The 72,089-nt window shown below is 47.5% G+C and overlaps 1 long non-coding RNA gene across 2 annotated transcripts; it reads right to left on the reverse strand.

The window, feature by feature from the left end:
- Nucleotides 1-12,235: 12,235 nt before the first annotated feature.
- On the reverse strand, nt 12,236-46,441 carry LOC109498410. Of its 2 annotated transcripts, XR_002741324.2 has the most exons (7): nt 46,310-46,441; nt 45,657-46,057; nt 24,624-24,755; nt 20,291-20,449; nt 18,507-18,603; nt 13,083-13,687; nt 12,236-12,923 (listed from the first exon to the last, which is right to left on the reverse strand). It is a non-coding gene; the product is annotated as an uncharacterized LOC109498410 (long non-coding RNA). The 2 variants fall into 2 exon arrangements; XR_002741323.2 differs by having other exon boundaries at nt 12,236-13,687.
- Nucleotides 46,442-72,089: the final 25,648 nt, after the last annotated feature.

Raw genomic sequence — 72,089 nt, forward strand, 5'->3', positions numbered from 1 at the left:
GACAGATTTAAGAAACCAGCTCAGGGTTGGAAGTCACGACTGTCTGACCCCAAAGCCCACTGTCTTCCACAAGACCCACTGCTCCCAGCGCACCTGTTTCCCCATCGGTGTGTGACCTCTTCAAGGGCAGTGGCATGGAACTGTCCCGTCCACCTGGTACTCCCCAGTACGTGGAGACCCGTGTTACCTTTGAAGTTGTATGCCGTTTTCCAGGGTGTTTCCTACCCGTGACAATGCGCCACAAGCCAGGTGGCTTAAAACAACAGACATCTATTTCCTCCCAGTTCTAGAGGTGGGAAGTCTTCAGGGTTGGCACTACTGGGGGGTTTGAGGGAGAAACTGTTACTGCCTCTCTCCTAGCTTCTGAGGGTTCACCCGAAATCCCGGGCTTCGAAATGCCCCGCTCCAATCTCTGCCTTCATCTCTACACGAGGGGGGCTCTCTGTATCTCTTCTACTAAGGACAGCATTCATATTGGATTAGGGCCCACCCCAATGCAGAATGGCCTCGTCTTAACTTGATTATATGTGTAAAGACCCAATTTCCAAATAAGATCATATTCACGGGTACAGGGATTGGGACTCCACCATATCTTTTGGGACCACACATTCAACTCGTGACAGAGATAATAAACTCCTATTTCTTGAATGAATCGAGGACCAAATGGATCCTCCCGGGACTTCTGACGTAATCCCCCATGAACTCGCCTCTGGACACTTTAGATCCCAAAATACCACCGTTCCGCCTTCCTCCCACAGCCTGAGGAAGTCAGTCAGATTTGCCCAAGCTTCCGCCATACTGGAAATGTAAAATGGTGCCACCACTGAGGAAAACAGCAAGGCAGTGCCTTGAAAAATTAAAGATGTAGAATTACCGTATGACCGAGTTCTACTTGTCCAAGTAGAGAAAGTGAGAAAAAAAAACCTCTTCTTTTATTAGCTATCAAATCCCACTTCCTTTCCTCCAAAAAAACCCAGAGCAGTTTTTACAGCTCTGTAAAGAAGATTGAGAGCTCTGGATGTCATTTAAAAAGGATTAAGAACACAAATCTAAGAGCCCCTCCTTGACCACTGGGAAGAATTCTTATTATCGTGAAAAATACCACATTTTTAAAAAAAATTTTTTTAACGTTTATTTATTATTGAGAGACAGAGAGAGAGCATGCATGAGCATGGGAGGGGCAGAGAGAGGAGGAGACACAGAATCCGAAGCAGGATCCAGGCTCTGAGCTGTCAGCACAGAGCCCCACGCAAGGCTCAAACTCGCGGGGCTCCAACTCACAAACCACAAGATCATGACCTGAGTCGAAGTCAGATGCTTAACCGACTGAGCCACCCAGGCACCCCGAATATCACATTTTTAAATGCACCAATTACTTATGTGTTGCCTATCAACCCGTGATATCACAAAGAAATACCAGCTTAGACTTCTCCTATTCTGACTGTAAAATCTTTGTTTGTTTGTTTAAAAGCTGATCTTTGAAGCATTTGATGATATTTGCAAAACATACATTTTATGCAGTACCTCCAAGATACCCATCAAGGAGGATGCACACCCAAGAGGATGATATTGACAGCAATGTACAAAAAGTGGCTGACAAAGTCCAAATTAAGAAAATCGTAGACAGTAACAAGGCAAAATATAAGCCCGTCCGGGCAATAAGCATTTGCATGTGCTGTTAAATATAATTTCCACCAGGTGCATGAAGCACATGAGTGATTATAGATTAGGAAAAAAAAGAAAGTGCTTTTTGCAGCATGGACACCCCTCCTCCGATTATGTGGCGGTGCTTTGAAGAGTTACACGCCCTCCACAATTGCCAGGTGGTGGTATTATTACTGCCTTCACTGTTCCTCATCACGGCCAAGGTTGCACATGAAACAATTACAAAGGGGTATTTTCCCCTCCATTTTCTCTCATCTCCCTGGAAATCCATGGTTCATTTAAGTCTGCGGTGCTCAGCAGACACTCCAAAGAACCCTGGGGTTCCAATACTAAAATCAAAGAAAGCTCGTCTTCCCAATTTGCAGGGAGAAAAATAAGCAAACGAGGAGAAATTTCTCAACGTTAAGTTTTATTCCGTAATTTTCTTTGTCCACGTGTGGCACTCACTACCTTTAGCTTGCTGGTAACTACCAGAGACGACAGAGCAAACGGGCAAGCCATATTACTGCACCATTCTCGTCGGACTGGGCGCGTGCCGCTAGCCCACTTCATGCTGATGGGGGTAAGGCCAGTCTGCATCTGTGTGTCTTTCTCCCCACTGTAATCTCACCTCTCCCTGCATATCATGGACTATACAGCTCTAGAGTCTCTGCTTTGCCCAAGACTTGGCCCCTGGGAGCTTGCAGTAAATGCTTGCTGTAAGAACGAGCAATAAGGATGCCTATAATAATAATAAGAAGAAGAAGAAGATAAACAAACAAAACATAAGACAAGTGTTGGCAAGGATGTGGAGAAATTAGGACCCTTGTATGTTGCTGGTGGGAAGGCAAGATGGCACAACCACTGTGGAGAAGAGTATGGCGGTGCCTCAAAGAATGCAACGTAGAATTTCCGTATGATACAGAAGTTCTACTTCTGGGTCCACACCCAAAAGAATTGAAAGCAGCAACCTAAGCAGACTCCTATATATCCATGTTCACAGAAAGATTATTCACAAGAGCCAAAAGGTAGAAGCAACCCAGGTGTCCATCAAGGGATGCATGTCTAAGCAATATGCGGTGTATGTATATAATGGAATATTATTTGACCTTGATAATAAAGGAAACTCTTATACACACTACAACATGGGCGAAGCTTAAGGACATCATGCTAAATGAAATAAGCCAGATACAAAAGGACAAATATTGTATGATTCCACTTATAAGAGGTATCTCACATAATCCAATTCATAGAAGTCAGAAAGTAGAATAGAGGTTACCAAGGGCTGGGAGGAGGAAGAAATAAGGAGTGAGGGTTTTCATGGGTTCAGAGTTTCAGTTTGGGATCGTGGAAAGTTCTGGAGACGGGCTGTAGTAATAGTTTCACAACAATGTGAGTGCACTTAAGGCCACCGAACTAGACGCTTACGAGTAGTTAAAATGAGAAAGCTCGTGTTATGAATATCTGACCACAGTTTTCAGAAGAATGAGCAGATGCGTGTCAATAGCTAACAACATTCTCTAGTAAGCATCTGGCTTCCAATAGCCCCATCACCCAGCCATCTTTAGACACTTGAGAGTGAAGTTGCTAAGGTACAAGATGTGGGTATTTTAAGCCTACCTACAGTCTCTGAACGCGTGAGAGTGCCTTTCCTTGCACTATTGCCCCAGTATGAGCAGCGCTTTGCAGGAACCAGCACTTTAATGTTTGCCTCGCTAATGAAGCAATGTGGCATTTCAATGTGTATGAGAACTTCCTTAACTAAGGGATGTGCTGAGCAGCTTTTAATGGGATTCTTGTCCATTTCGCCCCTTTTGTTTTTTTACTTGTGCATATTCTTTATTGGCTTTTTTCCTACTTTGTCTTATGGATTTATATGAGCTTTAAAGACTTAAAAGTTAAGGAAATTAACCTTTCATGCATCACGTGTGTTGCAGATAGGTGCCCCAGATTTGTTTGCTTTACCGTGTGTTAGCTCCTCTGTGTCCAACACAAATTCGGAATTTTTATTTCTCTGTATGTGTCTTTTATAGCTTCTGGGTTTTCTAGCCTACTCAGAGAGGTTTTTCCTCTTCCAACTCTAAAAACAAATTCGTTCAAACTTTTAGACTATCTTTACTCTGTTAATTCAATAGTGTGCCAGTAGTGTTGCCTTGAGTGGAATAAAATACAGTCGAACCTTGGTTTGCGACCATAATTCATTCCAGAAACAAGCTGATAATCTAAAGCACTCACATATCAAAGCGAATTTCAAGAACCATTGGCTCACTTGTGATCACGTGACATTTGGCCCCATGTACTACTGATATTGTGACATCACCCATTTATCAAGTTAAAGTGTATTAGAAATGCTTGCTCATCTGCAAAACACTCGCAGAACAAGTTACTTGCAATCCAAGGTTTTACTGTATAAAAATAGTGAATGAGAATGTTAAGACGAGCTACTGAAACGGAAGTGACACAACTGACCTTAGGCCAACTGATTTTTAACATGCCTGCCAAAACAATTCAATGGGAGAATACCATTTTCAACAAGTGGTACTGGGACAACTGGATAGCCACATACAAAAAGTGAAGTTGGATCCCTTCCTCACACCATATGAAAAAACCCACTCAAAATGGACCATAGACCTACATATAATAGCTAAAACTATAAAACTGCCAGAAGAAAACATAGGAATAAATCTCGGTGCCCTGGGGTTAGGCAATAGTTTTTTAGCTATGACACCAAAGCACAAGAGACAAAAGAATAGCACAGGTGACAAAAAAAAAAGATAAATTGGAATTCATACAAATTAAAAACTTTTGTGTTTCAAAAAACATCATAAAAGTGAACGTATAACCCACAGAATAAGGGAAATTACTTGCAAATCACGCATCGATAAGAAATGTGTAACAGGAAGATACTATTTCACGCCCACCAGAATGACTAAAGTTAAAAAAGGCAGACAAAATACCAGCCCACAAAAGCACTGACGAGCAAAATGAAAAATAACAAGTTTGGGCAAGGATGTGGAGAAACTGGAATTTTCCAGTCACCGGTGGTGGAGTTGTTCAATGGAACAGCCACTTTGCAAAATAGCTTGGCCGTTCCTCAAAATACTAGACATAAAGTTAGCGTGTGAGTCAGCAGTTCCACTGCAAGGTAGATGCCCAAGACAAACGAAAACATGTGTCACGCGGAAACTGGTATGTGAATGTTCACGGTGGCCTTATCCATAAGAGTCAAAAGATGAAAATAACCCAAATGTCTATCAGCTGATGAACATACAAACAAAATGTGGCATATTCACACAATGGAATATTACTCAGCAGTTAAAAAAAAAAAGCAGTACTCATGTTGCAACACAGATGAACCTTGATAACATCATGATTTTTGAAAAAGGCCAGTCACAAAAGACCGTGCTTTGCATGATTTCATTTATTTGAAATGTACAGAATAGACAAATTCATGGAAAGGGAAAGGAACCTGGTGGTTGCTTAGGGCTGGGTGCTCAAGACATGGCTAATGGGAAGTGACCGCTAATGAGTATAGGGTTTCTTTGGCGGGGTGATAAGATTGCTCTAAAATTAGACAGCGGTCATGGTTGCACAACTGTGAACACAGTAAATTCCCCTGAACTGTATATTGTATAGGAGTGGATTTTATGGTCTATAAGTTGTAACTCAATAAAGTTCTTTTTTTAACTTTGTTTTAAAAAACAGGCAGTGGGAAATCGTCTGCCAGCTTCGGTGTTAGTCTTTCAACATTTTGCACTTTTGAAATACAGTAAAACCTCAGATCGCGAGGAACTTGTTCTGCGAGTGTTCCACAAGATGAGCAAACATTTTTAATAACTTTTAGCTTGATCAACGAGCACTGTCTTACAATACGAGTAGTACATGAGGCCAAACGTCACATGATCGCAACTGAGCCAATGGTTCTTGAAGTTCACTTTGATACACGAGTGCTTTGGATTACAAGCACGTCTCTGGAATGAATTGTGCTCGTCAACCAAGGTTTTTCTGTATTTAATAAAAATAATGGGAAACATACAAAGGAATAAGTGATAAAAAAAAGGAATATGAGTGAGCAGAGGAAAAAAATCAGCAAATAGCACAGAGAGATAGCTCAGAGAAAGACTCAAGAAAAATCGTCTTTTCTTCCCTCTGCACGTACCAGTCCATGGATAAATGCCCCATCATCCAGGAGAAGTATCAAGTTGGAAAGCAGAAAGCCACTGAAGTCTGTTACTGGGAGATGAGGGTGGGCCCAGTGAGTCAAGCTCACACAGGTGTCTAATCCTGCCCCCATTCTTTCCTGATGGGAAGCTCATTGCCAAGTGACTCAGCCACACTGAGCATATCTGTGTCCTTCTTTCTAAAAGGGAAATAATATCTATCTTCACAAGTATAGAGCTCAAACACTTGAAAATTTTTGATACATTATAAAATAGGAATATTAGGACCATAAAATTGATTTTTCTTGGTTGATGTGGCATGGGTGAAGGTTTCCAACTAGACTCTTTACTTCTTAACATGAGTCTAAATACGCCTAGAGCAGAGTAAGAAATTCATATCTATTTTCCAAATAAACCCTGATATAATTCAGGGCACCTGGGTGGCTTGGTCAGCTGCGTGTCCGACTCTTGGTTTCCGCTCAAGTCGTGATCTCAGGGTTAAGAGTCCCGCACCGGGCTCCATGCAGACAGTGTGGAGCCTGCTTGGGATTCTCTGTTTCCCTCTCTCTCTCTCTCTCTCTCTCTCTGTCCCTTCCCTGCTCATGCTCACTCTCTCTCTCTCAAAAATAAATAAACATTAAAAAAAAAAAACCTTGATATCATTCAATCTAGTGGATCAAAGTTCTGGCCCAATCTTTGTAAGCCTCAACCAGTTATAAGCATTCTCTGGGCCACCATTTCCTTGCCTGTCAAGAATGAAGTATTTCTACAGTCAGACAGTCTGGGGTGCCTTCCAGTTCTAAGTCAAATTCTGGGTCAAAATGTCACTTAGAAGTCAGAACCAGAACAAACTGATAATAAGTAAAGACAATAGAAAGCCCTTGTTTTCCCGAAAGTGAATGGTCCCATCACCACCACTCAGTTCCTGACCATTGGCTCGTCCCTTGTTTTCTTGGTGTCTTTCCTCTCATCTGTCCCCAGCCGGGGCCCCACCTTCAGGTGCAGACTCCTCCCTTAGCACCCAAACACAGAGAGCACCTGGCTGTGCTGAGCGCTGGCCACGATGCTCGTTTTGTATGACCTCAGGCACTCTCCGCTCTCCGGGTGCAGAGGAACCCAGGTGTGCACAGCTCTTCGGTGAGAAAAGTTTCAGGGTCACATAAGCTTGGGCATCAACTGAATCGAAGATAGACAATTTGACTTTCGTTTCCTGATTTGGCCTAGGATGTCCCCTTTCCCTAGGTTCTACCAGGCCAATCTCTGTGACCGTGGTGGCAAGGGAAACACCCAGCCAAAGAAAGCCCTGGAAGCAAACATGGACTGAGGCCTCCTGAGGGAGATTCATGGGAGGGAGCACACAAAACGCATCCAAAAGTTACTCCGGACCTTTTCACTTCTCAGTATTTTTTGAGAGACTTGGGACAAGAGGTGGGGGCCACCTACAGAGATCATCTTTGTCCCTTCTGGGCTCAACGCTGATAAAGTCTACAGACCTTCACAAAGAGGAGGTGTGTTCTTTCTATAGAAAGAACGACGAGGTGTCTCCAACCCTCCATCCTGGATGCTGTTGGCCACTGGCTGTCCTATTTCTCCTTTCGTGCCACACGCAGAGCGAATGCAAGGGCATCTACACACACAGGAGGCCTGGGAAGGGCAGTGTTTGCAGCAATGGGCCACCCCACGCTGGTCCCATGGGTTCCAGGAATCAGGAAGGAACCCTGTTTGTACCCAGCCCTCACCAATTGGAGGCCAGAGACAGAACAGGGACTTTGATTCTGAGGCTCCCCCGGTGGGGGTCAGTGATCTATCTGGCCTTGCCACCACTTCCCTTGGGCACTGTGTCCACATTCCAGTTGCCCAAGTCGGCTCCCGTACCTGAGCGGGCAGCTGTGTCTCTTGCTATGTGTCTCTCCAGGAAATGCCATTCTTTCTCTTCCCTTCCTCTGATCAGCTCCGCTGGCTGGGACATCCAGGGCCGCCTGAGTCTCTGGGGAAATCGGTTCCTTCAGGAAGGTTTGGCTCTCAGTCAGTCCTGCACTCCCCTGACCCAGGCTTTCCAGATTCTCCAGACTTCCTCCAGGGACCTGCCGGGTGACCTACTGTGGAAGCGTTTACTGAAACACATATTGAGAGAAGGACCTTCTCTGCCTCCTGCCCACATGCGGCCATGAAGTGCCCAGGCACCCTGACAGTGGTCGGCACGCTTGTCCACTCTGCCTCGAGGGTTCAGAGAGTGTGCTACGGACTCAGAGGCCCTGGTGGCCTTGCTACATAGAACGTCAGAAAGGCAGGTCCCCTAGACACTCCCGCAGCCTCCGTTGCTTCTCTACCTGCGTCATCTGCGATCGGCAGCCCTCCGCTGCATTCCTACCAGGGGCTTGAGTTCTGCTCATCCACACCTGGCTGTGTTCCTCCACGTCTCCCATCAGCAGTGAGCCCAGAGCCCCAGCTCCACAGGGCCCCCTTGTCAGCGGGCACAGCAGAGCAACCCTTGACTCGGTCCAGGTTCATGGGCCACCGAACCCCTCCCCTTCCAGAGGGCCTTCAGCTTGGCCAACAAGGTGGGCATCCATCTTGTAACGTGATTTCTTTGGTTTTCTTATGCAAGTGAATTAACAACATGCTACATAAGTGAAGCTCTTCATGTGAAATGCCAGGTCCTGATTATCATGATTACCTTCATAAAGCAAAACAAAACAAAACAAAAAACTTCTGCTTTCTATCTCAACATCCTCTCCAGATTCTCTTTCTCTTTGGGGAGGGATTTCGAGGGCCATCACGGCTCATTATTGGGTCAGTTCCCACCTCCTTGCTCCCTAGGGCCAACAGAAATGTTGAAGGTGCACTATTAGGAATTTATCCAAAGGATACAAAAATGCTGATTCAAAGGGGCACGTGCATCCCAATGTTTATAGCAGCACTATCGACAATAGCCACATTATGGGAAGAGCCCAACGTCCATCGACTGACGAATGGATAAAGAAGTTGTGGTATGGACACACAGTGAATACTACTCAGCGATGAGAAAGAATGAGATCCTGCCATTGGCAACAACATAGATGGAACTAGAGGGTATTGTGCTAAGTGAAATAAAGTCAGCCAGAGAAAGACAGATATCATATGATTTCACTTCGATGTAGACTCTGAGAAACACAACAGATGAACATAGGGAAAGGGAAGGAAAACTAAGATAAAAACAGAGCGGGAGGCAAACCATAAGAGACTCTTAAATACAGAGAACAAACTGAGGGCTGCTGGCGGGGAGGTGGGGGGGAATGAGCTAGATGGTTGATGGACATTAAGGAGGGCACTAGTTGGGATGAGCGCTGGGTGTCATAAGTGGGAGACGAATCACTGGCTTCTACTCCTGAAGCCACGACCACACCGTATGTTAACTAACTTGAATTTAAATTTTAAAAAAAGAAAAAGAAAAGAAATGTTGGAGATGCATTCTTGACTTCATTCTATGGTAATAATTTATAAACAACATCACTCGGTGTGAGTCGAAAATCCAAAATAATCACTTCCCACACAGAGTTAGAATCCACACTGCAGTTAACACCAACAAGGTGCCACGTGGTAACTCAACAGCCCCGCTGACCAGCATGTGCTGTGTGCCAGCACCGCCCTGTGTCCCAGGCTTTACGGTAGCCCCCTTGTCTCCTCCTCTCGACAACCCTATTACGTAGACACTACAACGATCAGATTCCATAAACGACAGAACCAAGGCACAGAGAAGTTCCATGCCTGCCCAAGATCACACAGCTATGAGTGGTGGAGCTAGAACATGAACTCTGGAGGTATGGTTACAAAACCTGTGCTCGAAACCACTCTACTACGCCACCTTGAATTCAAGAGCCATCCCTGATCCCAAAGAGGAAGAGTAAAAGCTTTGAAAAGCCTATTAATGTTGAATGCAGAAAAAAATCTTGAACACTTTATTATCCCCAAATTAGTGGTCGCCTGATGCGTTTCTAAATTTTCATTGAAACCCCCAGACCACTTGGATCTCCCATCTGTTTTCCTTTTATGGAAAAATTTGGAGCATTCGGCTTCTTTCAAGTCTCCTGTTCACTTATTTTCCTGGTCATCAAAACAAAGCCACCAAGGGTAGATTGGATTCGGCAAGGAAAGGATACAAATGTCGTTTTATACTTTTGCATCTCGGTCCCTTGGTTTCTGCCCATTGATTCCATTGAAGTTGGAATCTCAAACACTACCCCACTGGCATTTTCCTGTTCTTCTTTCCAAAACACAAGATGCAAGCTTTTTGTTCCCTCTTACACCACCAGCCAGAAGATGATGATGCCCATGGGCCACTCTTCCCCAGTTTCCAGGGCACCCCAGCTACCCATTGCTGCACCCTCATCCATGGCCCAAGGCAAGACTGCTGCTCTGTCTCTCCCTACACTTTGGGGTGCAACACGTCTTATGTAAGTTCTACCATCATGCCTACACCTCTGCTTCCTTCTCTATGAGTACCCCTTCCTTTTTAAATCCTTATTAATAGATTATACCCAGAGTGTCGATACAACTCACAGAATCAATAGAGCCATTGACCTACACTGGCTAGGTAGCCTCTTCTGTTGGCACCATGATTTTGTATTTAAAACCAAGACTATCATGTTGGCCCCGTGTGGACGCGTTGCCCGTTTAAGCAGCTCCAGGACCGGGCTGGAGAGTACCCGCAGGCCAGTGAGCCTGGGTCAGCTGAAAATCAGGGCCATCCCTCTGCCCCTGATGCATCCAGGCCATCACATCCCAATGGGGGACCTGGATTTCAGCCCTGGAATGCATGCTGGAAGCACTGACCTCTGAAGGTAATCTCTGTGCCCTCACAGCCACTGAAAAGGGTTTTCAGAAAAAAGGGAGTACCACATGTTAAAAGCTGACAGTGCCTGTGATTTATCACCTCCTTAGCAGGTGAGTCTCGACCTAGAGAGGTGCTCACCTTCCTGGGAGGGTTAAGTGGGAAGCTTTAGGGACACGGACATTTAGGGAGACATTTGGAGAATGGTATTCATTCGCCATTTAATACAAACGTGTCTACGTTGCAAAACTAAAAATGCACGTATTTAAGCTACAGAAGACGTCAAGTAAAGGTGACAGCATTTTGGTGGCCAGGGGAAGGAGGAGGGAAAGGGTAAGGACACCAACCTGCCGTGGCGGGCGCCAGGCAGAAGCATTGTGCACAGTGCCTCATGCCGACCCCCCTGCAAACACGAGCGGAAATGGACCACATAACTCTGACTCCCTTCCCTACTCTGAAAAGTTTGAGGGGGGCCCGGGTGGCTCAGTCGGTTAAGCGTCCGACTCTTGATTTCGGGGCACGTCATGATCTCACAGTTCGTGAGTTTGAGCCCCGCATCGGGCTCTGCGCTGTCAGCACGGAACTGCTTGGGATTCTCTGGCTCCCTCTCTCTCTGCCCCTCCCCCGCCCCCTCTCGCTCTCTCTCTCTCTCTCTCTCGCTCTGTTTCTCACAATAACTATGTAAACATTTTTTAAAAGTTTGAACCATGATAGTATGATCCTTAACAGAATTGTTTTGAGAATCAAATGAGCTAATATATAGAAGCACTTAGATCAGTGCCTAGCACGAGGTAAACACAACATCACAACTAACTTTTATTATCTTACTTAGACTAATTATATATTATTAGGTTGTATGTACAGATAATATACATACATATAATACATGTTTTCGTGTAACGTATAAATATACAACATCCATATATAAGATACATGTTATACGTCATATATAATCATAATTACAATATATACATATAATTAAGCTGTATATAAATAATACATATATAGGCTATTAACCTAATTATGCTAATTGTGTCTTCTCCTGCTCTACTCTTTGCAAATGGAAATGATTTATTGAAGCCATGCTCCTGGAGAGGTATGAAGGTTGCATCTTGAGGTTTGAACCCAAATCTTCAGAATCCAAATTCTAATCATTGCCACAGTCAGACTTTCTGTCACCTTCCCCCAAAACCATTCTAAATGGGTGCTTTAACTTCAATTAGCCACCACGTCAACTACCCAAGGCATCGTTGTGGAGAGCAGAAAACTCTTGACTTGTAGTCAAAGAACCTGTGTCCCAGTGCTGAGTTAACAGAGCTGGAGAAAATCATGCTGAGTTTGGGTGTCTGTCGCGGGCTTAAACAGGTGCCTGACATGCAGACAAAAAGTCAAGGCTGGGGGTCCTGGGTGGCTCAGGTGGTTGAGCATCCAACTCTTGATTTCAGCTCACGTCGTGATCTCCCGGTTCGTGGGATCGAGCCCCGCGTCAGGCTGCGCAGACAGCGTGGAGCCTGCTTGGGATTCTCTCTCTGCCTCTCTCTGCCTCTCCCCCATGTGCTCTCTCTCTCTCCTCTCTCTCTCTCTCTCTCTCTCTAAATAAATAAGTAAACAAACAAACAAATAAATAGAATAAACTTGTTTAAAAACTCAAGCCTGGAGATCTATCACAAGGAGTCATTTGTTGAGGGAGAGAAGGTTCCTGAAGCCCCAGGAATGAATGAAACGGGTCAGGAAGAATGGGTGGGTTGAAGGAGAAGAAGGCTGGCAGCACAGGATAGAACACAGGGCAGGACAAGGGACCTACTCGCAGATTCAGAAAATGCCCGATGCACCTTGATGTTGTCAGTCCAAGGCGCTGATGTAGAGCCTAGAAGGAGAGTTCGTGTCCTCCCGTGCAATTGCCTCTTGCGCCTCCCGCGTAATACAGATTGGCTCTGAGATAAGCTATCTAGGACTTTCCATTTCTCTGCTGGCTGCGATCCAGCTTGGATTTGGCATTTCCCAGGGTGTTAACAACCATGTCTGTATTTGGGTTCTGTACTTATTAGGAGTTCTCTGAAAATAGCCTCTAGCAACTTCTGCTCTTTCCGAATGTGAGGCTGAAAACTCCTGCAGCTGAATATAATTTTCAACGCTTCGCTTCTCCTGGGAAGAATCAGGGTGGGGATTCACGTTGGTGCCTTCGAGGCCCAGAGCGCAGCATCCTCTGGTCTTACGGGGGTCACGCCAACAGTAGAACGGCGCCAGGTCATGCCTGGCGACTGCGGATTGCAGACTTCTGTAGCTTAGAACTTTAGCACTGGTCCTTACTCCCAAGTGAAGATTCGGGCCAGGTCATCAATCATAAGAGAAAGGGGAGAGAGAAAGAGATTACTAACACGGAACATATATTCGAATGCTTCCAAAAATTATGTAGAAAATAGAGTGCGTTGGGGGAAAGCCCCACTAAAATGGGGAGAAAATCATACCTGAGGACTGCACATCCAGCATGTGATGACTTCATGAAACGTTAGGAGAGAAAGGTTATAAGTCCACTTCTTGGATCAGACAAAAGTTTTTGACGTGCACTAGGACCCAGATACCGTTTGGGCATTTTCTTTAACAGTCCCCCGCGCTGGAAGAAAGGGTTTTAGCACCGCTGTCCAGATAAAGGAATCTGCTGTTCGGAGAAATTAAGTAGCTCCATCCAGATCACACAGCTAGAAATTAATATAGTCAGGATTCAGACTCGGGTCTTCCCGGCTTCTCATGCCCATTCTTGGCTGGGAGATGCATCAAGCTGCACAGAGACACAGGGTCCCACATCGTAATCATATCTTCTAGAATGAGGCATGTGCACACATTTGCAAGAGAGCACGCTGGGGACACAGCCAAGAGACCACTGGGTCAAAATGCAAAGATGTGTGAGTGGCTTATTTGACTCCGGGAGCAGAGAGGTCCGGCAGGTTGCTTATCAGCCCTTGAAGGTGCAGAATGAACCACGAGCGCTCTCGAGAATATGGCCACGCCACGGAGCGGAGGGATGGGAGCGTCTGAGAGAAGATGACTTGCCTGCTGAGTTGAAACTGAGCACCTGTGCAGCGAAATGACAAGTTAGCCTATTATGTGGCCCCTGACTGGGCCACCAGGTGCGCAGATATATGGTCGAACACAATTCTGGGTGGTTCTGTGAGGGTGTTCGGGATGTGATTAACTGTGTGTGTGTGGACTGAGTAAGGGACATTGTCCTCCCTAGTCTGGGTGGGCCTTACACAATCAGTTGAAGGTCTGAGTAGACCATAAAGGCTGACAGTCCTGCATAAGAGAGGATTTTTCCAGCCTGACCCACCTTTGAATTGGAGTTTGGGCCTTTTCCTGCCTTTGGGTTCAAACCGAAACACTGGCTTTTCCTGGGGCTCGAGCCTGCTGATCGACTCAACCTGAAGATCCTGAAACTTCTCAGCTCCCATCGTTGCATGAGTCGATTCCTCGTAATAAATCTCTTTCTATACGTACACATCCTGTTCTGTAGGTTCTGAAGGCCGGGGCTAATACACGATGACATCAGAATTCCAGCCTCAGTGAGGGGAATTGGTGATAGTCCCGAAATCAGAGCAGGTTTGGGGGCAAGTGGATTCAGTTCAGACATGAAATCCGAGGCGGGTAAGAGCTAGGAGAGAGTTGGTTGTGTGAGTCAAACCCCCAGGAGTGAGATCAGGGATGAGACCGCAGACGTGAGGACCCAAGCAAGTGTGTGACAGTTGAGGGCATGGGCTGGATACCCCAGGAAGAGGGTCAAGGACCGAGCAGTCTGCTTAGGTCAGAAGCCAATGACACACGCCCTGAGGAATGTGACCCTGGATGTATCCCCTCCAAGCACAGAAGACGTTTCTCCATTTCCCTGCCTGGGAACGGGACGAAAATTCCTAAGTCACCTTCCAGAGAGAGATTCTATGAGATGGCCCCACCCACAAAAAGTTAATCACACCCACGTAAGAGCACTGCCCTCTTGCCTGGAGCCCTGACCATTGTTCAGGATCCGCTCAGCACTTTCAGGCTCGCTCACTCGCTCTCGCTCTCTCTCTCTCTCTCTCTGCTTCATTTTGTGCTCCCTCAATACGCTACCACCTAATTTCCCCGGTCCCTGCCGTTCCAGAACATAATTCACCACCCCATTCCTAATGGATTTATCTCCTGCGACCATGGAGGACTTCTGTGTTTCGGTCCATTCTGATCACGGGGAATCCATCCATCAGGACGAAGCGGAATTTGGGGGAACCTGCACTAAAAGAGATCTCCTTGCCTATATAGATTTAGGGGCAAGTGAAATCCTCCTAGGATCCTGAATACAGCTGTTTGCAATAGACATACTGTTTTGTTTTGCTTTGTTTTTAAACGTTTATTTATTTTTGAGAGCGTGCGGGTGGGGGAGTGGCAGAGAGAAAGGGGGACGGAAGGTCCGAAGGGGGCTCCATGCTGACAGCAGAGAGACTGGCCTGGGGCTCGAACTCAACAAACCGCAAGACCATGACCTGAGCCGAAGTCGGACGCTCAACCGACTGAGCCACCCAGGGGCCCCTGCTGGTTTTGTTTTTGATGTGACAGGTTCTCTCTGATGCTCTCCTCCTGTGCCCTTCTTATGGGAGGTGGCCCACCGTCCGTCCAGTGGCACTTACGACTGACAGAGCCCCTGCTCACCGGAGCTAAGGAGGCAAGCAATGTAAGAGCCACCGGGCGTAAACGGGCACCTGCAGGGCCACTGGGGGGTTCCTGGGTGTCCCAAAGCCCCGTGACCAGCAGGTGGATGCCGACTCAGGCACCGCGTGTGAGTACGCAGGGCAGTCCGCACCACGGGCACAGAAGTTTCACCGTCCTGGCTACTCGAGAGCCCACGCAGGTCCAGGTAACGACCTGGATCGTACCCGTGAAACGGATCTTCCAGCTGCACCACATTCCAGACTCCAGTGAATCAAAGCGATCGGAGGCCGGCAGACAGTTTCTTTTCTTTGATAAATGACCGCGAGAGTGAATAATATTCAGGCTCACCCACCTCGAAGGCAGCTGTTCTCAGGATTAATTGGAAGGTTGGCCTGCGTAAGCCTCCCATATTTCTTTGGAAAGGAAAAAAATCACGAAATCATGTGACCTTCATATTTGGTTCATGACTGGAAACAAATCTTCCCCGGCCACCGATGCCAAGGACGCTTGCGGGGAAATGAAGCAGTGGCTGTGTTTACAGGGCACTAAATTGTGTGATTAACAAACGTGATTGGACGGACGGAGCAGGAAGCTAGATGCCAGCGGGGATGTGCCGCCAGATTTCGGCACGTGGCCCTCCGCTGGTCGTCCCCAGGCTCCCCGAGAGAGCGACTGGGGAGAACATCCCGGAGCGAGGAGAAGGCCGAGGAAAAGGTGAGCACAGTGAGGAAGGATGGAGGGAGGGGCCGCAGAAACTCGGCAATTGGGTCCATTCTTCTCTTCAGAGACAGGGAAACTGAGGCACGGAAGGGCAGTGACTCCTCCCGAGATCATGCGTTGTTTACAGTGATCATTCTACGTTTGTGGTCAATTACAAACTGACCCAGAGTCACTCCACCTTTCTTACTCCCCTTCCTGCCACCCAAACACTTGGAACATGGACCCACGTGCACACACAGTAGAAAACGTAATGAAGGTGTTTGAGGAAAAGGTACACTGAGCTGAACTGAATTGAATCGGCAATGGCACACCGACCCGTCATCATGGAGCTTTGCATGACCTTGCGTTGTCTGGGCTTATTTGTTTAAAATGAGCCCTGGAGGGGCCCCTGGGTCGGTCAGGCATCTGACTCTTGATGGCGGCTCAGGTCACGATCTCACCGTTCCTGAGTTCGAGCCCCACGTCCGGTTCTGCGCCGACAGCGCGGAGCCGGCTTGGGATTCAATCTCTCTCCCTCTCTTTCGGATCTTCCCCTGCCTGTGCTCGTGCTCTCTCTCTCTCTCTCTCAAAATAAATAAGTAAATATTTTTAAAAATAAATAAAATGAGCACTAGGTGTGATATGTAAATGACGAATCCCTAAATTGTACTCCTGAAACCAATACTATGGTAGTTAAATAGAAGTTCAATAAACATTTGAAAAAAATAAAATTAAATTAAAAAAAAAAGCAGAAAGAACTCCCTGACCCTACCATCCAAGCCCAGAACTAGACACTTCTAATTAACATTTATCTAGTGCTTCTCCCATATACCAGCGTCTGTCTCCCCTCCCCCACCAGAGGTTGTCTTTCTCTGTAGGACTTATTTCACTTAGCATAACACTCTCCAGTTCCATCCACGTTGCTACAAAGGGCCAGATTTCATTCTTTCTCATTGCCACGTGGCATTCCATTGTGTATATAAACCACATCTTCTGTATCCATTCGTCAGTTGATGGACATTTAGGCTCTTTCCATAATTTGGCTATTGTTGAAAGTGCTGCTATAAACATTGGGGTACGAGTGCCCCCATGCATCGGCACTCTGGATCCCTTGGGTAAATCCCTAGCAATGCTGTTGCTGGGTCATAGCGTAGATCTATTTTGAATTTTTGAGGAACCTCCACGCTGTTTTCCGGAGCGGCTGCACCAGTTTGCATTCCCACCAACCGTGCAAGAGGGTTCCCGTGTCTCCACATCCGCGCCAGCATCTATAGTCTCCCGATTTGTTCAATCATGAGTTGCTTTTCAAGATGACTGCGTTTCCACTGCAAAGTAGCAGGAACACCACTGATCCAAATTCCTTGCAAAACACGGAAATGTCAATTTTGCCAGTCAAATGGACCCCAAAAGGCATCTCACTGTGCTCTCGATCTCCCTTTCCATACGTTTATTCATCCGATGTGTCTCCTCTTCTGCAAGAGGCCTGCTTGTGCGTTTGTCCGTATTTACTGGGGAGATTTTTTTATATTGGCTCGAGGGGTTCTTACTCCTAGAGGTGGGCAGTTACTGACGTCACGTTTAGGACCCCCTAGTTTGTAGCTTGTCTTTTCACTTCCTTGATGGTGTCCTTTGGGGATCAGAACCTCTTAATTTGAATGCAGTGTAATTAATCAGTTTCTAATTTCGTGTGGGTGGATGGGATTTTTAACCCATAGCCAATCTTGCATCACAGTATAAAGTGTGCATTTCTTGTCTTATTTTTTCATCTCATAAACCTGGTGAGCAAGGCTTTAACATCATTTCATAGACGGGAAATCTCAGTATTGGAGGTAAGTCATTTGCCTGAGGGCACAAAGCCTATAGGGGGCTGAGTGAGGACTGAGCTCAGGTCTCCTGATAGGCAGGATATCTCAGCCCCACATGGCCTCTCCCTGCTGTGCCAAGAATTTATCCATTCATCCTCACAAGAAACACTCAGTGAAGGGTCTCCTGTGCATTATCCATAGTGCTAAGTCCCGAGGGCAAAGAAATAGAGTGTCATCTGTACCCTTGAAAAGCTTCTATCAGGACTGTGCCCAGAAAAGGCTTTTGATGAGACAGCAGAGTTCAGACTTAAAGGAAGAGTAGACCTCATTCAAAGTGCGGAGAGATGTAGAGGGAACAGGAACATTCTAGGCAGGGGAAGCATGGGCAACGGTCAATAGCACGCTGTCCGTGTGGGGCAGGGTGGGGGTCGTGGAAACGGTGGCCAGACCCACAGACAACGGTCAGATTGTGAGCAAGATGTGTCGCACTGACAGGGACTTTATCCTGTAAGTAACGCATCTTTGACTTTGAAGCTCTGAGATCTGGCCTGCAGAGCCACCTTATCCCCCCAAATTCCTTCTGAGACCTCCTTCTTGAAGATTTCTACCTGGCAGAGAGGACACCCCTTTCTCCGGTCCTCTGCGCCCAAGGGCTTGTCCCCCGTGACACATCCTGAGATTTGGTGAGTAAAGCTATTCATCCTCACTTACCAAGAAATTCATAGAATTCCATCCTTTCTACCCTGTGACCATCATCGTCATGGACCATCGGTGAACACTTGTGGAGACGGTCAACCTCAATGGCAGCCTGCAGAACAGACAACAAGGTGGAAAGAACGCAAGCTGGGGGGTTCGGTTTCCGGTGCTTCCTCTAACAACCGTGTGACCACGGGCAAGTTTCTTCATCCCTCTGTGATCATTTCTGCTCACTGTCCTGAGGACTTGGGGAGCTACTGAACATGTCTAAAGCAAAGGAAACATCCAGCGGATGTCAGTTGACTCCTCGCCATAACAGAAGTTCAAGATCATACCCTCGAGGGACATGTAATCTAGACAGAGAAGAAATCCCCTACTGAAACCAATTCCAGAGACACTGAACGTGGACCCTAAACAAGAACTCCTGCGTGAGGAGAGGTGATTGAGCCAGCAGCCTGGACTCTGAACTCCAAGCGGCAGCATCCTTGGCATGGGGGGTGGGGGAGCGGGGGAGGTCTTTGACCCTGAGATTACGATGGCCCCGGGGAGGCCCCTGGCAATCACAAACAGGCTGGGTGAATTGCACTTGGCCCTAAAACAAGGGGGGAAAAATCTGAGAACAAACAGTTCTCATCTTCCAGAATCCTCCTTCACCAGAGAGTTGTCCAGTCTTCCGGTGATAAGAGCAAGAATCACAATAAAAATAGATCTAGGGGCGCCTGGGTGGCTCAGTCGGTTAAGCGTCCGACTTTGGCTCAGGTCATGATCTCGCGGTCCCTGAGTTCGAGCCCCGCGTCGGGCTCTGTGCTGACAGCTCAGAGCCTGGAGCCTGTTTCAGATTCTGTGTCTCCCTCTCTCTGACCCTCCCCTGTTCATGCTCTGTCTCTGTCTGTCTCAAAAATAAATAAATGTTAAAAAAAAATTTTTTTTAATAAAAAAAATAAATAAAAATAGATCTAATGCAGAGGAAGTGGGACGGACTGCTGGCAGGTTTCAGAGGCCTTCGGCTGGACGTGGAGACACCCAAACGCTCAAAATAACCTCAAACTGTGCTTTCTCTGACAATCCCTTGAATCTGCTTAGAAGAAGTTTTCGGCTGAAGGTAATGAGTCACGGAGGAGAGTCCTAATAGGGAGCAGACAGAAACTTCCCTTCAGTCCCACACGCACACATTCACAAGTGTGAACCTCTGAGGTTGGGAGAAAGTAGAAACCAGGACAGGTAGTAGCTAGACGCGGAAAGCGCCCAACTGAGCAAAAGTAGGAGAAGACGATGCAAAATACACTCGTTCTCTTCCGTAGGGAGGATGGTCGCAAGAACTTACCATCTACTAAGCCGTAAACCAAGACTCAACAAATTCCAAATGAGCTGATTTCGAACACTGGGTGGAAGAGGCCCCACAGAGCAGTTTTCCACCTGCTTCTGATGGGTTCTCCCCAAAAGTTTTAAAAGACAGACCCCCCAGTTCTGGGTCATTTTTTTTTTGTTTGTTTCCAGCTTGGGATTCCCATAACATGCAGGTGCTAGCTAAGCATTCGGCTGCCCCGTCTGAGCACGCCACAGGATTTCTCCCAGAAAACTCCTCTGTCTCTGGCTCAGAGCCTCCGGAGGAGACAAGCCTCCAGCATCTCCCGTGGGGTGGGATTTATCTTATTCAAGACCTTCTCACGCTTTCTCTAAATTTAGCGGCACTGATGGGGAAAGCACATAGTCTTCTAAATTCCTGTCTTTGTGTAGAACATGAGGGCATGGGGCAGAGCAATACCTAGATGTGCCAAGAACTTTGTATCCCTCCTTACCCCTGCCTCTGACGGGACACAACATCACATTTTGCAACTTCTCATGCTTGATTACTTTGCCGCTGGGACTCTTTCTCGGCTTTTGCAATTTTGTTCTTCGGGTTGGTCCTCGAGAGACGGAAGTCCTGCACTCCATCCACCACCATGGCCTGGAAGTCCCTGTATCAGAAAAAAAAAAAATTATTAAGAAGCTTCTCTATCCCCTAGCCTAGGCCCGCTTTGCTGGAAATCAAGGATAATTAAATAAGATCCAGCCTCAGGAGTCTTTTTTGATCTAACAGTTAGTTATAGAGACACGGTCAGAAGCTACAGTGTAAGTAGGAGATATTTATAGATAATGATAGAAGCGAAGAAACGGCTTCTTAGGGCCACTAACAAACTGTACCCTTCCAGATAGTATCATAGTAACAATCGGTACCACATCTCAGATTTCAAAATGCTTTCATGGTCATGAGCTCGCCTGAACCTCACCCAGCCCGGCGACCTGCACAGAGTAAGAAAGACCTGAACCTCACCCAGCCCGGCGACCTGCACAGAGTAAGAAAAACCTAGTGACTCGCCTGACATCCGAGCCAAGGGTACGGTAAACCCGGAGGGGTCAGGGAGGGTCTGGAAGGAGATGAGCTCAACATTCACCAGGAGCTCAACCACAGAAACCCACACAAGAAAAGGCTGATTCACGCAAGTCTAAGCTGGGTGAGATATTCATTCCTCAAGCAAAAGTGAACCCAGTGCACGTTTAGTTTTTGGTGAAAGAGTCAGTTCTGTTGCATCCCATAAGCTTTCCCAATGCCAATGGGACCAATTATTATAGGACATTTTCAGGAGTAAAACGGTTCCGTAAGTTCAACAAAAAAGTTGCATGTTTCAGAACAAGAGAAAGTCTGGAATGTCTCTGGCAAAACAGGTCGTACGTAGGTCCCAGGGGAGGCTCACCCTAGCTCAAACACAGCCTCCTCTTTTTACTACTGGATCCGATTCCAGACTCCGTTGCTAACTAGAGAAATTAGGTAGAAGATCCGATGAGGTGCCGTGCGGGCCGCTAAAAGGCAGAAGTATCTGATGGCTGATTTTTGAGACTCATGACGATCAGAGGTTAGACGTGGAAGAACAGGCAGGGCAGGTCTTTGGGGTTCAAATTCCAATTTGCCAAATCTGAAGCAGGACCTACACATTGAGAATCGGAAGAAATATTGGAACGTCGTAGGTGCTTAATTTTTAAAAGTACGTATTAGTGCAGTAAGGGCGTGGATTCATTTGCGAGGGCTGCCACAAGAGAGGAGCACAGACCAAGTGGCTTGAACAACAGAAACATATTTCCTCCCAGGGCCAAAGACAGAGATCCTCAACCAAAAGGTTGATGGGATTTCCGAGGCCAATCTCCTTGGCTTCCAAATGGCTAAATACAACACGATGTTTCTCTGAATGAGTGAGTCAGCATGAATGAGGAAAGAAAAAGTGATATAAAAGCTTCCTATTATGGACTGAACTCCAAAATTCACATGTTGCAGCCCTAACCTCCAGAGGAACTATATTTGGGGATAGGACCTTAACTTAGGTAATTAAGGTTAAATGAGGTTATAAGGATGTGGCCCTAATCCAATGACACTGGTGTCCATTTGAGAAGAGGAAGACACTAGAGAGGCTCACCAGTGAGAAAAGACTGTGTGAGGACACAGGAGAAGACGGCCATCTGCCAGCCAGGAAGAGACACGTCAGCAGAAACCAGCCCGGACACACCTTGACCTTGCACTTCCAGTCTCCAGAGCTGAGGAAATAAATGTCTGTTGTTTAAGCCCCCTCGGTCTCTGGTGTTTTTTATAGCAGCCTGAGCTGACTTAATACACTTCTTTTCTGAGGTCATTTGCCAAAAAAGGAAACCTAGGTTTTCCCCTGGTTGGGGATTTTAAGTTGGGTTCTCTACAAAGTATCCAAAAGTTAAAAACGATAAAGGGAAAGTAGTCCAACATGATTGTATTTGGATGTGTGTGGGAATATGTGCTTACAGCCACAGGGGTACTTTCTTCCACAAATACTTCCTAAGAGAATTAGCCATGGGCCAGATACCAGGCTCATCACGTATCATCAAATGCAATCCTTTCCTCTTCCTCAAAATGCTACTAGTGTTAGGAATTGACATCTCCATTTTTAAATTTGAGAAAGAAAGAGACTCAGAGACTTCAGGCGACTTGGCCAACCAAGGTCAGGCATATGGTAGAACTGGGTTTTGGAGGCAGGTCAGGTGGATTCCAAAGACTTCACACATACCCAGGACCACGCTCTCGTCTTCATGATAGAAGAATCACAAACCCTTCGCTCCTACAATGTGCCTGGGTCCGTTCTGAGAGATTTGCCCATTTAATTTAAACTAACACATTGAATTAATGTTTAAAACCCACTTGATCTGCACGCAACCCATTGAGGTAGATACTTTTATTATCCCATTCTGCAGATGAAAAATGTGAGACACGGAGGGGCTGAGTGACCCAGTGTAGGTCGCACCCTGCATCCCTTCATATGAATGAACAGGAGGCTGAGGTGACATCTGTCCTCAGCTTGGGGGCCACATGGCCACGATCTGCTGTGTTTTGGCTCCAATGGAGGAGAAAGAATCCCATGGGAGATGGAGGGGTGGGGGGGAGAAAGCTCCCAAATCCTTTCCCTTCCTTGGATCTCACTGCTCTGATTTCGACTCACCAGCAAAATAGATGAGACTAAATGTTAGGATGTTTTTATCCACATAGAGATTTTTCTCCAATGAGAAGAAAGCTAACTCCTACTTCGCTCCTCTTTTGACACAAAATTTGATTTCAATTACCCAAAACTTTTCCTAGTTCGCTTTTTTTCTTTTTAACAGAGATCTTCTTTGTAGTTGAGAAACCCGCCAACAGCCAAGTATGTCCGGCTTCAGAAAGCCCACCTTGATCTGTGGCTTCTGAGAGTCACGGATCACCACCCCGTTGACTTCCGTCTTGCGGAGCGGTCAGGGGACCCGAAGGGAGAGGCCGCCTGCTTCCAAACTTCTATTACGTCATCCTGATGGAATGTGGACACAGGGACTTTGCAGGGACTTTACGCTTAAGCCTTGTTTTATTTAAGTTTATATCGTTCTTAGAGACTTAAATCTCATCCACTGTTGCTTGGAATCCAGGCTTCAGTTGGATTATGGCAAAGATGCAGCAAACCTATCCTGCTAAAAGCTGAGCTCGGGGAATGGTTAAAGCCATCCTGCCCCAAGGCTCAAAACGAATCCTTCAGCTCATAACATTTTAAAGATCGCCAGCAGTCAGCAGGCTTTAGATTTATGTAACCGAAGTTATATGCAGGAACAGCATGTGCTGGTTATACAACAAATGCTCATGCGAATTGGTTAAAATAGGACAGGTAAATCCCATGTTGAAACCCAGAGCACAAAGGCTCCCAACAGCTTTAAATATCTGTTGTTTTCATTCGTAACAAGGGGATCATCGTTTTCCCGTCCTCGCCAATAATAACAGACATGACCGAGTGTCCACAAAATGCCACGCACCTCACCATGGCTCAGCAGCAAGAGCAAAGGCTTTGCAGTGAGGTCAGGCCACTTCGTATGTGACATTCAGCAGGTGTCCCCGCCATGGTTGGCCCATCCATCAAGCCTTACGGAGCCGGTGGGAGAATTAAATGGAAAACGTTGCCAACGGTCTGGCACGACGGGGGTGCTCAACAGGGGATCGCTTCCTAGCCTGCTGCCCCTTATCTGATTTTATTTACTCCTCTTGGCAAGTCGGAGGAGAGGCGTTATTCCAATCCCCAATTACCAGGTGAGGAGCCTGGAGCCCGCTGCCGAACCTGACCATGTTCGGAAGCGGCGGGGGGCGGCGGGGGGACTTTTATGCTTCGCTCCTAAGAGGCGTGTCTCAACTTTACAAGGGCACAGGCTGTCCCATTTGTGGTTTGTGCGGGTCTTTTGACGTCTCTTTTCCTTCTGGCCGCCTGCCATTTGGCCCTCTCCCTGCTAATTAGCACCTCGACCACAGTACAGCAGGGGAAATCCAAAAAGGTGAGCCTCGGTTAGTAGCTGAATTGTGTGGTTTGAGAGCTTTGGAGGAAAGATTTTAAAAAAAAAAAAAAAAGTTTGGTAAAGAGAGAGGTATGACACCTGAGCAGTGACGTGAGTGTGTGAAATCATATTTAGAGTTCAGTTGTCTAATACCTGGCCTCCCACTGCTAGGTGATTGAGAATAGATCATTGCATTTAAGAAGCCTTCTGATCTTCAGGGATTCAATATCCCGTTCATTTGTACACTGAGGCATTGAGAATGTTGCTCAGAATCATATCAGCATTCCTACTCACCTTAGCCATGACCACCAGACTGCGTTGCTCTATATTTACAATGTCTTCCGTTGGCAGAGAGTTTTATGGTCAAGAGTATTCACTCACTGCTGAGCTGGAAGGACCCTCGTCCTGGACCCAGCGAAGCAGAGGCTGCGGACGAAGAGATTAGATTGGTTACAAAGAATTCTAGGTCGGAATCCCTGGGTCCCACTCAGGCAAGTTCATGTGAGCCCAGACCGAGAATCCACCGAGGAGAGAGGTAGCATCTCTTTTTGAAGCAGGTTTGCAATGGAGAGGAGAGAAATCACTCGGGAGAACCACTTTTCAAAATCCAGCTGAGTATCTACACTTACTCCCAACTCAATGCATTGCTCTTTGCAGCTAAGTTCACATGACATCTTGAATAATACGGCTAGCTGAGTTGATGAGTGCTTCCACGCTGATAAAACTAAATCCTGCAAAGATAGAGGACAGTAGCACTCTCCCAAAGGCATTCTACAAATGGTTTGCCAAACACAGCAAGAAGTTTTAAAGTGCTCCTAACCCTTGATTTAATAGTTAACACTTCTTAAAGTTAATTTTTTTTGGAGACAGAGAGAGAGAGAGAAATAGGGGTACAGAGGGAGAGAGAGAATCTTAAGAGTTGAGACCCAGCGTAGGTCTTAATCTCACGACCTGAGCCAAAGTCTAGAGTTTAATGCTCTGCCTACTGAGACACCCAGGGGCCCCTGAAAGATCATTCTTATGAAACAGTGTAAAAATGCAAATCAGTACATTTCTTTCCACGCTTACGTAGATGATGGACAGAACCGGGGACGGTGAATGTTGCCAAAACAGGGCATTGGTTAAATTCATTTAGTCCATAAGTATGTATTGCCCACCTGCTCAGGTCAACCGTTATTCTGGGAAGTTCTTCCCCGGTTACAACAGAGAGGGGAGAGCGCAGGGGCACAGGGGTCCCAGGGTGGGCAAGAGTAGTGGGGAGAGGAGTTTGGAAAGTTTTCTTCCCTTTGCTATGACCATCTGTGGGAGAGCTCCCCAATAAAGTATTCCACAGCCGCTAAAAACCATGTTCATAACAAATTTCAGTGAGAAACAGGCTCAGCGTGTAAAACCACATGAAAAAGCATCGTTCGTCCATAATTCTCTCAACTGTGCAATATGTTTGAAAACTTTTTATAATATGAAATCGAGGGGAGACACATTTTATGCACATGTCCACACAAACGTGTATATATATCAAAATGTGCAGTCATTACCTTTCAGGGGTGACTCTATGGGTGATTTTTACATATTGTTATTTTTTGAGGTTTATTTACTTTTGAGAGAGAGCGAGAGAGAGAGAAAGAGAGAGAGAGAGCACTCATGGGGCAGAGAGAAAGGGAGGCAGAGAATCCCAAGCAGGCTCCATGCCGTCAGTGCAGAGCCCGATGTGGGGCTCGAACTCACGGACTGTGAGATCGCGACCTGTGCCGAAATCAAGAGTCAAGATGTTTAATCGACTGAGCCCCCCAGGCGCCCCAGATTTTTCATTCTGTTTTATACACTTGATATATTACCCACAACCCGTGACCCTGCCCCCAACTCGTTAGCGAGAATCTCAACTTCCTGAAGCGGCCGCTGCTTGCTTCCGATGCTGCCTTGATAGTGCCGTGGGCCAGGTCCCTCTGCTTTGACACCCGCACCCTTGTTGGGCGGCCTCCGTAGCAGCTGGCTGTGCCCTTTCCCCCACTGCTGTATCTGCCATCTCTCCCTGCTCTTCTCCAGGGGAAGCGCATCGCTTAGCCCTCCTGGTTCTGCGGCATGCTCCCTGGGGTCCGGTCCCCGCAGAGCCTCTACGGTGTAGCGCTCACCTCTGGGACCCTCCCTGACGGGGCCTGCCCATGCCTCAGTTCCCTAATCTGCCAAACTGGGAAAATACCAGTACCTAATTCATAACGGTGCCGTGGGGACAAAATGAGTTCACGCCCAGTATTCAGAATAGTGCCTAGGATGTAACACGTTCTATAGGGGAGTCTAATTGTCATTGTCATTACTACGACTGCTGGTATTACCCCCGCGTCTACGACGATCACCCCCAAGCCCAGATTGCTATGCACAACAAGATACAGAGCATTAGGGACAATGGAGGAGAACCGGTGTGGACAAAAGCATTTATGTCTGCAGTCCCGGGTCCACACCCACCTTCCCGGGCCATCTCGCAGGTGACTGGCTGCCAATCTGACCCCTCCAGGACAACGGCAGGTCACCGACCACTATCCCGCACCACGCTGCTCTGTGCTTCAGAAACTGGGCCAGGCTGACCTCTGACCCCAGAGAGTTTGTCCTAGAAGAATTAATTTGTAAGCCACGAGCAAGGCCCATCTCCTTCCCTGCTCCAAGATTTACATCATCCCAGGATAATTAAGCACCGGAACGTTCCCTCAGTGGGGAACCCCCTACTCTGCCCCCCGGGATGTGGCTTGGTCTCAAAGCCCTCAAAAGTCATATAAAGTCATAAAGTAGTCCAACATGGCTGCATCTGTTGTTGTTTTTAAGTCTCTGCTGCTCGGCCTTATGGGCATCATGTTGAGTATATTTCCAAATTTGATGCAATTAACAGGTGCCACCTTCATAATGAAAAGTAGATGATGGACGTGAACGTACTTCGTGTTGCTGTTAAGATGGTGTAGATGTCTACGTGGTGCCACAGACGTCAAGCAGACTTAGGTTCCAAAGTCCACGAACGGCCATCGGTTAACGGGACGGTGTTGGCGCAGCTCTTCGCAAGGCTGCTCTAGGGCGTTCCAGCTCCTTCTAGGAAATAGTTGTCAGAAGTCATAGATGTTGTCCTTTCCGAGATGTAAAAACAACAGCAATTTGCTATTTTTATCAATTCCATCTCTTCTGGGCCTATCAGAGCCAATAATCTGAACTGGGACAAAAATAAGAGACGACTTTTGCATTCAAAGTCTACGTGCTCAAGATCTTAACCTTTGCCAAAAAAAATTTAAAAAACAGAAAGGAGCTGGCCGGGTTGTCGCGCAGGAATGTCATTCAAACCCTTAAATCCGAAATAACTTCTGCTTCTCCAAGTCCCACTTATTTTTCCAAATCAACAAAGATATCTTTTTCTACATTGTTTCCACCCAATTTTGAAACGCGCCTGCGAAATTTCTCAAATAACATATTTCATGTGTTTCGTGGAGTTGGGAAATGCCAGAAAAACAATCCAGGGAGAAGAGGAAAAGAATTCGTAGATCTGGCTGGCGAGAGAGAATAAATGATGACCTCTCTCCCTTCCAGCAAATGTGAAACTCTCCATAATTCTGCAGGTACCCGAAGAAGAAGAATTCATAGCCATCAAAACCGTCTTACTCATTTATTTCCGGAGCCCGATTTACATGGGTGAGCAAGGGATTGCATTTATCTTCGTGAATACACAGACGAGGGCATTATTTGACTCAGTCAGCGGCCTCCCTGTCGGTAGAGAAGACATTTTGGAATAAAACACAAAGGCTGGCGTGTGAGAGCTAGCAGGGCCCTCGAGGGCTGTTTCGTTAAAACCCAGAGAGGTGGGGGCGCCTGGGTGGCGCAGTCGGTTAAGTGTCCAACTTCAGCCAGGTCACGATCTCGAGGTCCGTGGGTTCGAGCCCCACATCGGGCTCTGGGCTGATGGCTCAGAGCCTGGAGCCTGTTTCCGATTCCGTGTCTCCCTCTCTCTCTGCCCCTCCCCCATTCATGCTCTGTCTCTGTCCCAAAAATAAATAAACGTTGAAAAAAAAATATTTAAAAAAAAAAAGCCCAGAGAGGTGACAAACCCACTGCAGTTTGCACAGCAACATGGTCCCTGTGAAGGATGCTCTGTCCATACATAAAGCTTCACACCCATTAGATTGACGGCTACCGGAGAAGCAGGGACAAACGAGGAGACCCTGTGAGTCTATGTCAGGCAGGCCATTGAACTCTCTCTTGGGTCTTACTGGAGCAGCCCCTGGAAATGTTCCTCAACATGTAGACCTTTCGTTGCCTTTTGCCTTTGGGCTTTATTTTTAGCAGAAAAAGGTAAGAGCTTGGGACCAAACATCCGCTCTGTGAAACCACTCTTCCAGGGAAAACACAAGAGTCTCTGGGACCAGAGGAGACCCCCCCAGGGCTTGGCTGTGCACCTTCTTTCCTAGCAGACATCCCCTCCGGTCAGGCGGGCATCACAGGTGTCGGCCACAAACAGTGCCACTCTGGCGCGGTTTGCCATTTGCAGGGCAAACCATTCCATCGACCCCTGGGACTCCTCCTGCTATTTGGAATCTCCCTCCCTCAAACTCGCACCGACTTTTCTCTCTGGAGTCCCCCAGGCTGCACACGCTCTCCCTTCCAGCCCTTTAATATTGCAAGCCCTGCCGAGCTCTTCCTAAGACCTTTGTACCCTCGTTAAGTACCCCCAATCCCTCCAGCCGCTCTTCGTATGACAGATCTCGGCTGGACCAAGGCGCCTTGAGATAGGGTCTGTGCATGACCTAATCTGGTGCAGTCACCTCATGACCCTCGTAGAAGCTCCATCGGTACTGTTAAACAGGTAGATGAATCATTAAATGCTTATGAAAATCTTCTCATTAATCGGGGTATTCGACAAACAGGTAGAGAGCTCTAATGGTATTCCCGAATGGCCACAGGGATGCAACGCTAACGACAAATGGTCTGTGCCCCCCGGAGTCCTGGATTGAACAGGGGCTGTGTGTGAATGACCGCTTGGATTACCCTATAGCACGGGCTGGCGCACAGAAGGTCTAGATGTCCGCGAGGGTCTTGAAGGAGGAACAACGCCCCCCTGAGCACCAGCCTGGGAGAGGCATTCCGAAGCGACCGGCGTGGGCAAACCCCAGTGATCCTCCTGGGTCAGTATGACCCCCATTTCCTTTTCCTCTGTAACCTTGACGGTGAAAACAACACCGTAGGGACACCGGGGTGGTGCAGTCGGTTAAGCGTCCAGCTCTCGATCTCGGCTCAGGTCATGGTCTCGCGCTTGGTAAGTTCGAGCCCCGCGTGGGGTTTCTGCGCTGCTGGCATGGAGCCTGCTTGGAATTCTGTCTCTCCTTCTCTCTGCTCCAAAAATCGTAAATCCTCTGATAATGCATTCTACTCTTGAGTTTACTTTTCCGGTAACCGTGTCGCATGGTTGGTTTATAGAGAGTGCACGGGCACCTCAAAGCACTGAGACGTTTATTTCACAGCTACGCTGCTAAGCCCCACGTCTGCCAAACTGCACTAGCACAATGGGCTTAATTTTCCATTTTACTTAAATTTAGATGCTTGTGTTTCCCACCACTATGTTTATTTCATCCCCAGGCTTAGGCTCCAGGCGCCACCCCTGAACTCCTGTGTCCCGGCTTCCCCTCGAGAGGAAGGCAGACAGAGCGGTTCTGCACTACGCCATCGGGAGATGGGGGAGGAAATAAAACGTGGACTTGAGATGAGACCAGATTTCCAAAGGCCGCTGTCAGTTCTGACCTTCTCGTGTTACCCTGGAACCTAATCGTGATTTCCGCTGGAGGGGAGAAAGCCACCGAGGCGCGATGGCTACAGGTGCCCCTTCCTGGAGCCGCCTCAGTTTTCTGATCCTCTCTCTGCTCCGCTGTCTTGCAAGAGTCACCAAAAACGTCCTTAGGAGTCACAGTTGTCACTACGTTTCCCACGTCTCTCTGTCTTCACGCTACCCACGTTCCCCGTGTCCTCTGTCGGATCATGTGTCCCCTGTTCCTTCTGCAACGGTTACTAGAGAAGCTTCAAATGATGCTCCACCCAGCGTCTCTTAGAGGGTCAGTGGACCAGAAGCTTCTGCGAGCCTCATCCCAGCCCCGCGTTCTCCAAAAGCGTGCGAGGGGCAAGGGCCAGTCCTCGGGCACATTCCTTCTCTGCAGCAAAATATGCCGATAGCTTCCGATTTCATTTCCATGTGTCGCTTTTCTTTAATTTTTTAGGAGGCGACAGGAAGAGGAGAAGGGAAACGGTAGTTGTCTCTTTTCCGAATTGTGGCATTTTCCATACAGAAGTATTTTCTGTACATTTAATGCTTATAATTTTGAGGTGAGCGTGATCAACACTATTTTACAGACAAGCACGCTGAGGCTCAACGAACTTTCGTAACTTCTCTCAAAGTCGTTGGGAGCTCAGGTCTGCCGGGCTCTGAAGCACGTATTCTTTCCGCATCCTACATGCCCGAGAACTATGGGAAAGCTAAATTTGGGGGAAAATCTTGGAGGACAGCTCCTCCAAATGGCTTATTTTTCAGAGGAATCAACAGAGGCCCAGAGCGTGCCAGCCACATTGGCAACACTCTGGAGATAATCCGGGGCAGAAACCCGGGTTCCCCGGAGCCCAGCCCCCTCCCTTTCTCTTCACCACACAAGGTCCTCTTCAAGCAGACAAACGCCACGGGAAGGATTGCTTCATGAAGGTTCACCCACACCAGGTGGCCAAGAGAAGAAAAGGCAGTGCTGATTTGTGGGATAAGATCTGGGGAAGGCAGCAAAAACGATGTGACCGTAAAAGACTCGAAACTAACTTTCCTGATGACGGATAAAAGGTGTCGGGATTAAACTATGCCCAGAAAGCAAAGGTCAACTCGATGGGCAAGCCAGAAAGGCCCAATCTTCCCTGGGCCAGGAAAGCAATAGAGACATTGCCTGAGCCACCCAGACGCCCCTCTTATTTTTGTTTTAATGATTAACCTCTTCCATATGGCAATTAGGCAATAAAAAACAGTCCCTTCTATAAAACCATCTAATAGGAAAATGTACCTGATGAACGAACGATCAAAAAATTTGCTTGAGAAAGGGTGCACGAGTGACAAAAGCAAGTTCTTACAAATGATGGAAATACTTGAACATGGAAAACCTCCAACGAGTATTTTCCTTCTCTAAACGGAGCACAGCGACCGAATCTGGAGGCGATGCTCTGCGGACGAGTATGATTTTTCTTTAAACGGATTTTCAGAATTTAGTACGCTGACGGAGATGCTTCTGATCATTAATTAGCAAGGAACAATCATCCTTGGGGTCAGTCTACCTCGACAGCAGGGTATCTGCCTGGAATGTGATCACTGGTAGTTAAGGTCCCTGAATTCGTTTCGTTCCAGAAGAGCCAAGCTGCAGTTACAATGCTCTTCCTTCCAAAAGTAAACCACAATCAAAACTAGGTCACAGATGCTGTTTGAAAATAATGACTAACATCTGCACAGCCCCGTTATGGTTTCAAGAGTAAATTCACATCCATTATCTCATTTGATGCACATGAAAATTTGTGAGGCAGATATTATGGTTCCCCCATCAGGGCTCGGAGTCGGAATGACTTGGCCTCGATGCACAGCGAGTGTGTGACAGAGTCAGGCTCCGTCATTCACCTGCAACCTGTCCATCAAATGTACCATCAACCAGAGCTATAACGACGCGTAAAAATCCCGGAAGTTCAGAATCTCCTGAAACCCACTTAACCAGGATCTATAACGGTCTAGTTTTGTTTATGTTTTTTTCTTTGCAGGGGAAAAGAGGAGTTGGGGGGAACATTCTACTTTAAAGATAGAAAAAATAACATCCCAGGCAAATGGAAATACCCCCCATTTCCTGCCTGAGCATTTCAATCTCCTACACTCTCCTGGACAACCTTTTATCGTTCTAACAGGAATATAAAGCCCAGAGAACAATCATTTAAAAAAATCAATTTTATTGAACACGGAGTTTTCTAAGTATGGGAACTTTTCAAGATTGACAGTTTTTTTTGAGGTGAAACAAGAGAGATCTTCTGGTTAACCAAGCAAGTAAATTAACAAGAGGAGATGTCCATGAACTCGTGTCATTACTGCACAGAAACGATGTTGAGTCTATCGACAAATAGTGGCGGGATTCTCTTTCACCTTTTCACAGCTACTTCTCTTCTTTCAGGGTTGGTAACTACAGCCAGAAGATGAGATGCCAATTGGGAATTTTCAGTTATTTTTTTTCATATATATATGTGTGCTTAAATGTTGGAATCTGGGCAAATAAAAGTGGGATTCTTTAGAGTGCTCCTGGGGAGAAGCCGGAGGGGGGATCAAGGACTGTCCTTGGTCCTACGATTCTTTCTGGGGGAAGACACTGGTTTGGGAGAGCTTGGTTCCAGGGAGTGTCTGGAAGCAAAATAGGAGTCTTGAAGTCTACAATAAAGATGAAATATAATAATATAATAAGAGGAAACTTTCTTGGAATCCAAAGCAGACTTTTCCTTCTAAGAGTCTCTGTACTTAAAATCACAGTGTAATTTTGTTTACAAGGAAAGAAAGATATTCTGACCAAAATGAAGCAGATTTGAACCATGACCCTCAGGAGCAAATATTTCCCCCCAGGCTATTAAGGCAATAGACTAAAGAGAAAGTATTTTTACATGGAAAAAAAAAATCAGAGATGAAGGGACATGTAATCAAAGTCGAGTCTACACGATATCAATTTTAAAATAACAAGATCAGTGAAATAACCAAGATCTATCTTCTTAACGCCAACAACATGGTGTGGCTTGCGCGCCCCACCCCCCTCACCCCGCCACTAAATTATCTAATTGATACTGGTGACCATTTTAGTCTACTAGGGCCGCCATAACAAAATACCACAGACTGGGGGGCTTCAACAACAGAGGTCTATTTTCTCACAGTTCTGGAGGCTGGACGTTCAAGATCAAGATGTTGGGAAGTTTGGTTTCTTCTGAGGCCTCCCTCCTTGGCTCGCAGATGGCTGCCTTCCCCCTGTGTCGTCACGTGGTCGCCTCTCAGTCTATGTGTCTGGGTTCTAATCTCTTCCTGCAAGGACGCTGGTCCTATTGGATTAGGCCCATCATACAACCTCATTGTGCCTCACTTCACCATCATTATACCTCATCACCTTTGGGAAGGCCTGATCTCCAACGGTGGCCACATTGGGTTTTTTTTTAATTTTTTTTTCAACATTTTTTATTTATTTTTGGGACAGAGAGAGACATGGGACAGAGAGAGCATGAACGGGGGAGGGGCAAGAGAGAGAGGGAGACACAGAATCGGAAGCAGGCTCCAGGCTCCGAGCCATCAGCCCAGAGCCCGACGCGGGGCTCGAACTCCCGGACCGCGAGATCGTGACCGGAGCTGAAGTCGGACGCTTAACCGACTGTGCCACCCAGGCCCCCTTTTTTTTTTTTTTTAATTTTTTTCAACGTTTATTTATTTTTGGGACAGAGAGAGACAGAGCATGAACGGGGGAGGGGCAGAGAGAGAGGGAGACACAGAATCGGAAGCAGGCTCCAGGCTCCGAGCCATCAGCCCAGAGCCCGACGCGGGGCTCGAACTCCCGGACCGCGAGATCATGACCTGAGCTGAAGTCGGACGCTTAACCGACTGTGCCACCCAGGCGCAACTGTGGCCACATTGTGAGGTAACTGGGGGGGGTTAAGACCTCAGCATGTAGATTTGGGAAGACACAGTGCAGCCCATAACATGCCACCCTGGGGCCCCCTAAAATGTAAAACACACTCTCCCCATCCCAACAGCCCTCAACCTTAACCTACTCCAGCACCAACTCCAAGCTCACGATCTCATCGAAATACCAACTGGGTCACATATGGGTGAGACTCAAGGTATGACGCGTCCCGAGGCAAAATTCTTCTGTGAAGCCAGACAAGGGATCTGCTCCCAAAACACAACGGCGGGGCAGGCATAGGGCGGACATTACTATTCAAAGGGGAAAAGTCAAGAAGATAAAAGGCTTGAGGTCATAAGCCTCTTTGGCTCCCTTTTCTAGCCCTCTGGTCCCCCAGGGAGGCAGCTCTGCCCTGAGGCCCTGGGCTGGAGTTCTGTGTTTTTTGGAAGGACAACACACGTTCACAGCCAGAGAGCCCTGTTGGCTTGTCCTGCAAAATCTCAGAAGCCCAGCAGCGTTCCTTCATCGTGTCCTGTCTCTGTCCCCTTCCGTCCGAGCTGGCCAAGCCCTTCGGTCCAAGCCCTTCTGCTGAGACAGCTAATTGGATCCATGAGTCATACCTGTAGTCACTTGATAGCCAAATGGTTGTCCAGCCACACGCTCGATGTTCTCTCCAGACCGAGCATTCTCATCTGGGGCCATACAGATAGGCTGAAACATTCCAGATCTTCGAGTACTGGTTCCCTTTGGCCTAACAATTCTTTCTTCAATTTATGTCTCTCCTGTCACATTTTGTAATCAGGCAGCAAGGGGAAGCCAGGCAGCAGCCACAATACTCTACGTAGGAATTGCCTCAGCTAGGGATGCCTGGGGGCTCAGTTGGTCAAGCGTCCAACTCTCGATTTCAGTTCAGGTCACGATCCCATTGTTTGTGGGCTTGAGCCCTGCCTCGGGCTCTGCGCTGACCGCCCGGAGCCTGTCTGGGATTCTCTCCCCCTCTCTCTCTCTGCCCTTCCCCTGCTGGTGCTTTCTCTCTAAATAAATAAATAAATAAACTTAAAAAAAAAAAAAGGAATCGCCTCCGCTAAATATCCCAGTGAATCACCTACAAAGTTCTACCTTCCACAAAACACCACACCCGGTTCCACCAAGCATTTTGCCCCTTCGTAACGAGGACCGCCTTTCCTCCAGTTTCCAATAACATGTTCCTCATTCCCACCTGAGACCTCACCAGAAGCACCACTGACATTCTTGTTTCTGTCAAGAGTCTCTTCAAGGTAATCTTGGCTTTTCCTGTCAGGCACCTCCAAAACTCTTCCAGCTCTCCCCACGACCCAGTTCTAGAGCTACTTGAGTAATCTGAGGTATCTGTTAACAACACCCCACTCCACGGCACCAAAATCGATATTAGCCAGGGTTCTCCAGAGAAATAGAACCGAGAGGGCGTGCATAAACAGATTTCGTTTAAGGAATTGGCTCGTGTGGAGGCTTGTCAGGTCCAAAATCTACAGGGTAGGCTGGCAGCCTGGTGACCCAAAAAAAGAGTTGCGGCTTGAGTCTAAAATGTGGTCTCTGTCAGGGCTCCCTCTTCTCAGGAGAAGGTCAGTAGTCTTCTATTAAGTCCTTCAACTGATTGGATGAGGCCCACCATATTATGAAGAGCAATCTGCTTTACCCAAAGTCTATTGATTAAAGCGTTAGTCTCATATAGAAAATATCTTCACAGGAGCCTCTAGAATAATATTCCACCAAATCTAAGTACTGTGGCTTAGCCAAGTTGACACATAAAGTTGACCTTCACAGGGGCGCCTGGGTGGCTCAGTCAGTTGAGCGTCCGACTTTGGCTCAGGTCGTGATCTCACAGCTCGTGAGTTCGAGCCCCGCGTCAGGCTCTGCGCTGACAGCTCGGAACCTGGGGCCTGCTTCGGATTCTGTGTCTCCCTCTCTCTCTGTCCCTAACCCACTCGCATTCTGTCTCTGTCTCTCTCAAAAAACAAATAAACATTAAAAAAAATTTTTTTAAGTTGACCTTCACAGTGGCATATGGTTATTTCTTTCCTAATTGTGATGTGTAACTCATTCTAAGGGCCAGAGGTGAACTCAAGCATAGAAACTAGGAAGAAGCATGGAATCCTGCCAACAGTCCTGAATTTCGAGTCAATAGAGACATGCACTGTATGCCAAATGATTGGTCAAACGACTTATGTGCTGTCAGTTTTTTAACTTACAAAATGGGAACCACATCAATAACCCCCTCATCAGGGGTCAAATGGGATGATCAAAAACAAAACACTTTGAAATGTTAGTTCTTAATCACGAAATCATTTTCTCACCCTTTAAGGAGACAAGTACAGTCTAGGATGCACAGAAAACTTGGCTGTCCATCTTGGCCAATACCAAGATGCCTTGTATGGACGATTGGATGACATCATTCTTGCTCTTGCCCCCACTGAAGCCAAACTTAAGTTATCACCATGGAGATTGAAGTCCGACAGCCGTAAAGGCTTTCTCAAAACTACTGTGTGTGCAGAAGGAAGTACCAAGTTCTCCTTCCCCAGGGATGTGGTTTCTATTCTTCTGATGACATTGTAGCCAACTTTGACGACAAGAGTTCGAGAAAGATGGCTTCCAGCTCAAAGATTCTATGGTATGTAATCAAAGTCAATTCGTGGAAAAGATAGACCATTATTATGAGCAAAATGTCTTTTTGTTTAAGTTTATTTATTTATTTTGAGAGAGACAGAGACAGAGCAAGTAGGGGAGGGGCAGAGAGAGAGGGAGACAGAGAATCTCAAGCAGGCTCCACACTGTCAGCACAGAGCCCGATATGGGGCTCAATCCCAGGAAACATGAGATCATGACCTGAGCCAAAATCGAGAGTTGGATGCCTAACTGACTGGGCCACCCAGATGCCACTAAAAGTCTTTTTTAAAAGAAAACCTTGCAGGACACCTTGGGTGGCTCAGTCGGTTAAATGTCCGACTTCGGCTCAGGTCACGATCTCATGGTTTGTGGGTTCGAGCCCCACATGGGGCTCTGTGCTGACAGCTCAGAGCCTGGAACCTGCTTCGGATTCTGTGTCTCCATAGCCCTCTGCTCCTCCCCACGCATGCTCTGTCTGTCTGTCTCTCTCTCTCCTTCAAAAGTAAATAAACATTAAAAAAAATTTTTTTAAAGAAAAACTTGCCCCTGCTCCCCAGTTTGGGATGAATGGCAAAAAGAAATGATGATTTAACACTGTCTTCTGAGGTCAATGAGAGCGAGAGAGATCTGGGTAGCTGATTTTGGTCAGTTTTAACCCTCTTGCAAAAAAAAAAAAAAGGCATGGAATTAATGAACCAGCTGCCTCATGCTGGACTCATTCCCCTACGCTGTCTAATTCAGCCTTCCCCAAATCCTACAGCTTTGATATTATCTCTGCAGGGAAACAGCTGTGGGGGTGGCCAACAACTTGGAAATTAGAAAAAATCGAGTTAATAACAGAGAGTTAATAATAGCACCACAGACACCAGATCAAAGCTGGGATATTAAAATTTAGCTGAAAAAATAAAAAACCAGAATGGCTTGTAAGCCAAGCTATTGTGGCTGGAGCCATTGACAAAGTTACACTGGAGGAGCTTGGTCATTCCTGGAAGTAGAGAAAGGGACAGTCACCAAGCTGTGCCCACGTCAGCAGTAGCCAAGGGAGAGGGATCCAGGTCTAGGGATTCAGCCTGTCCAGGCTCTGGGGCAAGTTTGGCTCTAGTTTGAAAACTGATGGAAGAAGCTTCTAGAGTCTAAGGCCACAGGACACTTAAATTGCATAGCATGTAATGCACACCCTGAATGCATTTCTACGAAGGATCTTTCCAATTGTAATTTGCTTTCCCGTGCAACTTGCCCACAAAAAGAGTAGGTGCCATTTGGGCCACTGCAAGCATCTTGGCCACTGTGGTAGTTATGCCTCCCGTACTAATTTAATATATTGGCAATGGGTGTGTGTTTTATATCAGCCTTATGAGTTTGGTTAATGTGAGTCTGTCCCGAGGGATAGAGCACAATCTTGGTGAACTAAAACACGATTAAAGGTCCTCCCTTAAACGATGGAGAATTAGCCTCGGGATTCACCCCGCTGGGAAACATCTTAGCAGACTGACAAGGGGTTTTGCTCAGTCTTTCTGCGTACGGTCCCATTTGGAAGTTCAACACTATCACCCCCTTGCCTTCCTCGAGCACGAGTTTCCTTTTCTGTAGAATAGGAATTTGCTTGCCAGAAAGTAAGTAAGATCGTGTAAATAAAGTACGTAGCAGAGGTCAGAAACATAGGAGCTCGACTACAGGAACTCAGTTAACGTTAATCCCCTGTTCTTCGGGGCCCCCACGAAGACATTTCCCTGGAAGCCGAACTTCAGGAGCACAGCACACAGGGGCTCCCATTCTCCTAAGGGAGAAGTTCTCCACTTCCTAAGAAGCGCTTACGCATGCAACTAAGTTTCCAGTTGTCAGAACATTTCCTCTATCTGGAGTTCCTCACGACCAGAAACGCAGGACATATTAGGGGACAGTCAACAACTGGTGGCACTCATCGGTTTCACCAACGCGTGAGAGTTAGAAGTCACACAGGTTCCGGCACTGAGGAAATTAACATCATCTCTGTGTGGACGCTGAGGGAACTGCCAGTGCGTTTGCGGAGTCGCGCAGAAATCCCCCAGCCGCCGACAGAAGTCCACTGAACTCCAGGAAGCGGACGTCACACGGTGGCCACGCTCTGGGGCCGTGCCAACTGGGAATACCACGGGGTCAAAGGATCACCCAGCTCCCAGGGCCACAGAAGGCATTCCTGTCCTCGTGGTCACGGCCACAACAATAAAATGGGTCATTGCTGCTCTGGATAAATTTGGAGGTGGGGACGGGGACAGAATGCAAAGCAAGGAAGGTTTCCAAGGCCACTTCCTCCCAGAGCACGTTCTTTGACATTCAAGTTGGCCAGGTTGACAAAACAGCAACCCTTGAAGCAGGCTGTCTGTGACACCGATGAACTCCTCCTTCGCCTCTTGAATGTTTCAAGATGTATCTTTATAGCAACAAACGAAAATGAAGATTGATGGGCGGAGGGAGCCACGGAGCCAAATCCTAGGCGGAGGGAGCCACGGAGCCAAATCCTACCCGACCAAGGAATCATGCAGCGGAGCACGAAAGCAGCCCAGAAAGTTTGGCTGGGACATTTGCCAGGATGGCTTGTCAGAGCCACGGCGGAAAGAATCCGTCTCCCCTGGCGGGGACCGCTTCCCTCTCACCTCCCGGAGAAAGGCAGGCATTTCCTAGAATAGAGTCAAATCTCTTTCAGTCCAAGGTCGTGGGCTCCCCTGTCCAACTTGGCTTCCGTTTCCATGCCAGAAAATAAGGACACCAATGCCGTCTAAGTGAAGACGAACTGGATGTGGTCCGCCTCGAAGTGTGGGCCAAGAACGTTCTTCCAAAATCTGGTCTCAGGGTTTCGGGTCCCTCCACCGATTCAGTTTCTGTTCTCGGTGAAAACAAAAGGCCTGAAGGTAGGAAGGGTGGAGAATTCGGAACGCGGTGTGGAGAGTCCAAGGCCACGTTCAGAGAGGGCGAGCTTTGGAGTCAGACAACACGGGCTTCGGATCCTGATCCCGCCACCAAGGACGGTGGGACCTCAGGCCAGTAACCTAAGCTGACAGAGCCTCAGCCTCCCTTTCTGCACAAGAAGCCTGATACTATGTTTCTCTCACAGCTGTGCAGCTTAAATGAGATCGCAAATGCAAGGTGCATAATAACACTATCTCGCTGCGCGCTAGGTACAAGCCAAACGTTAGTTTCCTTCCTTTTCAAATTACCTTTTTAGGATTTCGGAATGCATTCACACCGAAAAGTGCTGTTGAGAAGGGTGTCTTCAATTATACTTTACAGAGACTATGAAACATATGGGAGGGAAGATATTGATCCCAAGCTGCCAGAATTATTTTTTTGGTGGAAGGAAAATTCGAATCACTCCGGGGCCGTACTGCGCTCTTTGCGGCAGGTGTGCTCGCAAAGTCTTTGACGCTCTGAGGTGGAACATGTTCCTTACGACATAAATAGAATGCTGGGGGCTTCTTCATTCAGGTTGGAGCTTTGAGTGGCACCGTCTCCAGGAGAATCGCTCCGTTGGGTAAGTATCAACACATTTGAAAATGTCAGACGGGGAAGAAGAAGTGTTCTCTCTGGGATTTGGACACCTGGTGTGAGAAAAATCTAACAGAAAGGTGATGGCAGAGAAAGAAGGGTAGAATTCTTACCCTTTCTATGTAATCGAGTCAAGCAACACCGAGCAAAGCAATAGCTTTTCCTCTTACATATTCAACGGCCTTTTGCCATAATCCGTGGGGCACGTTGGCATGGAAATGCTAAGTTTCTTAGGTGTGAACGGGTTAAGAGCATTATAAGCTTTGTATCATGCAACTCCATCAGCATAGGGGTGAGTGGCTAGTGGGGGCAGAGAAATCAGGATCTGGGTGTCCTATGGAAAGCCAGGAACAGGAGGAAGGAAATGAGCGAATTATTCGTTCTATACTGTGTGCCTGGCACAGGGTTTGAGACATGGCATCACGTGAACTTCGCATTTTTATGAGGTCAGAATTACCGTCTCATTTTCGAGAATGAGGAAACTGAGTCCAGTGAAATTTAACTAGTAAGTGACAAGGCTTAGCTTTGAAACCAAATTGGTCTAACTTTACATTTTATTTATTTTTTGAGAGACATAGAGAGACAGAGCCCAAGTTGGGGAAGGGCGGAGAGAGAAGGAGACACAGAATCCGAAGCAGGCTCCAGGCTCCGAGCTGTCAGCACAGAGCCCGACGCGGGGCTCGAACTCACAAACCGTGAGATCACGACCTGAGCCGAAGTCGGACGCTTAACCGACTGAGCCACCCAGGTGCCCCCAAATTGGTCTAACTTTAAAGCTTAGCTTTGCCCGGGGTGCCACACGGACCCACGGACCTCAGATGGGCTCTATCACACCTTCCCCGTCCCTTCGTGATGGAACCATCTGCAGCCCCAGAAGATGAACCGCATGGCTTCAGGTCGAGTGGTGGCCTCACCTTGAAGGTTGAAGCAGAACCCGGCTCCTCCGAGGGAGGTACAGTTCACTTTCCTTCCAGTGTCCCCTGTCAGAAAGGCCCCCGGATGTGGGCATTGCAAACCTGCCCCCCAAGGCGATCTCCAGCTCAGAACCTGCATTTACCCACAATTGGGAGTCCTCTGTGACACGTCCCTGTCTGTCACCCCTCCCAGTGACACTTCGGCTTATCCTATCACCTCCGTGTCCAGAAAGCCACCCACCCATCCCACCCCCCTTCACCCCACTGCCCCCTCCCTGCTCTGAGGGTCCTGCAGAGCATGACTTTTGTGGCCTCCTGCCTCCTAGTCATCACCTCCCAATGCTGGCCTCCACGCGGCTGCTTCGAGAGCGTTTCCCTCCCATCACTCGTGCATTCTTCCTTCATTCACTCATTCAACATATATTTTCCAGGGCTTTCTGTGTGCCGGGCACTGTTTTAAGTGGAGATTCATTAGTGATAAAAATAAGCGAGGGGGCGCCTGGTGGCTCAGTTGGTTAAGCGTCCGACTTTGGCTCAGGTTATGATCTCAGGGTTCATGAGATTCAGGTGCTCTGTCTCCCTCTCTCTCTGCCCCTCCCCTCCTCACACCTGTGCACTCTCTCTCTCTCAAAAATAAATAAACATTAAAAAAAAAATAATCTACAGGGGCACCCGGGTGGCTCAGTCCGTGAGCTCACCTTGGCTCAGCCGAAGGGGCTGACTTCGGCTCAGGTCATGTTCTCACGGTTGGTGGTTCGAGCCCCGCGTCGGGCTCTGTGCTGACAGCCCGGAGCCTGCTTCGGATTCCGGGTCTCCCTCTCTCTGGCCCTCCCCCGCTCACGCTCTGTCTCTCTCTCTCTCAGAAATAAATAAACATTAAAAAAAAATGTCTAATCATCCAGAACCCCAACTTCCTGAAGCTTACACTTTACCCAAGGGCAAGTAACCAGGCAAATAGATAAGTATGTGAAACGTACAGTAAGTTGCACTGTGACAAGGGAATGACACGTTAGAGAGGTTGGACGATGTGGCGTGGCCGTGAGCACCTGCAGGAAGCGAGGAATGAGCCATGCACATACCTGGGAGAGGGCGGCTTCGGCCTGAAGCGACCCAGGTGCAAGGTCCTGAGATAGGACAGCACTCAGGGCGAGCACGGTCCCAGAATAGCAGTGAGCCCAGAAGTGAGGCCAGAGGGCCCGAACCCAGAGAATGGGGGTAGAGTAATGAGAGACACCTTTGGGGGGGGGGGCCTGTTGCCACCTGCTGAGCCAGCCCCTCCCACAAAGCAAACATTCTCCTGGGCATTTTGCATTTGTGGATCCTTAATGCTCACAAATTGACAACTCCAGTTTCCAAATGCAGATACTGAGATCTCATTAAGTTCAATGGCATGCCCAAGGTCACACGGAACAGAACTTGTCTAATTCCATCGTGCTCCAGCTGCTTCCCTGTGGATCTGGGTTTCTGCTGTGCTATGAAGTCAGGACACGGCTCCAGCAAAATGTCCCTAGCCGTAATGTCGTCGTGGGTTGGATCATGACCTCCGTTCTGAATGGTAAAGAGCTGCTCAGAGCAAGCCGTGGGCTCGGACCAAAATTTCACCCTGGACCGCAGCCGACGGTTGGGTTCTATGCTTCGATTACGCCGAAAGCCCTGGGGCTCAATGTCCAGGGCCCTTAGTTGCCCCAGTGTGCGATGGGATTGAACTTCACCATCTAGTCTCTGGCTTCGAGGGGCCCTTGGTGGCTGTGCGGTCCAAAGCCCGCATTTGGAGCGGGCGAGACAGGCCCAAGGAGGAGGCACGACCTCCACGAGGCCACCTAGTGGGTCAAAGGCAGGGCTGGCGCGTTCAGCCTGGCACGGTCTCCCTCCCCCAACGGAAGGAGTGTGTGAATTGCCCTGTCTTAACATCGAAGCGTTAACCCAGCAGGGAAGACAGAGAAAGCGGGGACAGGGCGTTCCAGCTGACTCCTTGGAGGAACCTTCCCTGCCTGGCATCCTGATACAGAGGAAGACACGACTGAGATCCTGAGCGGAGGCGCTCGTCTCGCCACTGTGTCCTTCCCCCCCACCCCCGTGCCCGGAACCTCCCCTCCCGTCAGCCGCTCCCAAGGGCGTCGTCCCATCTGCTGGAGACAACAAACGGACTCCTCGGGCAGGGCCACAAATCTTCATTAGGATGGTAACCGTCATCAATGTGCTGGAACCGCAGCGGTCTGTTAGCACGCCTTGGTGGCGGCGTGATGGATGACGGCCCAGCCGCCCGCCCAGCTGCCAATGAAGGCACACGGCCGCTGGCAGCGAGGACGGGGGCTGGCCAGGGTGGGGGTCTGCTGCCTCCTTTTGTGCCGTCGGTAGAGCTACCCCTGGGGACCGGGAGGTGCAAAGTCCCCTCCGTGCATGCAGACCAGGCCGGGGGGTGGGGAGGGGACACAGGCGGGCTTGCCAGGAAAACCCAGGACACCCAGCGAGCTCTGAAACTCAGATGTTGGCAAGGGAGTGTGTCCCGTGCACTGCCTGACACGCACTCCCTTTGTGTCCGAAGTTCAAACGGAACCGGGGGCCCTGTATTTTGCTTCGCTAACTCCGGCCCCCCGCGACCTGGCCCCCGTCGCCAACCGATAGCACCGGACGCTCGCTCTTCGTCACGCCCCCGGGCCACCTGTCCAGGCCGCTGGGAGCTGCGCTCCGACAGAAGCCAAGGAGTCCTTGGCATCTGGAGTCCAGGAGTCCGGGAACCTCGGGCAGGCACAGTCAGGTCACGAGGCTCGGGCAGAGGGAAGGAGCCACCTGGTCCAGTCGAGGCCGTGGGAAGCAGGAGACGGGGGCCGATGGCGTTCCTGAAGTTCGCTGCATTCCGCCAGCTCGTGCTCGGCAAGGGGTTGCCAATGCGGAGCCAGGAGAGGCACGGCCTCTGTCCTGAGGGAGGGCCCGGAGGACGCTGCGGAATTTCCCACCCTAATTACCCTGGACTCACCCTCAGTCGCTGGCCGTGTCGTCCCCGCACCTCCTCGCGCCCCCGAAATCAGCTGCTAAGCCCTGACCATCCCTCACCTGCGATGTGTCCCGCGTCCAACGGCACCGAAGCCACCCTGCTGCTCTTTGCTTTATGTCCTCGTTGGCTCCACCCTGGAGGCACTGCCCTCTATAAATGTGCCCGTCTCGGGTCACAGGCCACCCCGTGCCACCTTTCTGGCTCCGAGGCAGTGCAGGCCGGCTGGGCGCCCAAGTCCAGACGCACTGGCATGGCATTCAGAGCCCCCCCGAGGTGCGTGCGCCCGGCCTCATCTCCCGCCAGTCCACACTGCGCACCCCCATGCTGCGGGCACCCGGGATGACGAGCTGTTTCTGCCAAGTGACCCGTTTGGATTCCTTCCTCCGGCTCCTCTTTGGAAGCTGGGACTCCGAACACTAAGGAGGGAAAAGCATTAGCTAAACCTTCAGCCGCCCACTTAGCGTAGCGTGGCTTCTAGGAGGGCTCCCTGTGACCCACTGGGGGTGTTTCGCGACCCCCTCCCCGACGACTGAGACTCTGTGGCTTCGGTCCTGCCCCGGAAAGCTGGTGTCGGTCCGGGTAGAGCCCAGCCCCCTGCGCTGCTCAGGGAGCCATCTCCCCTCAATTAGAGCCATCGGTCGTCCTGACACCGGCCCCAGACCACCCGGTTAGCAAGAGAAGGGGCTCGGTTTCCACCTCGGCTTCCTCATTATCTTCTCCACTGCACAGAGCCCTCGGGGGTCGTCCCCGGGCCCCCCCATCTGTGCAATTACACCGCAACCCTGCACGCCCCACTTCTGCCCAGTGTCCCTCAACCTCTTCGTCTTCCTGCCCTCCCTAAGGTAAGAGCTAACTGCTCTGGGTCACAAATCCCAAACCTCTGCAGCTTAACACCGTCGAACTTCCCCATCTGCCCGCCCTGCTCCTGTCCTTCCTTTCAATTGCTCTTTTCTTTTTTCATTCTTTTTTTTTTTCCAATTGCTCTTAATCTAAAGAGGGCTCGTGGATAAACTTCCCCCACGCTGATCTCTATGCCGGACTCTGCCCCCAGGCCCCCGAAATGCATACGCTCACGTCACGTCTGCTCACGCTGCGTGGGCACGAACAGAGGCTGGTGACAAGGAAGCCCAGAGAGGGTGGCCCGGCACCAGGAGCCAAGACAGCACTCTGCTCGTGCTGTCCACGATGGGCACGCTCCTCCTGACCCCACGCTCCCACCCCACGTGGAGCCCCGTGGGGGTGCGAGGCTCCCCGACGGCAAAGGGGGGGAATGTGTCGGACCCTGAGACGTGGTTCCAAAGCTCCGGACTTGGAACCAGGACGTGCCATCTGGGCTCCAGCCCTGCCACTTTCTACCACCATCAGTGAAATGCTATTTTCCTTCCTCCTCCCCCGAACTCCACTTCCCAACTCTATACAATGTGGCCCCAAAGATTGGAATCTACAGAGCAGTGTTGAGGAGGAACAAAGAGAAACAATGCAAAATCAGCGCCCCGCGGACCTGGAATGGAAAAACGCCTCTGGCGACCCCCAGCGGTCCAAGCCCCCCTTCTGGGGTCCGCTTGGTCCACGTAGACGCGCTCACCTCTTCGACGATAAAGCTGTGGGCAGGGGCACTCAGACGTCATATCCTATCAAGCGGTGACCAGACAGAAAGGAACTAGCAAGCTGGAGGCTTCAGCGTTATCTCTGTTTGGCTTTCCCTCCGACAAAACTTTGAAGATGTTTTCTTTTGGTATTAAGCCACTTGATCTCAACTCAGTGTTCCGTGGCCTCAACCGCCCTGGAGTTCTGCGGTTTGCACGAGTTGGACCAGAGTCTGCTGCCGGATTCTGGCATGCACTCAAGGTGGGCCTTTGAAGGCAGGAAAGCGCCTCGGCTGGCGGGGGCCTCGGGCGCGCCCGGAGCCCCACGCTTGTGGGAAGAGGCTTGCTGGGCAGAACGGCTTGGCGGGAGTTCGAGACGGTTTCCTTCTTGCCTCATGACCTGAAACCAAAGCAGCATAAACCAACAATGTAATCAGAGCGCTGAGAGGCTCTCAGAACTGCATCCAATCTATACAATACCCAGGATGAAATGCCGGAGTATCGGAGGGCTCAACGTAAACTCTACTAGACTCACAGCCGAGGTCCCTGAGCCCAGTCCTGAGACCCAGGATAGGAGCCCGGGGGGGAAAGAGGAGGCTGTGTCCACAGCAGCGAGGATCTCAGGTTCTACAGCGAGGGTGCTAGCATTTACCTTCTGGGTGCAGCTCATTAGCCGTGTGGAAGGGAGCATGTGGGTTATGTAACCCGTCTGTGACCGAGTACTCCCGTGTCTAAAATGGAGATCAAGGGGCGCCTGGGTGGCTCAGTTGGTTGGGCGGCCGGCTTCGGCTCAGGTCATGATCTCACAGTCTGTGGGTTCGAGCCCCGCGTCGGCCTCTGGGCTGACAGCTCGGAGCCTGGAGCCTGCTTCGGATTCTGCGTCTCCCTCTCTCTCTCTGCCCCTCACCTGCTCACAGTCTGTCTGTCTGTCTCTCTCTCTCAAAGATAAAAAATAAAACACATAAAAAAAAAAACTTGGTAATGGAGATCAAAATAAGACCCGCATAATCACGTTAACGTGAAAATTAGACGAAAGCAATCCAGGAAGCTCTCAGAGCTGGCGTTCGGCAATTATGCGATGAGGTTAGTTGTCAACACTATTGGCATTAGTACGACGAGAGGTGTCCTTGTTTGCTTACTGATGCTCTCCCTGAAGACTGACCTGCCCCCGGTCTGTGCTAGACCCCAGAGGTGGAGATACTCTCCCGCCCGGGAGCTGCCCACCGTCCGCTCAGGGATCAAGCGAAGTAGAGAAGATTCTGCTTTGATCCAAGTAGCTCCAGACGAGGTAACAACGGCAGAGATGTGAACCCCTACCCTAACCTGCGGGCAGGTTGCTCCCACACTCTTTTAGCCTCCAAAGTCCCATGGTTGCTACTGGAGGAAACACACAAGCCCCAGGGTCCCTGCATGCAAGGAGAGGGAACAGGTGGGGTGTGAAGGGGCTGCTTGGGGGGGGTGGGGGGCTCAGTGATGACTACAAATACAGACCCGGACCTGCCACCCACCCTCTAAAGGTAGACCAAGAGTAGCACCCTCTCAAAGCTAGAAGATACCGTCAAGGAGGACGTGGGGAGCCTTGGATAGTTCCAGGGAAATATCAGTCGTTTTTGAGACCAAGATTTCCCCCATACAAGCTGTACCACTAGAGAGAGGCACCCAACCTCTCTGAAATTCATCATCTTATACATAAAATGAGAGTAATAACACGTTCATCATATCCTGCTGTGATAATTACATCAGGGAATGTCTGGTTATTTATCTTTCTTTTTTTTTAACCACGGTTGGTGCCACACCATAAAAAGTGTTAGGCATTTATCAACAGAAGTGGGACAGCAAGAAAACTAAATACACAATAAAGGGGAGAGGGGCGCCTGGGCGGCTCCGTCGGTTAAGCGTCCGACTTTGGCTCAGGTCATGATCTCGTGGTTTGTGGGTTCGAGCCCCGCGTCGGGCTCTGTGCTGCCAGCTCAGAGCCTGGAGCCCGCTTCGGATTCTGTGCCTCCCTCTGTCTCTGCCCTTCCCCCATTCACGCTCTGTCTCTCTGTGTCTCTCAAAAAAAGTGAATGAACGTTAAAAAGAAAAAAATTTTTTTAAATAAAAAATAAATACAGGGGAGAAACCATGAATAAGAAGAAGAAAGGCAGGGGAAAGACCAGTCTGTATGACTGCATTCCATGTGATCCTGGATCACAGATGAGCGATCTTTGCTCTAAGTTCCCTAGTGGCCAAGGCAAAGAGAGAAACCTGGTCAGTTACAAGATTAATGGCGTCCATAAGATGAAAGCAGACCTACTGCGCACAAGGGAGGCATTTGTTTTGAAGCTCTTCGCTTCTACAAAAAATACCCGTAGCTGCTATTAACCACTACCGCTGTGTGACTGTGACTCTCGTCATCGTTATTGCCATCACCAGCTAACACGGTATTTTTCAAAGTAAACGTGAACTCAGTTTCATGGTCATGGTGAGAATGTTTTTAAATAGTATAAAATAGGGGCACCTGGGTGCCTCCGTTAGTTAAGCATCCAGCTCTGGGTTTCGGCTCAGGTCGTAACCTCATGGTTCGTGAGTTTGAGCCCCGAGTCGGGCTCTGTGCTGACAGCTCGGAGCTTGCTTGGGATTCTGTCTCTCCCTCTCTCTGCTCCTCCCCTGCTCATGCACACATGCATGCAGTCTCGCTCTCTCTCTCTCTCTCTCTCTCTCTCTCAAAATAAATAAACTTTAAAAATACTATAGAACAGGGGCACCGCGTGGCTCAGTTGGTTAAGCGTCCGACTTCAGCTCAGGTCATGGTCTCACGGTTCGTGGGTTCGAGCCCCATGTCGGACTCTGTGCTGACAGCTCAGAGCCTGGAGCCTGCTTTGGTTTCTGTGTCTCCCTCTCTCTCTGTCCCTCCCCTGCTTGCTCTCTCGCACTCTCAAAAATAAATAAAAACATTAAAAAAATTTTTTAAAATACTATAAAATAAGGCATAACAAAACAGAAGTGTGTTTGTGAAACATTTGCTTCAGTTGTCTGGTAAACAGAGAGACCACAGGATCGTTGCTCCAGACTGAAATGCATCCCACCAGCCCCCCACCCAGAATTCAGACTCAGAAGCTTAACCCCCAGGGTGGGCTTTATTTGGTGATGTGGCCCTTTAGGAGACAGTTCAGGTTAAATGATGTTATAAGGGTGGCGTCTTGATCTGCTAGAAGTGGTGTCTATGAGAAGAGACCAGAGAGGGGTGCCTGGGTGGCTTGGTCAGTTAAGCGTCTGACTTCGGCTCAGGTCATGATTTCGCGGTCGGTGGGTTCGAGCCCCGCGTCAGGCTCTGTGCTGACAGCTCAGAGCCTGGAGTCTGTTTCAGATTCTGTGTCTCCCTCTCTCTCTGCCTCTCCCCTGTTCATGCTCTGTCTCTCTCTGTCTCAAAAATAAATAAACGTTAAAAAAAATTTTTTTTAAATAATAAAAAATTTTTTTTTAAATAATAAGAAAAAATTAAAAAAAAAAAAAGAGACCAGAGAGACCAGACTCTGTCCCCACCGTGTGAGGACACAGCGGGCAGGCAGTTGTCTGCACGCCAAGAAGAGAGCTTGCGCCAGAAACCAGGCCTGCTGGCACCTTGACCCTGGACTTCCCAGCCTCTGCAACCGGGAGCACGTACATTTCCGCTGTTCAAGCCCCGCAGCGGTGACATTTCGCTGTGGCAGCCTGAGCAGGCTAGGACAGCTGTGATAAAGGACTCACGTGCTCCACGTTCAAGGAAGCTTGGAAGCCGCAAAGCAGCTCAGCCCATCGCCTGGCTGGCTGGACTGTCCCGTCTAGCAGGCATCCAAGGGGACGCCCGCCTTTGAGCCAACATCAGAACGCCGGAGCTCCCTCCTCTCCCGGGCATTGGGTCTCTCTTGCTGTGATAAAATGCTTCCTTTGAGCTGAAACCTCTCACCCGGGCGTTTCCGGTCACTACCAAACACTCTGAAGCAAGTCTGGCTTCCATTCATGTATTTCGATGTTTGATTTGAATTCTCAGAAGGTCCTTTCTCTGTGCAGACCTCTGACCTCGCCCCCGGTGGAGCCGGGAGCCGCTTGGAGCAGGAACCCCCATGAACCAATCGGCTGTGACCAGGGACAGGGTCACGTACGAATATGGCAGCTCCCGTGGGAGCCAGGTAGCAGGAAGGGAACTAGCAGGTGTCCACGGGAGCATGTGCTGGGAAGTAAAAACTTTGGATGGTAGTGGGGGGTCAGGACACGCTGGCAGCTGGTCCGGCATTTAACAGACTGACCAAGGCAAGAGAGGGGGCGCACTGGAGAGATGCAAAAACCATGAGCTTCAGGGCGCCTGGGTGGCGCAGTCAGTTAAGCGTCCGACTTCAGCCAGGTCACGATCTCGCGGTCCGTGAGTTCGAGCCCCGCGTCGGGCTCTGGGCTGATGGCTCAGGGCCTGGAGCCTGTTTCCGATTCTGTGTCTCCCTCTCTCTCTGCCCCTCCCCCGTTCATGCTCTGTCTCTCTCTGTCCCAAAAATAAATAAATAAACGTTGAAAAAAAACAAAAACCATGAGCTTCGAACTTGGACCTGCGTTGCAAACCTGCCACCTATTTGCTGTGTGACCTCGGGTGAGTTATTAACGTCTCTGATGCTCGATTTTCTTGAAGACTGGAAGGGAGAAAATGGTACCTAACTTGAGCCTTTCTGACCCTCAATCTTTTTTATCCATAAATGGGAAAAATACAGTCTCTCATTCGAGGGATGCTAATGAGAATTCAAAGGGAAAATATGTAAAGTCCCTGGCACATGACTGGTCCTGTGTAAATAATAGCTATTAATCGTGCTTCTCCAGGTCACACCGAAGGACACAAGGAAGGGCCAGAGGCTGGAAGTTACAAGGAGAAATCTTTCCGTTTAATGAGCAGGCAGCGTGCACGGCTCAAAACTGGAAAAGGCTGCCGTCCACACAGTAAGCTCTTACTTACAAAGAGGCAGCGTGGCACAGGGAAAAGAACATCGGCCATTCAAGGGCATCTCGGTGGCTCAGTCCATTAAGCGTCCAGCTCTTGGTTTTGGCTCAGGTCATAAACTCATGGTGCATGAGTTCAAGCCCTGCATCGGGCTCCGTGCTGGCAGTCCGGAATCTCTCTCCCTCTCTCTGTCTCTCTCTGCCCCTCCCCTGCTTTCTCTATCTCTCTCTCTCTCTCCCTCTCAAAAATAAATAAACATTTAAAAAAAATTAGTCCACCCGGATTTTTGCATGTATCGCTAATTTCAACGGTAAGCTTCTCAAAACGACTGCTAAACAATTTCAACATGCCATAAATAGAAAGGCCGCCTGCTGTGCAGTCAGTTCTCCTAGATTTGAAAGCTCAGCTCTATCATTGATTCATTATGGGATCTCAGGTGAATTTATACTCTGAGCCTCGGTTTCTACATCCGTTAAATAGTTATAAACTAGATCAACTTGGAAAGTCTCTCAAGATTATAGTTGTGGGGGCGCCTGGGTGGCACAGTCGGTTAAGCTTCCGACTTCAGCCAGGTCACGATCTCGCGGTCCGTGAGTTCGAGCCCCGCGTCGGGCTCTGGGCTGATGGCTCGGAGCCTGGAGCCTGTTTCCGATTCTGTGTCTCCCTCTCTCTCTGCCCCTCCCCCGTTCATGCTCTGTCTCTCTCTGTCCCAAAATTAAATTTAAAAAAACGTTGAAAAAAAATTAAGATTATAGTTGTGAACTCATTAGGTTGTGCGGACCCTGCTGTAGGGTTTAGCACATAGTGGTGTTCAAAAACTTAACTTTTATGGAGTTATACCATGTATATGAAAAGCGCACAAGTTTTTAAGTGGACAGCTCAGTGAATATACCAAAATGAACGTGTCTGTGTAACTAGCACCCAAATAAAAAAAAATGGCATATGACCAGCACCCAGAAACTCTCCTCCTGCCTCCTCAGGATGCTACCCACCCCTCGCTCCCCCTTCTTGACTTCTTTCCCCATAGATTACCTCTGCCTGCGTTGGAACTCTATGTAAGTAGAACAATACGGGAACGGAATCTTCTGTACCTGGCTTGTTTGACTCGGCATTTAATTTGTGCGATGCTATTAGATATGGGCGTAGTTTATCCTCCATGCATTTTATTATTATTTTTCAATTTAGCTTGTGGGTTGTCACCATAAAACAATAATGGCCATCAGGGAAAACTTCCTAACGGCTCAACCAGGATTGCACCAAATGATGGCTGCAGTTCAAAAAAAAAAACCCACTCGTTTGATATTTTGAATCACAGGATGATTCACTAAGTTTCCCTAGAGCATAATACATGATATGTGCACATCTTTTATAATAAATGAAATAAACCAAGCTGTCGCAGCCAGCAGCTTAAATAAAAGCAGGCATATATCAAAACCTCCATGGACTCCAAGAAGAAAGGTCCAATTAGAATCAGGAGAATACACGTTGCCCATGCAAATAGGTGAGAAAAGGACCGAAATTTCTCTAAAGTCACCGATGGAGTTGTAAGGAATGGGCAGGTGTAAAACACAGTCGAAAGTACACTGACATTGATGGAACTTGTATGGGGCCCTTAGGGCAAAGGACAAGGTCCAAGGACAAGTGACCTTGGACAAGTTACTTCACTTCTCTGAGCCTCGATTTCTTCATATGCAAAATGAAGATAATACTACCTACCTCTTAGGCTTGGTTTGGAGATAAAATCAAATTCAGTAATTGTGTGAAATATCAAGTAGGCACTTATTAACTAATGAGGAAAATGCCACTCCCTATCCACGGCTCCAAACTTGATTTTTATGTTTCTAACTAAATGGTACCATGAGCGTGTTGAGGCCAGAGGTTGAAACGTACTTATCTCCAGATCCCAAGGGCTTAGGGTGGGGGGACCGGAAGTAGAGGTTGACTTGAACCTTACTTATCATAAGGTAGATGTGTGGTTGTGCTTATGTACTTGGAGGGAAGACAGTGACACCAATGTCTAGTCGTACTCCTGTATGTCAGCCATTGTGCCAGTCACTTCGCTGTTCTGTCATTCAGCATTGGTAATAATTCCATGAAACAGATTTTTACAGACAAGAAAACCAACCTTTCTAGGTTGAGGTCATGCGTCAGTTACTTTAGGATCGAGATTGGGAGCAAATGAGTATCCTTCCAAATGCTGGGCTCCTTCCACTCACTGGTTCCCCACCATCCCTCACCATCTTCTCTGCCCACTCCTTCATTCATGCAACCAATCAATCAACAAATATTTCTACAGCGTCCCCCATATGCCAGACTCTCTACTCCTATAAAGACAAGAAAAGACAAATGAAGTCTCTGCCCTCATGAAGCTTACATCATAGCTGGGAGAAGCTAAGTAAGTAAGTAAGATTCAGGTGATTGATCTCTGAAATATATGGAGAAATACAATTCATAGCAGGGAACCTGGCAAGTAGGACCTTTCTGCAGAGGTGACCTCTGAGATGAGACCTGAGGAATGTCCTCCGCAGTGGGTCCAGGGGCATTTCCTCCCGCCCTGCTGCAACCCTCTCTCAGTTGTTCCTGAACTTGACCCACGAAATATTCTAAGCCATCCCAGGCCTCCCATGGGGAGCAGTTTTGAAAGCTGGATTTACAGATCAGTAGGAACAGATCCCGGTCCTCTTCCCTGCCAAAGTCCCGTCAGCGCTTACAGATGGTTTTCACAGATTGCCGCTTCCCTATCTGTCTGGTCTGGCCTTCTCCGCTCAAGGGAGCAAACAGTCTATTGGAGGTGGATGACTGGGAAGGATTTTCTAAGCATCTTTTACGCAGCAACCGACCCTGTTGGTGTTTACCCCTGTGAGAGCCCTTGACTTACATTCTTTTATCTTCTTGTACCTCTGCCTCCATCGGGAAAAGAACCACCAATGACAGAGCGCCTTCCGTGTTCCGACCACCGCACTTCACATACTTATCTGAAAATGCCTTTAGTCATGAGACCCTGGCCATTACGTTTGGTGACACAGTGTTGTACATGGTCACAAAGATGGAGGTTGGTCTTTCCTCTATGGAAGTATCTATTTGCAAAGAGTGGGAATCCAGGTCCATCGCCAAAACATCTGAAGGCAACATTCTCACCACTGAACATGTCATGGAATGCTAGGTTGTTGTAAGAGAGATACCAGGCCCAAAGAGGAAGATGAATGTCAGCTCTGAGGGAGACACAGCCTGAGTGTTGAAGTCAGATGGGCCTGGATTCTAAACCTGCTTCACCATAGCCATGTGATTTTTAAGAAATTGCTCAATGTCCCTAAGCTTCTATTTCCCCATTTGAAAAATGAGGTTAATGCTATCTGGAGAGGTTTAAAATAGGAATGAAAAAGGTTGGTCCTAGCCAAAGCATACAGTATGACAAATGTGTCCAAAAGAGAGAATGGCAGCCATGAGCAATATTGACACTGGAAATTTACTATGATCCAAGGCCTGGCCATCAGTTTTGTGACAATAACATGATTTTACAGCCAACACCAAAAGCGCACTTATCTCTCAGGATGGAATCACACTTACCAAGATCCCTGGAATGGATAGAATGTCAACTTTTAAAATGATAAGGAGGACTTTAGTTGTGATCAGAACCTCAAGGTCACATCGGTATGACCACCGCTTTCCCCCCCATTGGAAAACACACAGAAAGCCAAACTATAATCAAGAGGTCCTTGCGGGGATGCTGGGCTCTTGAGCTCTGATGCTTTGGACCTGCTCAGAATATAAGGAGAGGCCCCCAGCCCTGTGGGTAGGACAGAGTATCCCCTGAAAAAAGAGAAAAATCCCATCGTCTTGAGAAAAGGTAGATCATTGAGGAAGAAACAGAGTGTGGGAAGATGGCGCTTTTTCCTGTCCTTGAGACTTGCCCTTGGGTCTACGTTGGACGGACCAAACATTCAGTCTGAAACAAAGAGAAACAAATAGGCAGTAGCCCTGATGCGGCCTTGACTGGTGGCCTTAGCAACCATGATTGATGAGGGGTTCTAAGAGGAAGGAGTGTCATCCCTCCGGTGCTGTAAACCCTAGAGGCCCACCTCAGCCTCCAACCCTGAGCCCCCTCCACCCCTCAAATATGCAGAGAGATTCACCCTCCACTGTCAACCCCAAAGGATTCAGCCGGATGTTATAAAGTGTGGGGCCACTTCTCCTCTCCACGTACACATGCCTCACGTATAGCGACACTCTGTGCATTTATGCAGGTTGATGTGTCGCTATGTTTTGCCCTTTCTGTAGAGAATTTGGAGGCTGCAAACATAGATACTTCAGCCTAAAAAGCGGATAAAACCTATGAGCCTAGAGACGAATCCTGGTATGATCTTACTACACCAGGAAAGGCAAAGTGCTTGTTTAGTAAAGAAGGATGTAATAAGGACTGAAATTAACTTTCTTAAAATGTCCAAAGGACCCATCGTGTGGACAAAGGATCTGATGTGTTGTATAGAACCCACAGAAGGAGAATTAGAGCTGATGGACAGAAGCTACACTAAGATGGGTTTTTATCTCATCTTAAGGTTAAAAATGGGCAGGTCCTTATTCTTCGTAGTGAAGGATAAAGAATGACTCCCATTGTCTTCCTGCCTCACCTTTAGTTCCTGCAAAAAGTTCTCTGAGGAGCACAAATCTGTGTCTCAAGAGGCAGACAAGCTGACAACGATGCGGGGAAGCAACAAATGCACCAGCATCGCTAGGGGTGTTTCATATCTGTTGCACTATTATCATGGACAGGTTCCTGACAAGAGCCTTACAGACCTCCTCTCACTTAATCTGCACCAGGACCCAAAGTTATAGGTACCCTCACTTGCCCCACTTGAAGATGAGCAAACAGGCTTAGAAAGGGCACATGACGTGACAAATCCACTAACTGAGCAACTGGACACACCCCTTAGCCAGTAAATCATACCTACAGAACACTTGTTGGGGTTGTTTTCAGTTGACTGAGCCCCTTCATGAAATGTTTGGGGAGAAAGACTTGCTACTGGGGATCACCAGGCCATGCAGAAGGGTGTTGTCCTGGGGTCCAGCCAACAAGAGTGTTGAGCAAATGCCCCCACCGAGGGCGACACCAGCCAGCCTCCACTGGGTTACTCCACCAACCTCCACGTATGTTTCTTTCTCAATATTTGTTCTGTTGCTTGGTACACACGTACCCATGCTGATATTAAAGAACGGGATGTCTTCCAGAGATGTAATGAGGAAAGAAGATCAGGAAAGAGGAAATACGTGAATCGTCCCTTGCCAGGACACCGGAAGCTGCTAAAGGTTGGACCTGATGGCGATAAGCAGAAATGTCTGATGGCACAGCCTGGGTCCAGGTGGCCAGCCAGAGTATTCAGATGACAGTGACTATTTTGAGACAGCAGAAGTTCTGAAAGATCCCTCCAAATAGAAGCAGTTCCTCTTTGGAGACTACCTGTCACACTTTGTAAGCCAAAGCCATGCTCAGTACAAAGAATTTTGTATCACCTGCTCACAAAATTTGAGCATCGTCCAATAGCTTTCAGTAGAAAGCTGAAATGTCTTAATCTGACACACATCATCCACATGTTTACCTCCTACAGTAGCCTCTGTCTCCCCTTCTACATAGTCACACTTGGCCCCGGCCACTCTGAGTTGCAGGCAGTTTGGGAGCCCAGTTCCTGGTAAGTTTCTCTGTTCCAGTTCTGAGTCAGGCGGGGCAAGCACACAATACCATGTCCCCAGCTGAAGACGGCCACAAAGAATAGACAGAAGTCATGGAACATCTGTGTGAGACTGAAAAGTAAAGAATAGCAGGCAGAATGGGGAAGAAGATGAGAAGTAAGAGGGCCATTGACCTCACAGTATGTTTACCATCTTTTTTCTCTAGCATCCCCTGGCTTGGATACGTGTCAGCAGCCCAGAAGTGCGGAACAGGGCACAAACAGAGAAAGGTCCAAAGGAAGTCCTCTAGTTCTGGTCTGAGGAATAGAAGAGGGAGCTCCTAACACTTGAAGAGAATATTGAAATCCCTGGGTTTCCTGCCACAGCCTCCAAGCAACCCCATGTCTGCAGGGACCGTGGCAATAACAGACTCCAAGGGAAGAAAAGCTTTCTCCCCAGTAAAGATATGATTCCAAACAGGTAAAGGAAACCCCCCCAATTGCTTTATTTTCTCTCTCTCTGGTTCTCTCACCACTTGATCCTGAATGCGGGCACAGGTACAGAAGGGTATGGCAGAAGAGAATAACTAAAACACAAGCTTTCTACCCAGAGGACCAAAACCAAGGAGACCCAAAGAAACAGACAATACCAGAGAGATAGGAGAGAGAGGAGCTCAGGAAAGCAACCCCCTAATGTTGTTCCTAAACCCTGTGCCTCGCCCCTGAGCTGCACATGTATAGCAGATCTTATCCTAAACAGCATACCAAAAAATTCAAGAGCTGAATAAAAGAAGAGACACTACCACCCAAACTGCAGAAAGACCACTGGGTGGGGCGCATGCACAGAACAGATCTAAACTCTACTGCAAAAGATCTGAAAATAACACAGTACTCAAAATGTCTAGGATGCGGCTCAAAATTACTCAGCAAACGAAGATCCAGGAAAATTTCAACTTACATGAGAAAAGACAATCACCAAAGGCCAATGTCAAGCTAATACAGTTGTTGGAATTATCTGTAAAGACTTTAAAGTGGCTATTACAAAAATGCACTGGAAAGCAATCATAATGCTCTTTAAACTGGTGGAATAATAGAAAGGCTCAGCAAAGATGCAGAAGGCATAAAGAAGAACCAAAAACTATAGAAAAATAAAAGAAGAAAATAGAAACCCTCCATGAATCAGCTGAATAGTAAAATAGAGATGACATAGGAAAGAGTTATAAAATTCATCCAACCTGAACAAGAGAGAGAGAGAGAAATTATTTTAAAAATGACCAGAGCCTCAGGAATCTAGGAGATAATAAGAAAGGTCTACATTTGTGTCATTAGAGTCCCAGAAGGAGAGTGCATTACTGAAAAGTATTTGAAGCAATATAACTGGAAAAAATCCTCAGTCTAACATGTACCTACATGTTTGAGAAGCTAATTGAATCCTAAATAGGATAAACTCAAAGAAATGCACATCCAGACACATCAGAATCAAATTCTTGAAAAGGAAACACAAAGAAAGATCTTAAAAGCAGGTGGAAGAAAACAATGTGTTACCTACAGAAAACAGTGATTCAAACAATTGTGAATTTTTCATCAGAAAACATGGAGGCCAGGAGCAAGTGAAACAACATTATTTTAAAGTGCTGAGTGAAAAGAATTGCCAGCTAAAATCCTATGCCCAACAAAAATATCTTTCAGAAATGAAGATAAAATACAAACAGTTTCAGATGATACAAAACTAAGAGAGGTGCCTGGGTGGCTCAGTTAGTTAAGCATCCAACTCTTGATTTCAGCTCAGGTCATGATCTCACAGTTTATGAGACCAATCCCCACATCAGGCTCTGCACCGACAACACAGAGCCTGCTTGGGATTCTCTCTGTCCCTCTCTTTCTGTCCCACCCCGCTCACGCTCTCTCTCTCTCTCCCTCAAAATAAATAAATAAACATTAAAAAGAAAAGAAAAGAAAAGAAAGCTAAGAGCATTCATTGACAGCAGACCTCCTCTAAAAGAATTGCTAAAGTTCTCCAGATAGGAGAGAAATGACAGCAAAAGGAAACTTGTAACATCAGGAAGGAAGGAAGGAAGGAAGGAAGGAAGGAAGGCAGGAAGGACAGCCGAGAATAATATCTGAGTCAGTGTGAGAAATCATTCTTTTCTGATAGAGTTCTTTAAAATATGTTTGGCAGTTGAAAGGAAAAATCATAAGATTGATGGCTTTGTAAAGTATGTTGATATAGTATTTAAGACTGCTATAACATAAAGGGGAAAGGGTTATACATAGTGGCAAAATTTCTACATTCTACTTAAAGTGATAAAACATTAAGAGCATACTATGAAAAATTGAATGTGAATATTATAATACCTAGAGCAAGGGTTGGAAAACTATGGCCGACGGCCAAATCCAGCTTGCCATCCATTTTTTGTAAGTGATGTTTTATTGGAATATAACTATGATCACTCACTTACATACTGTCTGAGGTTGCTTTTACACTCTAATGGTACAATTGAGTAGTTTGCAAAACAGGCCACATGGCAGGCAAAGCCTAAAATAGTTACTGTCTGGTCCTTTACAGAAAAATGTGGCCGAACACTTAAAAAAATTATACAGAGAGTTATACCAAAGGTCACTATAGATAAAATGAAATACTAAAAACTGTCCAAATAACCCAAAAGAAGACAAGAAAGGGGGAAACGAGGAACAAAAAAAATAGAACAAATAAAACAAACAGTAAAAGGAAAGGCATACGTAATAATTTGCCGATGACACATTAAACGTAAAGGATCTAAACATACCAATTAAAAGGCAGATATTTTCTGAATCTATTGAAAAGAAATAACCCAACTGGCAAAAGCTGCCAGAACTGAATATAGAAATACACAAATCCATAACTATCATTGGCAATTTCAACCCTCTTTATTCAGTAATAGATGGAACAAGTTGGCAGAAAAATCGCAAGGATATAGGAGAGCTGAATAACTTCTTCAACAAACTGGATCCAACAGACATTTATAGAGCATTCTACCAAACAGTAGCAGTATGCGTGTTATTTTCAAATATGCATGGAACCCCATCAAGTGTCATCAAACGAACCTCAACACATTTAAAAGCCTGGAAATCACACATGTTCTTTGACCGTAGTGAAATGAAGCCAGAAACCAATAACAAAAAGGTAGCAGAAAAATCCCAAATACTTGAAAACTAAAACTGCACTTAGAAATATGGGTTAGAGAAGAAGTCTCAGAGAAATTATAAAATATTTTTAACTGCACAAAAGTAAACTACAACATCTGATAATGTGTCGGATGCAGTTAAAACAATGCTTAGTGGGAAAGTTATAACATGAATTTAAAAAGAAGAAAGTTCTCACATTAATAACTGAAGTCGTTGCCTTAAGAAACCACAAACAAAAGAACAAAATAAACTTAAATCAAGCAGAAGGCAGGAAATAATAACAGAAATCAGTGAAACTGAAAGCAGAAAATAGAGAAAATCAATATACCTGTTTTTTTTTTAAAGATTGATAGAAATTACAAATGCGTGGCAACTCTCACATACACACAAAAAAGACACAAATTACTGATATCAGGAATAAACCAGGGAATTTTAAAACAGACCCTTCCCATCTTTGAAAGATAATAGGACAACACTACAAACAGTATTATGAACATAAATTCAACAATTTCTGTGAAATGGAACAATTACTTGAAAATCACAAATTACCCAAATTTACAAGAGGAAATAGAGAAACTAAAGAGTCATATAACTATGAAATTAATCAAATATGTAGTTTAAAACTTTCCACGAAAGACAAGTCCGGGCCCAGAAGATGTCTCTTATAAATTTCAGAAACATTTAAAGAAGAAACAGCATCCATGCTACACAGTCTCTTCCAGAAAATAGAAGAGGGAATACTTCACAACTCATTTTTCAAGACCAGCATTACCCTGATACCAAAACCAGACAAAGACAGCACTAAAAAAGAAAATTAGTGACCAAGAATCTTCTTGAAAAGAAACTTAAAAATCTTCGACAAAATAATAGCAAATCAAAATAATAGCAAATCAAATCAAATATGTAAAAAGAAGAACAAACCATTATCAAGTGGAGTTTATCTCGTGAATGCAAAGCTTGTTCCATACTCAAAAGTAAATCGATGTAAGCCACATTAACAGTCTTAAGAACAAAAACCACAAGATCATATCTCACAAAAAAGGCAAAAAATCAGACAGCCACGTAGAGGAGACACATTTACCTAAGAAAACAATAAACTAGCAATTACATTTTTACAATGAAGTTTTACAGTATTATTTCCTCCTGGAAATCTTCTTTGAAACTCCTTGTGTTACACGTCCATTGAAAACACCACTGCCGCATTTCTCCATCAGGGCGTTTCCTTTGAAGAGACTTTTCGAAACCTTGGTCAATGGGCTGCCTCTCATTCAGGAGGTGTATTACATGTAATGATTATCCTTGGTATCTTTCCTACTCAGAGGAAGCAGACTCCTTTAAGTTTTACAGGAAAGTGGGGAAAAGATGTATGGATTAGTGTATCATCATCAAGATGGCAAGAGAGACTTTATAAAGTGATGTGCATATCAGAGGTGATTCCTCCTTCATTTCTGAGCTCAGCTTATTTTTACTATGTCAAGCACATTAAACTTCAAAGCTTCAATATACTCCTTAAATATTCAATTTATACATTTCACAGCTTCTCAACCGTCACATGATCTGGAGCCACTCACCAGCACAGCTGCCTCTGCTTTGGGCTCACCTGGATGAAACTGGCCTCCTTTGAGATGTTCTTCCTTCCAACCTGATTATAACAAAGAAGAGAAAAAGGGGGAAGAGGAAAGATCTAGTAGTCCTCTAGAGCAAGTGAGAGGTGGAAAAATGGAAGGACATATGATGGTTAGGAAAAGCAGAGAATCTTTGACCTGCATGCATTTTAATTGAACAATTCTGGAAGTTTCACAAAGGAGGGAAGTTCTGGAAGTACCCTGCTTTATGAAGGGAAGTTTTGGAACGTCCATAAAGCTCTGGAAGCTATAGAGGAGAGACATCTGCTCTAGAGTAGTTCTGCGGCAATGCTCATGGGGAGATATACCAGGACCCATGGCGTTGCCTTGTAATGAACTTTTTACGAGTTCTCTCTGGTTGCTAGGTATGTGTGAAACATTCTTTCCTTGGGTCAGAGATTTTATTACCTTCCCAATGGCCAGCAATCCACTATAATAACTGATGGAAAACATTCGCGCAATATTCAAAGGGCTGACTGAATAAACAGCTCATAACAGCAAGCCACATTTCTGGGGAGAAATCAGAGCAACCGCTCCCCATCCAAATAGTCCAGAGAAGAGCACGAAAGTACAGGATAAAGATGCCAGTCCTAGTGAAGCCAGCTCAGGACCGCCCGCCTCCAAAACCAAAATGCCCAAGAAATAGAGTTTATCCCAAGATGGGCTTTGCTCGTGGATTCACCAGGACCTTCAGCAGCAAGTGGAGACAGAAGCCTCCTGGATTCTGGTACAGCCAACGAATTCTATTTGGCCAAACTTAGGGTGTTGTGGTTAATGGTACTTGTCTTTGCCTAGAGCCAGTAACTGCAGCTCAAGAGTGGAACTTATTGGGTTTTAAGTTGAGACCAAGAGATCTAGTCGAGCCTCGCCATGTTAGGGGAGAAAAAGTGTAATGTCTCAGGAAGAAAAAGAGAGGAAAGGAACAAGCTACTGATCATTTAACACTTAGTAAATGTTGGTCTGTGTCTTAAGGATTCTACTTACGATGGTTGCAGTCAAGATAAGACTGAACGAACCTTGCTGTCTTGTGACTTCTCTTGAAGAGTAAAGCGCACAAACCAGAAGGACCTTAGAAACTGAGTGCCTTTAACCTTATTTTTCACCAGCTGCAGAGACCTTTGTTCAAGTGAAATCATCAAGCAACTCACCATAAGAGCAGACAAAAGCATAACTGAGATCCGAGAGGACAGGGGCCCCCCTAAACAGGAGGGAAAGCTGACCATAGACCCGGTCAAGAGCTCTGGTTTCTCTGTTGGTCGTGCTCTTCCTATCATATCACGCCATCTCTTTGTGGAGTAATCTTAACACCCCTTCTCGAATTCATGTTGCATCTCTCCAATAAGATCAAAAGCCCTGAAGGCAAGTTTCAGATCTCACATACTTCTTTTTATCCCCCACTTCCCACAGACAGGAACTGACACACACACACACCAAGACTCAAAATATATCTGTAGACAGACTCTAGGTACTTTAATCATGTCTACAGGTACAGAGCAAGTTTAAAGCGTATAAAGTTGTGTTGGGGTGGGGGGATCTTATGCCTCTATCTGGGTGAGCTTCCATTTTGGAAGTAGGTGGATATGTTCTTTCTCTATGGGAGCAGTGTATCCTGAATGATCCATGGGTGCAGGCCATACGAGGAAAGGTGGCCTGCAAGGGTACGGCACAGGCTGGGAGGCCCTGCTGTCCCATCAAATAGGCTTGTTCCAAGTGATAGGTCCATGGAGGTGCTGCTCCAGAGTAGATAGACAAGCTTCGAGATAAAATAATTTGGTATTTAAGAGTTACATAAGAGACTCTTAAATACAGAGAACAAACTGAGAGTTGCTGGGTGGGGGGATGGGCTAAATAGGTGAGGGGCATTAAGGAGGGCACTTGTTGGGATGAACACTGGGTGTTGTAGGTATGTGATGAATCACTAAATTCTACTCCTGAAACTGATACTACATGATATGTTAACTAACTTCAACTTAAATAAACAATTTTTTTAAAACAAGATAAAATAACTTGTGTGTGTGCACGTGTGTGTGTGTGTGTGTGTGTGTGTGTGTGTGTGTGTGAAGCTGGGCAAACGCAAAACTGCAGGTCGGGCAAAGATTAGCAAGCCAAGAGGTCCAAATAGGTCAGGATGTTAATTCAGCTAAGTTGGAGGAATTAGTTTATTAAAAATTAAAGCGTTCTAATATCGTCGCATCGTTAATTGCGTAACCATGTCTTCAAAGAGAATGATCAGTTGGCTTCTTAACTCCTCTTCCTCTCCCTTGACTGGGACATAATATGTTCCCTTCATGTGGAACATAACTAGACCACATGTGGGCTCGTGACACATGCAGGCCTCAGTTCAGCTCAATAAACACATACTGTTCATCAGGCTCTCTGCTAAGAAAGACGATACCAATTTCCCTGACTTCAACAAACACATAGATGCTCCTTTCCTTCAAGAAGAGGAAAAGCAAATCCCTGCCTTCAAAAATTAGATAGCCTTTTCAGAAACTGTGCGGGTAGTTTTAACACAGGGGGCAGTGCTCCCTAGCAGATGCCCAGTGCGTACATCTGTCGAAGGAATGAATGAATGATCAAGGTACAGTTTGGGGTGGTGTGGGAGTTTAGAGGGGGAGACATGAGCACAGCCTAAAGTAGGAAGTGATGGTCAGAAAAAAAAATCATTTGGTACCAATGTAATAAGTGTAAAAGGAATCAACACTGTAGAGCCCTTCGTATTTTACAAAATTCTTTTGCGTGAAACAGCTCACTTACACTCACTACTAAGTAAGGAAGGCATAACTCTCTCCCTCGGTTTCCAGAGAAGGCACTAGAAAAGAAAAAAGCTGGCCCGGGTCAAGGTCGCCCAGCTCGTCAGAGTCGGAACTGGGACACAAACCCATTCATTTCGACTCTAAAGTTTGTGTGTTTCCCAGAAGCCCGTGCTGCCACTGAGACTCACCAAGTCTCTGTTCTCTTCAGGGAACCTCACGTTGAAGACGTACTTGCTCTACAGTTTCCAGTCGGCTCCTAAGGGGGCATTTGACCTCTCATATGGGATCGTGGGGAATCTTCCTTTCAAAATTTGGGGAGCCATCACTATGGGTATGATAGTTTCTTTTTCTTTCCCTAGCCCCATCACACAGAAAATATAAATGGTGAAAGAAGAAAGAAAGAAAGAAAGAAAGAAAGAAAGAAAGAAAGAAAGAAAAAAGAAAAAAGAAAGCAACATTAGCAGTAAATGATAACTCTAATAGTAGACTACAGTCCTTAACAAAAACACATTGAATGAATGCAGATGATTGTCGGTCACAAATACAGAGAGGTATTTTTAGCAAAATAATGTCCCCAGGCAATGCTCGGCTATAGCTTGATCAACTCACCTATGGGGAGATATTAAACCACTGTTCGCAGTTTTCTGTGAGCACTGTGCCTCCTTGCATATAAATGAGAAATCGCTCGGGCTGTTAATGACAACTCAGAACACAAAAGGCTGCATCAAAGCATAGTGCTGTATTTACGAAATGGTAATTACGTTTGGAAAAGTCCCAGCCCTGTCTTGTTCTCCCCCTTGGAAGTCCTCCCCAGACACCCCAGCCACAGTCTTGTATCCAGATAGAGCAGGAATCCTAAAGCCCCTCCCTTTCCTGTTCCAGAATATTCCATCCATCACCTCATCCAGCCCGCTCCCCTCCCCTCCCACCTCCCCATGGCCAACCCACTCCCTCCTCCCCGTCTCAGTAGCCCAGGTCGGGGCTCTCCTCTGTCCTGGGCTGTGGACCTCACCTAGCCTCCCTGTCTCCAGCTCCCAACCCCGGGCCTTCCCCTGTGCTGCCCGAGTAATCCTCGAAGAAGTCACAAAGCAGAGCATAGCACTCTCACCCCCACACCGGAAACCCTCTACTCTTTCTTCTCACTCGGGTAGCTCTGCAGACAAGAACTTGGGTCCTTCACCCCCACAGTGTTACGCCGATAACACTGACCATATTTCTTTAATGGGAAAAATACACCATAAATAACAAAATGACAAACATAGTATTAACCACAGCAATTTAACAGTTTTGATGTTGGGCTGTCTTCTATTTAACAAGTACAGACAGTGGAGTAGAAACGTTTATTTTTATTCTTCCCTGACAAAAAAGCCATGATTAAATTGACAGTGACTTTTCAATCAAGGAAGTGCGGTATGAAGGAAAAACATTAGGAAAAACTTTGCCCCTACTCTTGCGAAATCGGGGGGACGTTTTGAAAATGGAAGTGTCCCCTTAACGCCTTTGTTATGATTTGGGGGTGGTGGGGGGAGGGGGGGAAGAACGTGAATTTGAAGATAGACGGGTCTGAGTTTGGTACAATTCTGATAGTTTGGGGATCTTTGGCCTTGGGAAAATTATGGAACTTCCCAACCTTGATCTTCTTTCTTTGTGAACTGGATATAAGATCTACCTGAAGTGTTCTTAAAAGGATAAAATTATATACGATGAGTTACACACCCAGCGCGCTCGCCAAGGGAAGATCATGTAAATACAACTTATCATATTGGGGATTAAGATCACCACTGTCATGTTCCCCCTCCCACCTAAAAGCATTGCCTACATATCGCATCACTCTTTTCCCCAGCTGCTGTTATTTGTGACAACTGTAGAAAAAAATAGATATAGTTTAACGACGTATCAGCAGAACTCTGGCTGTTTACAACATAAAAATACACTTTTTAAATACCAGTTAAAAATTTTTTTGACGTTTATTAATTTTTGAGAGAGAGAGACAGAGACAGAGCGTGAACGGGGAAGGGGCAGAGAGAGAGGGAGACACAGAATCGGAAGCAGGCTCCAGGCTCCGAGCCATCAGCCCAGAGCCCGACGCGGGGCTCGAACTCCCGGACCGCGAGATCGTGACCTGGGCCGAAGTCGGCCGCCCAACCGACTGAGCCCCCCAGGCGCCCCAGATTTTGTCATTTTAAATTCATCAGCACAATCTCGCCCCACACTACCTGGGCCAAATGTGAGCAGAGACAGCGAAAGGAGTGCATATGCAGTTGCTCAGAGACGGCACAAACGTGGCCATTGCGACTGAGGTCTGATCAGCGCCTGGTGCCACACATCCGTGGGACAGGAGGCAGGAGGGCACAATGAGGAGACTTAATTACAACGTGTTCCAGCAGCTCATGGCGCTGCCGGGGGAGGGAGACCTCATGGGTGTCGTAGCAATTACGGATCTCCACGCGCATTGGAAAATAACAGACTGTGACACCGACACAGTGGTCATGTTGCCATCTCATCTCCACAGCGATTGGACATCCTGGGTGTCAGGGCGGAACTGAATTATGGGAAGAGATGGCAGGGTCACTTCCCAGCCCAGCTTCCCAATCCCTCTGTCAGCCGCAGGAGACACCTGCCAGGATCATTCTGACAGCCCAGGAACCACACCCCCCCAGCCCAGCCCAGCCCAGCCCAGCCCAGGCTCCTGTCTCAGCAACCTACAACACCAGGATGGGTTCACATCAGCTCCCTGGCTGCCGACACCCAAGATGCTTAGAAAAATACAAACATGCGGGGGACTGTGAAGTGCTTATCCTGAACACACCCGAAGAGCTAAGCTCCCAGGACTCCTTTGCTCGGCCCCCTCACCTCACCTCATTCTCCGAACCCCTTGACATCACCCTCTACTTGCTGCGTGGCCTTGGGGAACTCCCTCACCCATCCTGGATCTCAAATCTCCTTCTTTAGTACGGGGTTAGGAGAAGCAACGAGCCTAGATCAGAATCACCTGGAACGTTGTTTAAAACTCCAGATTCATTTCCTCTACTGAATTGGTATCCTCGGGGGAGGAGTCTCAGGCATGTGGTTTTGGGGGTTTTTTTTTAATTTTTTTAATGTTTTTATTTATTTTTGAGACAGAGAGAAACAGAGGATGCGCAGGGGAGGAGCAGAGAGAGAGGGAGACACAGAATCCAAAGCAGGCTCCAGGCTCTGAGCCATCAGCACAGAGCCCGATGCAGGGCTCGAACCCACGGACCGTGAGATCATGACCTGAGCCGAAGTCAGAAGCTCAACCGACGGAGCCACCCAGGCACCCCAGGCACGTGTGTTTTTAACAAGCTCCCCAGCTCCCGAGGCCGACAACTCTATACCAGTCACCAGATCAGAAAACCAGAAAGGACGGGGTGACCCATAAGGGGCCATTCCCATCCTGCAGCTCATCCAGCTGTTCTCCAGGGCATAAAAGTACACGTGGGACAGTCCCCAGGTGTTTACGCAGAAGTGGTCTTACTGCAGCCCCTCTGAAGACAGGGTCCTGTGGCATCTCCTCAGGTCCCACCAGAAACACCACTTCGTGCAGGAGGCCCGTTGACCCCAGACCAGGACCCATGGCCCAGCCTCATGCTCCTTCCACTGCCCTAATCATCAGACCATCACATTGTCCACCCCCCCCCCCCCGCCGTCCTCTCCCTCACGGCTCTGCCTCCAGGGCTGATGCATGGTAGGTGCTCAATAAATACTGGCTGAATGAACACGTGACAGATGGCAAAACTGAAACTTAGGAAGGTCAAGTAACTAACTCAAGGTCATAAGAATTTGAAACCGGGGCTGTCTAACTCATGAGCTGGTCTTCATATTGACTTCAATATTCTTCTTCCAATGGCTGGCCTCTATCTTTGCAAGACAGCTTGGCAGGCATTTGCTCAAAACTCTGCCCCAAGTTTTCTTAGAAGTTAAACAAAACAACCACAACCACCATCCTAAGAAGGCTAGCCCACTCAGACCTTGGGGAGATGTTGACCAATAGGATTAGAGAACTCGGGTCCTCAGGAGAGTCCTCCTGGTTGGGGAGAATGGCTTTCTGTTCCAGCCCTAAGTAGAGCTCCCTCCCCACCATTGACCAAGAGCCCTCCACGCCGTCTAGCAACCCACGTGCCGGTGTTTTGTCTGATTCCTCCTTAGCAATCATGACGCTCCTGTGAGATATCCTGTGAGACAAAGATGAAAATCCCCATTTCACAGATGAAGATACTGAGGCTCGGAGGCATTAAATTCCGGACCAGGGCCCCTCAGCTCGTGGGCAGTGGAGCAAGCCCTGGCTTCTCCTTTCCAGACAAGGAAATAAACAGCATGGGGTCAAGAGTTACACTTCCAACTGTATTAAGGCAAGTTGGGTTTCAATTGCATGCTAGAAGATTGGGTTCTTTATTGGCCAGATTTTTAGCTTGTGATTAGGAATTCCGTGTCATTCTTGGCCCCTCTAAACTTAAGGTTTTCCATCAATATTAACTTTGTTACTGATTTGCTGTCCTGACAAGACAGTTTTCATATCTTTTTCACCTTGTGGCTTGGATTAGGCCATTTTGGCAAATTAACTAGGAAATTCCACCAACGGGGGTTCCTGGGTGACTCAGTCGACGAAGCCTCCGACTCTTGGTTTCGGCTTGGGTCATGATCTCACGGTTTGTGAGTTCAAGCCCCACATCGGGCTCTGCGCTGGCAGCACGGAGCCTGCTTGGGGTTATCTCTCTCCCTCTCTCTCTCTCTGCCTCTCCCCCCAACTCGCCCTGTCTCTGTCTCTCTCAAAATGAACTTAGAAAAATAAAGAAAAAGAAAATTCCATCAGTGGCACGGTTCCGGCCATACGTACACAGTGGGCCAGCATGAGCCACGATGGCAGCCGGTGTCCCAGCTCTGACAGTGGCATCGTGCAGTTCTGTTTCTGCTCTCCATGCTGTTCGTGGAAATGCCTGCTCTTTCGGCCATTGAGACACTGATGACAAAATCGTCCCGCCCATTAGAAACGAGGAGCGCTAAGTAAACCACACTTGCATTTGTTTCTATCCAGGTGCTGACAGTAGACTAAAACCTTCAGTTTTAGCAAAAGGCAAGAATGATGGGGCGCCTGGGTGGCGCAGTCGGTTAAGCGTCCGACTTCAGCCAGGTCACGATCTCGCGGTCCGGGAGTTCGAGCCCCGCGTCGGGCTCTGGGCTGATGGCTCGGAGCCTGGAGCCTGTTTCCGATTCTGTGTCTCCCTCGCTCTCTGCCCCTCCCCCGTTCATGCTCTGTCTCTCTCTGTCCCCAAAATAAAAAAAATAAAAAAAATTAAAAAACGTTGAAAAAAAAAAAAGGCAAGAATGATGCTAGACCTTGGTGCCAAGCAGAGAAGGGAACAACATTAGGGTGACTAAGGGACCAGGCTTGAGAGTCAGGTGGCCTGAGTCCAGGCTCACCCAAGCTGTACCCCCTCCGCCCACCCCCACCCCCGGGGAAGCCGTGTTACCTGGAGAAGTTTGGTCAACCTGTCTGCTACGGGGAATGCTAACACCTACCTCGAACAAGTCAGGGGGTAAGGACTAAACGAAGCCCTCCCGAGGAAGCAGCCCAGTAAGGGCCTAGCATGAGGTAAGTGCTCAATAAATAGGCCTTTGGTGATTTCTCCAGTCACCAGACCTCGTCTCCAGACTTCCTGCCCGCAGATGCTTTCCTGCTATACTCTGCTCCCACCCGCTGCCTCTGCCCCCACTGCCTATGGACCGCACCCTCCAGCCTCCGTCCTTCGGCCACAATCATGCCCTGTGTCTCTCACCAGGCAATAACGAAGACGTCCTTAAGAAACAACTTCGTCACCTTCAGCACTTGAAAGTGACCCCAGCCACCAGATCAAAAGAAGAGAAGGCCCAACAGCCTCACATCAGAGGCTCTGGCCATCCCAGGGATGGGCAGCCCCCCCCCCGCCCCGCCCCCACCCCCGCCACCAGAGACACGTGCCTTCGATTCGTTGTCATCACTGCTCCGCACAACGTGTGAGCTCACCTCATCCAACCTTCCCACGAAGATGCTATGAAATTTGGTCTGAAATTGTCCTTCCCTCTCATTTTTGATCGACGTTTCGGCCAAAACTGCAAGACTTATGCCAGAGCCATTTATAAGGTTAGTCACTGAGGCTCGTGAAAAGGACCCTGCACACCGAGCAGCCACCCCGGGACCAGAAGCCGCACAGCATGTGGGGAGCCTCCCTCGAAGGGAAGCACACAGGGCCACAGCCCCTGTGTGTCACTGAGTGACACCCAGATGGCCTGGGATGCAGGAAGAGGGAGGTGCCCCAGGTCTATCCGGTTATGCCCTTTTCCTGAAATCAATCACCAGATGCTGAATTTTTCGTAAGTAATACATGTTTTTGTGGACCCTGTGGAAAAGTAGGAACGTACAAGATTAAGAATAATCTCTAATCTCACCACTCACAAATGACATCGGTGACCATTTTACTAGCTATGCCAGGGCATTCGTAAAAGTAGGACCTATAATATCAACAAGTTGACAAACATTTAAGTACTTACAAACATATGTTTATACATTTAGCATAATAGTCATATATTTACATAACTACTTTTATTGTATATTAATTTATGTTGTGTAAGTATATATTTATATCTGTATACTGTATTTTTGGTATGTATTTGTTGCATGCATGATGTTTATTTATACAACGTGTAAGGGTATATGATTTAGAAGATATATCACACGAGTATATATATCATCGCATGTGTGCACACATTATACTTAGACTTACAGATTTAGGTATGACTATCCCCACTTTTGATGTAATAAATAATGCTATCATGAATGTCCGGTTACAAAATCATCATAAGGCTGCTGATTCACTTCTTTAGTGTTGGGTAGGGATTAAGAGTCCATTGTTCTCCAATTGCAAGAAACACCGCATTATTTTTTTTCAACATCATCTGAAGCCTCATTTAGGCTCCTCATTCGTCAAGGCCAGCGAGTAAACCACCTGAAGTGATTTTACGTGGTCCCTCTCCCTGTGGTGGGTTGTGTCCGAACCAGGAAAACAAGGCCCTGAGTCTTGGTCTGGATCACTCAGCAATGCCGTTGCTCTCCGGAAGGCCTGGCGGGCCCTTCCCGGCCCCTAACAGTCCCCTGTCAGCTCCCGCCCTGGTGCCGGTGTGGCTTCCACACCAGGGTCTTGAGCTAAAGCTGCTCACTGCCCACACCCCCCAGGCACCTCCTGGTGTTCCAGACCCCACAAACGAAGGGCTCCCCGTCTCTTGCTGAAGGATCCGTCTCATTTCTCTTCTTTCGATACAGGTAAGTTCTTCAGTAACTTGCGATGCATTTGTGATGCCTCACTGAGGATGCTAAGTCAAGGGCTAGAGATATTTTTTAAGACTCTTTAAAAAGCCTTTAAGGGCGCCTGGGTGGCTCAGTCGGTTGAGCGGCCGACTTCGGCTCAGGTCATGATCTCACGGTCTGTGAGTTCGAGTCCCGTGTCAGGCACTGTGCTGGCAGCTCAGAGCCTGGAGCCTGTTTCGGATTCTGTGTCTCCCTCTCTCTGACCCTCCCCCATTCATGCTCTGTCTCTCTCTGTCTCAAAAATAAATAAACGTTAAAAAAAATTTTTTAAAGCCTTTAAAACGGTCTATCATGAAAATATCATCTATACAAAAAAATATAAGAAATGAATAAAGTATGCAGAATTACAACACGGACACCATTGTGATCCGAGTGAGGAAGATTCTTGACAATTCATTGCGCGTTCCTCTCCCCCTTTCCCTCATCCCACAGGAAAACATGATCCTGAATTTTGAGTTTATGGTGCCTCGTTTTCACATAACCAGATAATATCTATCTCTAAACAATTGTGAAGTCTTGTATTTTTGAGGACTCTATACAAATAACATATTCTTTAGAAACTTGCTTTTATCATTCAACTTACTGTACTTTTCTTTTAAGTACAGTAAGTTGAATGATAAAAGGAGCAGGAGTGAGCCTTTTAAGGTCCACTGTTGTCGATGCATGAAGCTAAGTTTCGTTCACTTTGCCAAACTACGGTAGTCCGTCAGGGAAACAACCACAATTTATCTATGCATTCTCCTCTTGATGAACATTGGGGTTGTTTCCAACTTTTTGCTATTACATGCAATGTCACATAGGTCTGCAGTCCTGCGTCACACAAACAAGGGGATATTTGTTGTGTGAGCCTATGAGGGATGAGGTATCACTGAGTCCGATGTACTACACGGATCTACCCGAAAAGATAATGTCAATTTTCCC

The sequence above is a fragment of the Felis catus genome, chromosome A3 (genome assembly GCF_018350175.1).
Source record: "Felis catus isolate Fca126 chromosome A3, F.catus_Fca126_mat1.0, whole genome shotgun sequence".
NCBI classification, from domain to species: Eukaryota; Metazoa; Chordata; class Mammalia; order Carnivora; family Felidae; genus Felis; species Felis catus.